The sequence below is a fragment of the Beta vulgaris genome, chromosome 7, assembly GCF_026745355.1.
Source record: "Beta vulgaris subsp. vulgaris cultivar EL10 chromosome 7, EL10.2, whole genome shotgun sequence".
NCBI classification, from domain to species: Eukaryota; Viridiplantae; Streptophyta; class Magnoliopsida; order Caryophyllales; family Amaranthaceae; genus Beta; species Beta vulgaris.
In genome coordinates, this window is record NC_079208.1 from 10,796,646 (window position 1) to 10,868,734 (window position 72,089).

Sequence of the window (72,089 nt, forward strand, 5' to 3'; positions counted from 1 at the left end):
GCAATTTGCTGATTCATTACCCCATATAATGGCACCGAGATATTGGAAAACCTTTCATGGTAACCAGCAAGAGGACTTCCTGTGTTATATACTGTGGAGCTGTTCGGCGGTGTGGTTGCATCAAAAGTTACGAGTTCAGATAACTGGTGAACGACCTGAACAGGTGGTGGCATGGGTTCAGCACTCACAGTGGAAGTACTTTGCACATGCAAGTTGAACTGAGGCAACTGGAGTATTGCACTCAATAGAGCTTCTGCACATGAAGTGTGAAGTTACTAAATTTATATTAGAACTTATTAGAACTCGTATCAAACACGGACATTGTAAATTCATTACTCGCTCTGTCCAAAATAAATTGTCATATAGTCCTAAATTGTAGGTTGATGATATTCTATGATATGATTTATAGAAAAGAACTTTATAACAGTGGTGCTATTTTTATTCTCTCTCCGTCACTAAATTCAAGTAAGAGCACGTCCGCAAATCGAATCATAAGCTATCATTTCTGATATCTTTTTCCAGACATCCCAAATAAGTGCATGTGAAAATTAATTTTGGGCTTAAGGAGTATTTCCTAAATCATTCGACATTGTATAATCATTGGTCAAACAGGAAAACACCCAAGCCATCTAAGACAAAGTAGGAAGATATCAAGATACATTACTGTCAAATGACCAACTCAACCAAAAGCTTAAGCTAATGGTTGAGGTCACAGGAATAGATTTATACTCTATCACGCCCCCTTACGCAAGAGCCCTTTGGGCTTGGAGTGTGGATGCAACACAGGCCTCCCTTGCTCATACCTGGCGCTAAATATTCTACTGAGAAAGAAGGGGTGGATGAGATTTGAACCCGTGACCTTTTTGTCACGCTGGCTCTTGATACCATGTCAAAGGACCAACTCAACCAAAAGCTTAAGCTAATGGTTGAGGCCCCAGGAATAGATTTATACTCTATTAATTACAGACATATTGTATATTTTACCACCATAATAAGAAAGTCTGGAGCAGAAGAAACATGACAAACACACTATTGCTAAACCTTATGGTTTAACCCTCCCTCGTGGAAAAAGTGAGATAAGAAAAATGCACCAAATGACTTTAAGAACAAACAGCAAGAATGTGTATAGCATTGCAACATTTAACTCCAATGGCTCCCTAAACTCAGAAATGGCTCTTACCATTCTACTTCATAGAGATCACGTAAAGCCAAAAAGTGGTCACGTTGCATACCTTGTGACATTGGACATGATGTTAACTTTTCATTGCTGGATTTTAGAGTATCAGCCAACAACTTGTTGGCATAAACTTTTCTGTAAAGTGATTCCATCTCCAATTTCTTGTGCAGCAATGCATTCCCAGCTTCCTTGAGCAACATATCATACTTATGTTGGATATCCTGAATCTCCTTTTCACAGGCAGATTTCAGTTGTGTAGTCTGTTCATAAAATGTCATGCATAAATAAGGATTCCAGGAGGAAATAGGACAGAAGGATAGAAATTTAAGCAATAAACCCATATATCAGATACCTTGTCCTCATGAATCTTAACAGCTTCTTGCCTCTCCTTTACCATTCTGTCCAACTCATTCTGGAGAAGACAAGAGGCAGCAGATGAAAGCAGATTACTTCTCAAAGACGAGGTTTCTTGGACATAACTATTGGCTGACTGCATGATGGCAGCGCCACCAGAATTTGAAATATGTGGCTGGTCCGAGCCAGAAGACCTCTGCAATTGTGATTGCACCACAAGCTGATGACTCAACCCCGTATTCCTTGAAGGAACTTGAGTCTGACCTGGCTGAGAAGGGACATGGAGTCTAGTAGTTTGATAGCTTGACATAGCTGAAGCTCCAGCAGTTTGCCTGATCTCATGAGATGGAAGATTCACAGAAACCATAGGCTGCACAAACACAGAAAATATAATGAGATAGCTTATTCAAAAGAAAAAGCAACAGAACCCCAACCACTTGCTCACTATTTATATGTGGTCACTTGCTCTCTTTGGTCTTCTAAACTGACTCCTCTTGCCTAAAATGTGTGCCACTTGGAAACTAATACTTTTAGAAAGGAGTGAGCTTCAAGGAAATATAATTACATGGATTATTAAGGAGAATAACACCACTACTGATAGCACTTGCAAAAATTTACTCTCTACACATCTCTGCCTATCCCAGATCCCACATTAGATTGAATCTGTGCACCTTTCTTTTAGTTACTATTTTTTGTACTGGAAAGGAAGGTTCCTCACAAACAAGCTGCACACGTATGTGCTAGAATACGGCTAACTGAATAGTAGTAATTCATTGTCCAACTTTGGAAAAAACAGAAAAGCAAAATTATAGAAAAAATACCCAACATTCTTAAAATTTAAATATGTTAGACACTCCATCAACACGAATATTTTTCACATTGCCGGTTTTAAAATTTTTTCTAATTTGGGGTACGGGTGGCGGTGGGGTGGGGGGGGGGGGGCTGTCTTGGGTGATGGGAAATAACCAGATCATGGACAAAATTAAATAAACCCAACCATCATCTGAAAGATGGGTACAAAAGCTAATGACAGAATAACATATAGAGAAAAGCTATGACATACCTGTTCTAGATGAGATAAATTTCCAGTCACTCTGCATGTTTGTGCTTGCACCAAGACTTGGCTACCAACAACTAATGTGGATGAAGGAAACTCTGATAACTTTTCGATCCTCTGCTCCCCAACCAGAGTGGTAGTAGTATCCAAGTCTGCAGCACCTCTCGTCTCAGCCTCTCCATTGAAAGCTATGGGGGCTTCCATGTTAGAGTTTCCATCTTGCACCTCTTCTATCCTCTGCTGTTCAGCAACTGCTAGACTGGCAGTACTACCTGAATCCAAAGCACCTCTCATTTCCACCTCTACATTAACTGCCCTGACGGGGGATCTGATGTTACAGTCACCATCCAGCCCATCTTCCATCCTCTGCTTTCCGGAAGCTGTAGTACCTGAGTCTGCAGCACCTCCCATCTCAGAGTTCTCATTAGATGTCCCAACGGGAGTTTCAATATCACGCTTCCCATCCTGCACCCGTTCTATCTTCTCCGGCACAGCCACAGCAGTAGTAGTAATAGAGTCTACATCACCTCGCATATCATCTTCTCCGTTAGATGTCCTCACTGCGTCTTCGATATTATGGTTCTTATCCTGCACCCATTCTATCTCCAGCTGCGCAGCCATGGTAGTAATAGTAGCCGATTCTGCAGCCCCACTCATCTCAGCTTCTCCATTAGATGCAACAGGCACTTCTGTGTTTGGCAAATTTGACAAGGATTCTGCACAACTCTGCCCAGATGATGCATGAAGTTGAGGTTCATTTGAAGTGTACAGATTAGAACCACAATTGAGCACCTCAATGCAAGTGTCAAGTGCTTTTTCAGAAGGCTCGACTGCGATATCATTCTCGCCATCTGATTCCAAAGATCCACTCACTAGGCACATAGGTGTCATACCATCCATTATTTCTTTAGACGATTCCATGTTTGTGGAGCCATCTCCCTCAATTTCTCTGTTCGATGCATGCAGTGTAGCATGAGATGGACTTTCACAAAGGGATGTGGAAGTGGAAGTGGAAGTGGAAGCTCTATTTGCAAAAGCAATAAGATCATTATGTACTGCAGTATCACATTTTTCTTCTCTGGGCATTGATACAGCATTATTTTCTTCATCAGACTCGAAAGATAAGATTTCTGTTTCTGTCAGCACATGATCAGGAGAATGCTCAATTTCTTGGGAATGCTTGTTTTCTGAGACAAGTGCAGTGTTTGGCAGCAAGATTGTGGAATCAATAGGATCTTCAACCACATTTTCCTGTCCCAATACAGTCTCCAACAAGGACAACTTGACTGCTGATATGGTTGACAACCCCATATTCTTTGTCTTCAACAAAGCAAACAACTTATCTTTCATTTTTTTTTCTTTTATCCTTGATGCTAAATGCTCGTCTTCCAGCTCCTTCCTCTTTTTGTCCATCTGACAATTGTGTTCTTGAAGTTTCTGTTCATATATGAGATCCAAATTCTTGAGCTGCTCTTTTTTATGTGCAGTCTCTCTATATCTTTGATTAACAAGATCCACTTCCAACTGATGCTCTTCTTCCAACTTTGCCCTATCCTCCCTCTTAGTCCTATAAAATTCACGAATTTCTTTTTTTTGTTTCAGTATAAGTTCTCTCATCCTTCGCAGGCAGGTTTCCTCTATATGACACTCTATGTTACTTAGGCCACTGTAGTCATCTCTGCAAGAGGATAATTTAACAGCATTACCAGGAAATTTCAGATGACCTGCAAAGAGCACCAAAAAAGCCAAAGAAAGTGTGATCCTAGGGTACAATTATTTCATTTCCTCTAATGCTAAGATAATATAGCAGAACTAACCAATCAATTATAAGTAGAGAGACACAATACATACCAGCAACTTCTTTATCGCTTCTGCCTAGAGCTGGTCTGGATACTTTTCGCATCCTCGGTTTCAGACAAGGAAATCCATCATCAGAGCGTGAAGTCTTTTTGCTTGTCATCTTTGTGTCTTCAACTTTACATTCCATGCATTGAGTTGGGCTAGCTAAGAGTTCACTTCTTCTTCTCACCTTCTCCAAGGATCCAGGTAAAAGTTTCCACGGAGGATTCCTTCCTTCAAATAGGCTATTCCATATAACAAATGGTGGTAAATCATCAGCTCTAGCTGGTTCATCTTGTTCACCATGTAAAGCTATATTCTGAGAATAATCGTTATTTGCCTCAGGAACTTTAGAAATGAATGAGCAGCTAATGTCATCCCTGTCTTGACAAGATAACAGTGTTGACAACTCATTGTGGACATCAAGTACCCATTTATTTTCTGACAAACAGTTTAAATTGGAAATTGATGAACAATGGCTATGGAATTCATCAAGTTTACTGAACAAATAGGAGCTACCCCAGAGAAGCAGCATATGACTGATACTGTGGGTAAAACAATTCAAGTTGCTCTCAAGAGCAATACCTTCCTTTGCCAAAGTTAGAGCCTTCTCTTCCACAGTATTTGGTGAATACAAACGAAATACTTTCAAATGCTCAAACTTGGATTGGATTGACATCTTTCTCAAGGACTTCATGTCATTAATTGGATTCCAATCACTATTAAACAGGATGACACAGTCCAATGAGGAGAGTTTGATGCTTGGTTGGCAAGAACTTTTCTCCATTAACATCACTAACTTCCCACTGTCTTTGTCATTAAAGAGATCAACTGCATCCCGCTTTTTTGTTGAATCGAATTCTCGATATATGTGTATGTAACACTCTGTACCAACTTTTTCACATATTAAGTCATCAAGAATGTGCTGAAGTTTTATCGCTGGTGGTTTTGAATCATTCCACTGCGATAAGGATATTGACAGAGAACAAAGGACAAATAAGATTTTTGGATTTTGAGATACAAGAAACTGAACGAACTCAGAACCAACGGCAGATAAACTTTAATTTAATAACTAAAGAAACTGTGAAACAATCCAGGAAAAATTAAGTTAAGATCTTTGATATAGGCTCATCGAGCAATATTTGGATTCTCTATGGAACGCAGCAAACTCAATCTCACAATAGAACAGGGTTAAAGCAATGGGCAAGTCATCCACGGCAAATGAATGAACTCACGTAACTTGGAGTCAACCTGTAATGAAACTCTTAATAATCTCCATAACAGATCAAAGACATTGCTTTGAACTAACCTAGGCACATAATCAAGCTTTATAATCTATAATTGAAGTATATTGAACCGCACTGTTTTTTTTATTAACTTGCAAAAAGTTCAGGATTTATGCTGTCAGCAGCCATGGGATATTCCAATTCCCAACAAGAATTATGCTCTGAATACAGATATACAGATCACAAAAGTGCTCCTATATGTTTTAACCAATCACTCAGAGACAAGACAGATAAAAAGATCAGATATGGAATAACAATGTTCATGCAAGTCTTTGTGCCTTAAGAAGCAGGAACGGGTCAAAATTGGTAGGTTTCAGCTTCAGACTTGACCCAAAAACAGAATTTAGGTTGTTTGTAGAAAGAAATAGAACCATTTTATGACTTTCCATAAGTGAAACCAATACAATTTATCACTATGTAAACACAATCCACATTTGGCCAAGAAACATGGAGGTAAAGCTTCTTGTTCTACACAAACAGAAACGAGATAAGATGGTGAATAATGAAAACTTCCTACTGATGAGATGAGATATTTCAGGATCTCAGATGCATAAAAATGTGATCGCCTGAATAGAAAAATGAATAATGCTAACTTTCTCATGATGAGAGGAGATATGTCAGGATCTCGGATGCATAAAAATGTCATCGCCTGAACAGAAAATTCGGCAATGAACAGAAGCACAAAAGAGCTCTGAACTCAGGTATACAGATCACAAAAGTGCTCCGATATGTTAGTTATAACCAATCACTCACAGACAAGAGAGATAAAAAGAAGATATATGAGGACAATAATGCTCGTGTAAGTCTTTGTGCCTTAAGAAGCAAGAAAGGTCAAAGTTGGTATCTTTCAGCTTCAGACTTAACTCAGAAAAACAGAATTTTGTTAGTTTGTAGAAAGAAATAAAGCAATTTTATGACTTTCCAAAAGTGAAACCAATATAACATCACTACGCAAACACAATCCACAATTGGCCAAGAAGCATGGAGGCAAAGCTTCTTCTGCTACACAAGCAGAAACGATCTTAGATGGTGAATGATGCTAATTTGCTCATAATGAGCTGAGATATTTCAGGATCTCAGATGCATAAAAATGTTGTCGTCTGAATTGATAGATTGGCAATGTACAGAAGCACTTGGTGATATCAAGGAACATCAACCAAGATTTTGCAGGAACTCTTCATGTTTATATACATAAAATGAATTTTACAAATCGCACTCCAGTGACATCTACTATGCACATTACCCAGAACGTTATAAAATACCAGCAAGCAGAACATGTCATAATCTGAGACACTTTGTCACCAGGCAGAGACGAAAGCTACAAACTACAATCTAGTCCAAGAACACAAGTTGTCGGCACAAGCTTAACCCATTCCACATAATTGATTAAAGAAGAAGTTATCACAGTAAATAGACTAAACGTCAAAAAGATAAAGTGCAACAATAGGACCTATAGGATACACAATGAAGTACAGAATGGAGATACCAGAAACAACCAGATGGGAGCTAGTTAAGGAAAAGACAACACCATAGCCCACAAAAGTAGATTACAAAAGGTATATAATCTTAGCAACCAACCGAAAACTGTTCAATGGGACAAGGACAACAAAAAAAATGTGAGAATATAAATAACACACCTGAAAGACAATTAGCACTCTTAGTTGTTTTTCCTTAACCTCTTGAAGCAATTTATCAAGTAAGAAAAACTTCCCACTGACTTCTATTCCATTACTCAGATAATCACCAATTTTGAGCCCACCATTGACAAAAGTTTGCAAAGACGGATCCAGTAGGTATGGGTGGTCACAACACTGAAACAGAGAATTATATGGGAAGTTTTCAGAATTAACCATATATATAAAAGTAACAGTCGATGAAACAAAACAGATAGAACTGCATGAAATTTGACCAAAACCCTAAACAAAATCGCATATAGAACCAACCTTCCTGATCCTAGTAAGGATATCATGGAGATTATCAAGTATTTCATTCTTTAAACTTGAGCAAAGCAACATTGAATTTTTAAACAATGTCTCGCAGTACTTCTCAAGCTGTACATATGAAAAACCAACAGGCACCCAATATTCGATGTATCTTGGCAATCTTGTGTTGCAGTCAGGTCGCTCTTCTGATTTCTGCATATAACAGATAAAAGATTCAATTTTGCTAAAAAAATTTAAAATTTATACTGCAGAACAGGAGATAGAAAGATGGACATCTTGGCTACAACCCAAAGTCACAAGTACAAACTCGGTCAATAATCTAAGAAAGCACAATGTTAACTGCAGGCTATCGGTGACAACTTACAAGTTGAAGCAGCTTAGGTGGTACAAAAAACGAAATTATAGGAACCTATCCTAAGTTTTTGTTCTACTTCATTTCAGAAGGTTCTAAATTTGGTCCGTAACTAAAAACAGATGTCCAACACTTCATTCCATAGTAGCTATCATATTTAGGTAATAAAAAATTAAGCAACCATCATTTTTTTGTGATGCTTCCCGCCGATTACATTTCTTATGACCAATAGCCAATTAGATATGTTGCATATCATATGCTTTACTTTATTGTAACTTGAAACTTCAACTATTTCCAAACGTTGGAGCAAAGGGAGTATATTTAAAGCTCCTAAGTTGCACTTGCATGGTATATAAAGAGATATTCAACCACACATTCCTAATGACACTAATGAGGGTAATTTGGGAAATGAATAAGCATTTATTACATTATGAGCTTATTCATAGATGTTTGACGCTCAAAATCGTAGGTTTCCAAATTCCACAGGATCTTATCCATTGGACATAAAAAAATATTAGGTTGATAATTTGCAGATTTTGATATTGATATTATATGTCAAGGATAACAATGTTTTAAAAAAATGTTAATTGTTAATTTCAACTGTTTTACAGAATACCTCATAAATGGTATAAGAAATAACCTAAGAATTATATGTAGCTTAAAAGATACTACATCAATAATAGGGTGAGTGAGAATGTGAGATGCAGTGGGCTTGGAGAATTTGTAAACTTATTTTCTGGAAGCCATTCAATAGTGTCAAGCCTTCTTTATAAGTAGCAAGGCCAACCATATGAGACCTTAGTTTTTAACATAACAGAGATACATATAATGAAAAATATATCTAGGTCTAGGCGTCTAGCTCCATCAGCAATCAAACTAAAGCACACTTGAAAGGGGTAAATAAGGAAGAAACCATTTTAATCAGATGCCACAGAAAAGCAAGAAAAAAGTATTTATACTTTACATGCAATTTAAAGCTAAGAAGAAAGCTAAAGAAACGTAAGCTTACTTCTTTGGCAGCAAGTACCTCATGCAACGGGATATTTTTTGACGAGTCAGTCTGTTCATAGCCCTGATATAAACGACATATGAACTTATCATAAGGTCAAAGTACACAGGTGGAATATTTCCATGTTGTAATTCCAGTAAGGGACCAAAAATATGACATTTAAATCTTCAGTAGTGGTTTACATTAATATTCCCACAGCCCACTGGTATCAAAATAGCTTAATTATCATAAAAGTCGCTTCTCATTAGTAATAGTAAATGCCCCCTATTAAACACTCTACGTTCTAGAGTAGGTACGAGAAACTATAACTTTTAGAGACCATGATTTAGTGAAAGATACACATGGATATATGAATTACATGTCTAGCACGAGTATCCAATCCAGTTTTCATACTTCCCAAACTTATGTACCCAGCTTTTACACATATCAGATTCAAACATAGTGGTCTCCAAATTCCCAATAATGCAATGATCGTTGGTACTTGGTACCAAACAACTCCAAGAAATGAAACTTCTAGCAAAATAGGGTCACATATTTGAGGTGAATTGGATGAGTCGTACTTTGAGAATTATTATCTTAAAGGACAATTGAGGACTATATTCCCGTAAAAGTTTGCATAAAAATGACCAGACACAACTACAGTTTACCACTCAACAACAAATTAGTTGCATTACCTCAACATAGGTGGTAATAATTAGTAGTAATAGTTTTAAATTTACACACAATTTACTGAGGAGAGTTGTGTCAATGTCCATAGCAATGAAACTCCATCCTTAAACATGTCTTTTTCTTCATAAATTTTCATCACCACCTTCCATACTGGCCATCAATCCCTTGGTATTGTCATAAACTAGTTTAATAATTCATCTGAAAGAACATAGAAGTCACCAAAAAAAAACCATTTCCCCGTGTAAAAGAGAAATAGTTAGAAGAGATAGACTGCAAAAGAGGGCTATGAAATATATATAACAAAAAGACACGAGATACCTAAAAAAACTATTCAGATATGTGATGAAGCTCACTGCTGTGTCTGGTATCAAAAGGAGAGATAAATTATGTAGTCAAAAATATTCTTCCCAAGATGGAAGGCGCTGTCCTTGCTTTGAGGAAGAAATTCCGTATGACCTACCTTCCTATACTTAATGTATGACGTATCCCCTCCTCTCCATCTAGCGTCTCCCTTTAGTTCTAGATATTTTGGCCAAAGTTTGAAAGCATATTACTATAAAAAAAAAATTCACAAAATGCAGACGCATTTCCAAAAGCTCTCTGCACCAGAAAAGCCGTCAAATTGCACCACAACACATCTCACTTCAATGCAATTCCTGGCATTTCACCCTTTCAGGATAGTGGCATTTACACCAACCAAAAGTCCCAAAAGCACCACATGAATGCAAGCAAATAAAATAGCAATGCCGACCCTCATAATTTTTCCAAGCTCCATACAATCTTTGTTGCCATCACCCAAAAGAAAAAGGAAAGGAAAAAAAACTATTCTCCCAACTAATCACACATAAATAAGCAACTCCATATGCATTGCAAACATGACCAGTAATATAGCATATGCGTTAGCAATCACGCAATAAAAGAATCCTTCATGCGACCAATTTCACCAAATATAAAGATAAGTTTAAGATAGTTATGTGCAACTAAAGCCTAAAGGATATAGCATTCCATAAAACAAAGAAAAAACTCTAACTAACATAAGAAGTCATATTTAAGTATGCATAAAGATATCAATACCAATTTCAAACAAGAATCGAAGTTCATACTTGAGGAACACGGGTATCACATTTTTCCAGTGTAGCTTCTTCATCACCCAATTGTACATTTACTTCAGAATCGATTCTGCAAGTAAGAAATCAAACTAATACATTACACATAGCGAGAAATGAGTTCTAGCAACTTTGACACAGTTTGCGAATTCCTAAGACAGTCAGTTGCAAACAAAGGATTAGATATGTCAGCAATATCAAACATAATTACAAATATGCTTACAATTAAATATGAAAAGAACCTAATACATGGTACGTTGAAGACAATAAAATAATGAGGATACGTTAAAATAATCAATAAAAATGCACCTTGGAATAAGTTCAACAATAAGGTATGATAAATTAGTCTAAAAGTAAAACCCTTCAAAAAAAAATGTACATGATGAAAACAATCGTTAACCTATTTGAGGTCCCGAACCACAACTTTCGAACATACGGGTAAAACACATAAAACAGGTCAAATTTCAAATTTGTACATCATGAAAACAATTGTGAATCTATGGACCCGAGGCGAGCATCATGGTCTTGAACCACAACTTTCAAACACACCGATAAAGCACTTAATAACAGGTAAAATATGTACATGACAAAAACAATGGTGAATCTATGGACCCGAGGCGAGCATCATGATCCCAAACCAGAACCTTTTTTAACATACAGGTAAAACACATACTAACAGATCAAATTTATACATGACAAAAACAATCGTGAATTAGTGGACCCAAGACATACGAGCATCATGGTTCCATTTCCCAACCACAACTTTCTAACATACAGGTAAAACACATAATAACAGGTCAAAATTTGTATAAGATAAAAACAATCAATATATGGACCAGAAACTTTCCAGCATACAAGGTAAAACACATAATAATAGGTCTATTTAAAGGGTATAATAACATATAAGAAACGAACTTTTGCTTCTTACAACTCGCTTCAAGATTATCATCACAGTCCTGCATCTTCACATCTCTGCTCTCAGGTGTAGATGCACTGACCACTAAAAAAAATACACAAATACTAGGATTATTATTAAAAAAAAAAAATGGCCCATCATTCTTCAGCTCCAGGTAACTTTAAATAATCAACCCAAAAGTGTACAAAAAGAGGAAGATCTTACAAATAGTGAAATGGGTAAAAAATGATACATTAGTGATTAATTTACCTATATTAGTTCTGACTTTAGCATGCAATTTTCGAAAAGCACGCGCATCGAGTCTCTTTCTCTTAATCATGCCATTTTTTTCTTGTTTCTGGAAAACCTCCACTGAAGTTCCATGGTTTTCCGCCATTGATGAACAAGCTAAGATAAAATCACTAAACAATTATTAGGGTTTTGCAGTCGAGATAAAAATATGACGTGGGTGTGAATTTTTATTACAGACAAAAAAAAAAATCAGTTAAAATGCATTATGCGTGTTTTATGTATTTGAGAGGTGGTTTGTTGAGGGTTTACAGTTTACACCATGGAAAACAACTTTCACTCCTTCATATGGTAAGAATTTCATGAACCATTGTTTTTTTTACTCCATTTAAAACATTAAAACAAGCTTCTATCATTATTAAATTTTTCACAGATTATGCAGCTTAAACACATTTTGCCATGAATTTAAAGCAAATGTAAGTTTGGATTCTGAGTAGTTTTACTTATTAAGCTTGCCTGAATGTAAAAAAATGGTAAATGGTGGTGGGTGTGTTTGTGGCGTAGTGTTGCTGGGAAGTGGTGAAGGTTGATGACAGCTACCGACAGAGAAAGGGGCTTGTTTGGAGAGAGAAAGAGGATTTTTGATTTTTCTTCCCTTATTGGTTGTTTGGTTGTTTGGTTGATGTGAAGAAAACATAGGTGAGAATTTGACAAAGTTGAAAAGTAAAAAGAATTGGGAAGGTGAATTGCATTAATGTTATTTAATAGAGTATTAATTAAAGCCTATCTCAAAGCTATTCAATGAGAATTCTTTGGTGGTCATTGATTATTTTATTACTTTCTCACTCTTCCACCTACCCTGTCATATTTTCTCTCTCCTCCAATTCTTTCTTTGCTCTTCCTTTTTTTGGTCCATCATGAAACGCTGGACATCAATTTTTTGACCAAATATTTTCTCTCTCCTAATAATACTTTTATACTCTCTCTCCTCATAACCCACAAGGAGGGCAACGGCTACGAGTATTCTTATAAGAAATGAAAATCGAATCCATAACTTGTGGATGGAAAATGAAATATTATTGACAATCTTTAAAAAAAAAAAAAACATTATCTTACTTTCTCTCTAACTTTTTCTTTCTAAAAAAAATAAAAATATCATTCGCACAATCTTTTTCCAACTATCTTTTTTAATAACAAAAAATTATTTCAACTATTTATTTTTTTTACCCACCCAACTACTTTTTCTTATACACCTCTCCCAATTTACGTCTTTAAACTTAAATATCTTTCTTTATATATTAGTAAATTATAAGATTGAATATTAATAAAGTAATAATTGAGACGAATGAAACAAAATCGCCACAAGATTATTTTTTTCTTATAAATTGAGAAGATTCTATAAATATGAATTGTGTCAAGATTCTAAGTGAGAAAAATGAAAAAACAGATGGAGTACTTTTTAGTAATATCAAATATTCACTAATAATTTATAAAAAGTATTAATTAAATAAATTAAGATTAATAAAATTATAATTATTATTTTAATAATTAAATTAAATTCATAATTAGCTTTTATTAATTAACATACATATGTAATTAGTGGTTTTTTAATAATTAAATTAAATACGGAATTTATTACCACTATGTTGCATGCATACATAATTAACGATCTAATAATTAATTTAAGAGACCAATTAGTATTTTTAATATATTATTAATTAAGAGACATATAGATGTTTTCAAGTCTACAATTGCATTGATTTACTTATAGGCTACAGTGGTGCGACAAACAATAAGTGAATTAAGAACGATAATTTGATAATTTTCACCTCGTTGATTCGTAATTATTTGAGAGGGTTGACGATAATTTAAGTAATTTTGAAAGGTATTTGAGCGATTTTATTGTCTAGGCATTTGAGTTTATGAACGATTTTGGTTTTGATTTCCTATATAATTAGGATTATTATAATCCATAATTATAAGAATTTACAAACCAAGAGCAATGGAAAAAGAGTAATAAAATAAAATAAAACAAATACAAGAAATTAGTGAAGATAGAGAAAATTAAGTGTGTCCAAGATATTGCAAAATAAGTCTCTATTTATATAGCTCGAAAAAATAATCATTGGTATTTTTTTTATTTGTACTTTTTAAAACATAACTGTTGCAAAAGTTTACAACAGTTATAGTTTATATAACTAATTATCGTGTGACAAGTAGCATGCATCGTGACAAATGGCACACTACAACTGGTGTTGACATGCATGTAAGCTACGAGTTGCAACACATCAGTTAGTATTCTTTTTGCTTTTCCTCGAGCCCAAAACGCTCACAACTCCGCCAAATCACAACATTCTGACTAGAGGAAAAGCAAAAAAAAAAAAAAAATCATCAGATCAGGTAGTGGGCCCCACTCCCATACCTAATCATGGCTCAACTCGTACCAACCCGTTTTTTTCTCCCAATTACCCACAATCTTTGTTCAAATCATGATTAAGGGTCCAGATTTAAAGATTGCCTTCACAATCTTATTTCTCACTCATGGTTCCCTTATTCTTGAGTGAAAATAAAAATTGCGAGGACAATCTTAATTTTGGGCCCTGATCATGAGTAGAAATAAGATTGTGGGATGATTGTGGGAAAAAAGGTTGGGACGAGTTAATGGACTATCAAACGTGGGTGATCCTTGCTACTAGAGGTGTCAAAAACCGGGCCAACCCACGGGTGAACCAACATCCGACCCAGACCCAACCTATTCCGAGTCGAGAGTGAAAGGTTTAAAAGCCGACCTATTCCGACCCAACGTCTACTAGTGCCCAATTAAACCCATGAAATTGGAAATCCAAACCGAATCTGGTCGTCCCAAGTTGGACCCACACCAAGTTGGACCCGTGAAGAACGACCCATACCTAACATTTTTCCGACCCAAAATAACCCTCTAATAGCCCTATTTTTAAGTGCGTTTATTACATGTTGATAATATTTATCAAATTAATTATGTTCTGAAAATATTATTTTATTTGAGTTGTGGAGTATGAATTTTATTTGTCGTTCTTGTAATATATTTGTTATATAAATTTTATGAAGTTATTCTTCTATTATTTTGGATTTTTTGTCAAAAACTACCTATTAATTACAACTTTTTGAAAACAACTACCTAATATGTCTAATTTTTAAAACAACTACCTTTTATCATGTTTTTTTTTGGTAGCACTACCAATAATACATAGTAAACGTTAGTAATTTTGTTTGGTGGGCCCCACTTGACATTTCCCCTCCATTTTACTGTTGTGTGTTTGTCTTCTTCCCCCTTTATTGAATTAGAACCACCAACCTCATACTCCAATATTCAATGTCAATAAAAAAATTCTCTCGCCTTCTTTTTACTTGGTGAATTGCAGATTCCCCCATCATCTTTGATTCTTCATTGAGCATCAACATCAGTAAAAGGCATGGTAAAAAGCAAGCAAAGTGGCCCCGAACGTAAAAGCGAAAGAATAATGGACAAAGGGAAGGGACTTTTAATTGTTAAACAAGAAAAAAGACGCAATAACAGATATAATACTTTAATCCTTCAGTGAATTGCTTTAAAAAGGAAATTTGTACTTGTTTATTGTGCAACAAGGTTAATATTACTTACATCGATAAACCCTAATTTGTATAATATCCAACTACGTGTGCCGAATGTTGTAGCTTTCTTAATTTTCAGTACATGTAGCTTTCCTTTGGTTTGTTGTTTTTTCACGTTTTTGACCTTCTGCTTCATTTGAATAAAAAAAAAGTATAGTCATAATTAATTGTGAAGGGATAAATGTTTCAACTGCATGTGCCGAATGCACTGAAGTTGGAATTCCAAATTCCAAATAAGTTTCTTTCACTAATAATAGTAGTTTGACAATTAATAGGATAAGTTAGTTGTAGGAAAATGGTTGTTAAGCTATACTCCTTTTGTGTTTCCTTTCTCCTTTGGATTAGTTAATAAATTTTGATTAAATGTTGTATTACTATACTTGTAGGGTGCTTCCAAGGTTTATGGACATGAACATGTGGGTTGGGGGCAAGTTTATTAACAATAAAGGAAAAACATATATATTATGTTGGGGGAGGGTCGAGGGATGTATATGAAGGTTAGTGTCCTTGTGGAAAATATATCTGTTGCTAATTTGAGGGAGTATGTGAAGACTGGAATGAAGATGGTTCTTGGTGAAATTGCTCAGGACTTTGGTATGTGGTATTGGGTAGATGGACTGGATCTATCTAGTGGGAGGACAAGGATTGAAGTAGAGATGATAATGATCTGGTCATATTATATGTCGTGAATGAACAAACCAATAGGCAAAAGTTTGGGCTGGGAACATTTGCTAGCAAAAAAAACACCTCATATTTCGTCCCTAAATTGGGTCTCAATGACCCAAAATGTTCCCAAACTAAGCCCATGATCTGCCCTCCATTTCCCCCTATAGTTGGTCTTGATTATTCATTACAAAGGAAGGTAAGTTCTGGACCTATGATTTGCCCCCCTCTTCCTCACAAAGTTAGGGTTTAACTCATCACAAAATAAGTTCACTTCTAGACTTATGATCTGCCCCCCATTTAGGCCCCCATTTATGCAGAATTTAGGCCACAAATTAGCATCCACATCTGCAGGACCTAGTGTTAATAGTGATGAAACTATTAAGGAGTTTCACTACCAAACCAGAAGAAGATGTCATCACTTCACAAGCATCTAACCCTAGCTCTTTAAAAAGCAAACCCGATTCTCCTCACTTTCCTTCTCACCCTCACAAAAAGAAAATAGTTGCTCATAAGCCAACGCTACATAAGGTTTCTAAAAAAAAGGGAAAAAAGGGAAACAAGAAAAAAAAAGAAAAAGAAAAGATGTATCTGACACTGAGGATTTGAGTGAGGAAGGGGAGTGGACATCATATTCTGAATCCGATTTAGATATTGATTTTGAGGATGGTGAGGAAGATAAGAGACCTATTGAGGGTGATGAACTATTTATCTCCAATGAGGTTGTACACATCTTAGGCCATGTAAACTCCAAATTAGCATGCATATTGGAGCAAGGTAAAAAGGTGGTGAGTGCATATGTAACTCAAGAGGACGATAACTTCCAACTTATTAGTGAGCAAGATTTCAATTCTGAATAGCCAAGAAGCTTGGAAAGATTAGATGAAGAGGTAGACTTTAACCCCGCCTTTAACCCAGAGACTGATTTTAGGAGGAAAATTAATTTAATCAAAGGCTTGAAGTTTCCAAATGTTTATGTTGTTAGGAAGACAATATATAAGATATCATTCAATTGAAAATGAATATGACTACTATTATTTGTACAGTGGAGGGTCTATGGTGACAGTGCATTGTAAGTTTAGATGCAAATGTCCATGGGATAAGAAGCATGGGAAGATTATGAAATGCGTTTGTGAGGATGATAATAAGTGTAATTTAAAAATTTATGCTGTGAAAATGAAGATGGAAGAAACCTTTCAAATTAAAAGTTTGAGATTGAAACATACTTGTAGTTTTCATCATTCAAGTTCAAAGGTAAGCTCAGAATGGTTAGCTGAAAAGTACTTAGATGACTGGAGGCTAGATCCAAATTGGAAACTAAAGAAGTTTGTTGACAGGGTGTACAAAGACATAGGTGTGCATATTGGTTATTATAGAGCATGGTTTTCCAGGGCAAGAGCAAAACTTATTCTTTATGGTGATGCCTCTGACCAATATGGTAAGGTTCATGATTATGCTTCTGCCATTCTAGAGCATAACCCTGGTTCCACTGTTGTAGTGAAAGTTGAATGAGTAGAGAATCCTCCACCCCATTTTCAGAGATTGTACATATGTTTGGCTGCCATGAAGGTTGGTTTTAGAATGGGTTGTAAGCCAGTGGTTGGGGTAGATGGGTGCCATCTCAAAGGTGCCTTCCGTGGAATGATTTTGGTGGCTGTGAGCAAAGATGAAAATAACAACATTTTCCAAATTACTTGGGCAATTGTTGAGGTAGAAAATACAGACAGTTGGACATAGTTTCTTGATGTACTCATAAGACATTGGATTTCATGATGGGCAAGGTCTAACTTTAATGTCAGATAGGCAAAAAGTAAGTTAACATTGTAATACTTCCATGATTTTCACTTACAATGATTCAATGCCTTACTTTTATCAATTTGTTAGGGCTTGATAGAGGCAATTGCACTTGTTGCACCAGAAGCAGAAGTGAGATTTTGTGCAAGACATATCTGGGCAAACTTAAAATTGAAGTTCAGTGGACAAGCATTTAAGGAGCTATTTTGAGGGGCTACTAAAGCAAGTACCAAGGTAAGAACCCCTTAACTTGAATTATGCATTTCTTTGTCATACTTTACTTTGTATCCTAATTCTATCCTTTTGTATAATAGTATGCATTTGATGCTGAAATGGGGGCAATAAAAGTCTTGTCTGATGATGCTTACAACTACTTACATGCAATACCTTTACAACACTGGTCTAGGCATGCTTTTAGTACAACATCAAAATCAAACATGTTGCTCAATAATATGTGTGAAACATTTAATGTTTGTACTAAAGGAAGCTAGAGATAAGCTTGTGATTACCTGCCTAGAGTGGATTAGGAGATATGTAATGAAGAGAAATATTGAGAAATGGGAAGGGATCCAAGAGTATGAAGGCAGATTTATGCCTTATGTAGGTAAGGTCCTACAGTGGATTGGTGAGGTTGCTAGGAAGTGTGAAGCATGCCTGTCCAGGGAAGATGAGTGGGAGGTTGAAACCACAAATGATAGATTTGTGGTGAATTTGAAGACCATACATGCAGCTGCTTTCACTGGCAACTTACTGGCATATCTTGCCTACATGCATATGCATGTATGATAAAAAGAAGATTAAGGTCAGAGGACTTTGTTAGTGACTTCTACTCCAAGAAGAGGTATTGGGAGGCCTGTACACCTCACATAAGGCCAATGACAGGGTTAAAACACTGGGAGAGAACTAACTTAGAGCAACCATTGCCTCCTACCATTAAAAAAATGTTTGGTAGACCCTCTAAGAAAAAGAGAAAGAAGGAAGCAGGTGAGGAGGAGGAAGCCAGGTTTCTGAAGAGGTCTAAGAAGCTTAACAAATGCCCAAATTGTCAACAACCTTGGCACAACAAAGTGAAATGCAAGAAACCACCAGTTGCAAAAGAGTGTAAGAAGGGTGGTAGACCATTCTCAACTGACCCATGGGTGACTGCTTAGATACAAAAGAAGGCTTCAAGGATTATGCATGGACAAGGTCAGATTTATTTTTGTATTCTTGTATAATGTTTTGTTTGATATTTCAAAATATTCACCTTGTTATGTTGTTTTGTAGACATATAGCCCATAAATGCAAGAGGTTGCTACTTCAAGCCATGACCCTCCATCAAGTGCTCCACAAGGTATTAGTCAAAGTCGTATTTAGCAACCACCATTCTTTCACCAAGCAAGTCAATCCAAAATCTCCAACAAAAAGAAGAAAACAGAGGTTTTCAGAGCAAAATTGGCTATCCAACCCAAGAAGAAGACTTTATCAAAAAAACGAAAAATGAGGCATTGTAGAAGTTATTTTTTGTAACTGACAATATTAGACAATGAATTGTTGTTGATCAACATTTTGGATGTTATTTTCAGCTCTATGCAATCTTTAACAATGGATTTTGTGCTCAATTTGTTTTGAATGTACTAATTGATTGAAATCATCCTTGTAATCCAAGGTTCATGATATATGCAAATTTCTTTAACAATACTCATCAATTGAGCAAAATTCTTCATTGACTAACAGTTGCTACAAAATTCTTCATTTGAATACATAAAGGAATCAACTTAAATTCCTACAAAGCAATGCTTTGAAAGGAGACTAAGTACCTTCCTACATAAGAACTAATTTCACAAAAGCCATGAAAACCAACCCCAATACAAAACCCAATCCAATAAGAAGGTGTCTCTGACCCCCCCCCCCTGCATTTTTCTTCACGTTGTGGGATAACTTGCATTTCTTCACCAGCTTCTCGTGGGTAAGAGTTAATTTGCAATTTTGTTCTTGTAACTTCGAAACTTCCAATTTTAGAAAGCCAATGTCAGTTTGTAGGAGCTTCTTCTCCAATAATAACTGATTTGTGACAATCCTTTGCCACTTTAAAATGTCATCATCCACCCAATGAAAAAAATTGCAACCTTTTACCTCTATCCGGATCAGAGAATTTGCACCCAAGGAACCTTCTACCTGGGTTCTTCGTAGTCCATGAAGTTAGCATCTTTAGTGGGATGCCACAGTCGCACTTGTTGGGCAATGTTTGAGTTGATTGGTAAGTGTTGCTAGACATCCTTCCAAAAATAAATTAAACAATGTTTAAATCATGAAGGTTTGTCAAGATATACTTAAATAAAACCACAATTTGGTGAATTTGATAAATTTCACAACCCCAATTTGAAAACCTAATTTCTTACAAATTGGGAAATTCATAACCATTAACAGTAAATCAAAAATTTGTAGAGAAAAGGAATCATTTACATGATTTTCAGATGTGAGATGAAAAATGTGAATCTTGTTGGTCTTCTTCAAATGATTTGAATGGTGGAAGAGGTGAGAGAGAATGACGTGATGTGAAGAGATGAGATGAGAGAGAATGGTGTTTGAATGAAATGGGGAAGAGGTGTGTCGAATGAATTTGGGAAAGTAGTTAAGGGAAATGTCAAGTGGGGCCCACCAAACGGAATTATTAACGTTTACTGTGTATTGGTAGTGCTACCAAAAAAAAAACATGATAAAAGGTAGTTGTTTTAAAAGTTAGACATATTAGGTAGTTGTTTTCAAAAAGTTGTAATTAATAGATAGTTTTTGACAAAAAATCCTATTATTTTATATATCTTGTTTATTGAGCAATTTGTTAATTTGTATTTACCCGATTAGAAAATTAAAGTCGGTCCTCGCACCCTCTTTGTCGGTTAATGAAATATCCCAAAACCCAACACTTTCTTTCATTCTCTCTCGTGGCTTCTAAACTAGAGGACACCAAAACCCAACCCCTCCATGTCATTTTGTCACACCCAAGAGGAAACCCCAACCCCAAAAACTGAAAACCTGAAACCCTTTATCTCTCTCATTTGTTGTTGCCTCGCCGGCATTCTTGAAGCTCGCCGGAGCCGCCTCTACTTCTCTGCTCGCGCGATGATGCGGTTGTGTTGGCTCCCCTGCTCGCGATTCCTCTCTCCTCCTCCCTGTTACTGCTGCACGTGGGTGCTACTGTGCACCGCTGCTTGTGCGCAGTTTGTCGTTGCGGTTGCGGCTGGTGGTTTTCTCTCTGCCGCCACCGTTCTCTGTTTCCCCTGTGTTCGTGTTTCTCTTTCTTTCTTACCTTGGTGGTGTCACCACCTGACTAGGTGGTGCTGCTGGTGTTGTTCATGGTTATTGTTGTTACTGGTTCTACTGCGGCTAGCTATTGTCCTATTCTTTCTTCTCCCCCGGACATTCAAACTCTCCTGCGACATGAACTATCATTTCTTAGTGCGTGATTACATTGGAAAACTAATAGCAATTCCATCCTTAATTCCATAGCTAGAATGAAAAAAGCTTGCGTGATACTCCCTCCGTCCCAATTTATTTGCTACATTTACTTTTTTACAAAGACCAAGGAAACGTCCCACTGTGCAGAGGGTGTTTTAATGGAAATGTTAGAAGATTAATTAGTTGTTGAGAAGGGTGATTAAAAGGCAAAAAAGGGGACTTGGCCCACATGTTGCAAGTGGCGCTACTTTTTTTTAAACAGTTGGAGTTCTTTTCCCTCCAAAATTTCAGAACAAATATTGAAACAAAATTTCAGTTACAAATATACAACCAAAGGAGAATATATTTTTTCCTCCAAAATTTCAGAGAACACTATACAGAACATGGGTTAAAAATTTCCCCCAAAATTAAAACAGCCAAAATTCAAAATTTAGGAGGAATTGAAATTTCCTCCAAAAACTCGAAAAAAAATTTCTGACTTAAAGGGGACTATATATACAGGATCATTTTTCATTTGAGAGAATTTGACCACCAAAATCTCATCTTTGAGCATTTCACCACCAAGACCATCAAAGACAGCAACCAACCAGCCAATTTCTTTTTTGGGGGGGGGGGGGGGGTTGGTTGGGGTAGATTCACTCTCGGAAAATTCATCATTGAGTGATTTATAGTACCATTTCTGATTTAAAAGCTTTACTTAAGGAAAGTGTTGAAACATTCTCAGCTTGAAAATGTCTGGCATCCATAGCTTAGTTATAGCCCCCTAGACAGTTCTACCGATAACACTTCAACACCATCCCCATCAGCTCAACCCATACCACAAAATCAGCCACCTTTTGATCTCAATCATCCACTGCCAGAACCAATTGCAGAACCAGAACCACATCCACAACCATCGCCAGAGGTCTTTGATCTTAACACAGTAGCTGCATCTCCAGAAGAACAAGAAGAGTTCTTCACTGAAATAAAACAAGTAAATGGTTATGAGGAGTTAGTTGCTGAGTGGTTAGATAATGACTCAGATGTCCAAGTCACAGAATATGATTGGACAGATAGTAAAACAGATGATGAGCAACAAGAACAACAACAGCCAGAAGAAGTGGTCAACAGGAGCAAGGTTTTGGACAATCATGGGAGAGGTCATGTTGCAAACATGCTACAACAAGTGGCACAAAGAAATAATTATGGGCAGTTCACTTTACCGCATGGAGCTATATTAAAAATTGCAATTGAGTTGAAGACTTCAAGGTGGACAGTTGGTAGAATATGGAAGAATGTATCACAATAACTCCAACAAAATGCATCAATAGAGGTGAATCACAAAAAACAGGGAGGGTAGGCAGAAAAAGCATTCAGTTGGATTCTCAAAAACTAACTTCAATTCCACTAAGGAAGAGGACAAGTATAAGATCAACAACAGCAACATTAGGTATGCACAAGTCAACCTTGCACAGGTTGGTGAAAAGGAGTGCTATAAAGAAACACAGTAATGCCAACAAACCTCATCTGACCCCAGCACATAAGGTTGCTAGGGTGTTGTGGTGTTTGGGTTCCATCATACCAAACACTATCCAAGCAATACCAAAATTCAGCAAAATGTACAATGTGGTTCATGTGGATGAGAAACGGTTTTGTATGAGCAAAATTTCTCAGAGGTACTAACTAGCCATAGGTGAAGTAGAGCCATATAGAAGATGCAAAAGCAAGAGATTCATAATTAAGATCATGTTCATAGCTGCACTTGCAAGGCCAATTACCACAGTCAATAGTGTGGTCATTTTTGATGGGAAGATAGACATCTTCCCATTCATAGAAGAGGTGGCAGTAAAGAGGTCTAGTTGTAATAGAGATGCAGGGGTGATTGAAACCAAACCTCTACTAAGCATCACAAAAGAAGTCATAAGAGAGAAGCTAATAAATCACATACTGCCAGCCATAAGAGAAAAGTGGTCAGAGGATGGGTGTAAGCAAATCTGGATTGTCCAAGACAATGCAAGGCCACACATAGCAAATGATAATGCTCAATTCAACTTAGAGGCAAAAAAAGATGGATTTGACATAATATTAATCAATCAGCCAGCACAATCTCCTGATATGAATGTGTTGGATCTTGGTTTCTTTGATGCAATTCAAACATTAAAAGATCAAATTGCACCTAGAACTATGAAGCACTTGGTGAAGGCAGTGAACAAGACCTATGACAAGTATGATCGTAAGCTATGCAATCACATATGGCTGACTCTACAATAAGTGATGAAGGAGACTCTTATAGTCAAGGGTAACAATAATTATCACATACCACATATGGGGAAGAAAGCACTAGAAAGGAGAGGTGAGTTACCAACATCCATTATCCTTAGTCCACAACTAGTAGAAGAGAGCAAAAAATGGGCAGAGGAAGGTCATATTGAAGATGAACAACAAGAACCAAACTATGCAACAAGTGGGGAATCAGATTCAGATGATGGTATTGACATAATATAAACACAAACTGCAAGCAATGGGCATTTGAAGGCCCTTTTTTGGGCATTAGACTGCGAGATGAAATTAACTTTTTGTAAGTAAAATACACCACATATAGGTTGGTTACACATTTTGTATATGTACATGAAAACATTTTGTATTTAAGCTTTACATTTATAATATGAAAACATTTTGGGTTGCATCACTCAAGTAAAAAAATAGTTCATGTAAGGTTAAGTAAAAACATTTCATATATAGTTAAGTAAAAACAGTTCATGTAAAGTTAAGTAAGAAAACAGGGAGGGTATCATTGAATCAAACAAATGAGTGACAAAAAAAGAAAATCAAATTAAACATGCACAAGATACATTGATGCAAGATAACTTCAATCAGATTTCATCTTTTTATCACTCATATTTAAGACAAAATGATAATCAATTTAAACAATTTTTAAATACAAGTTAGGCATGGTTGAAATTCCTCTCAGGAAGTCCCCACTCATCCATAAAACTCAACACATGAATTCAAACAGATGGAAAGTTGAAAAGAAGAGCACAAATATCTGGTGGCAATATGAGTTATATGGTGTCAAAAGGCATCATGCCCAAGGTATAAATCAGCAGACCTCATTCATCCTTGAGGAGTATAGTGCACCTCTCATGTAAACAAATTATAAATCATTAATACTCTTGTGGACAGCCTATATAACACCACAAATAACATATACATGCCTCATCAGTTATTTACACTACAATCCTATTCAATTTAACACTGATTAAATGCAAAATGGAGTAATAATTTGGATGTTTCATCCCATATCATCCTTGAGGATCACAACAATACACACACAACCAATTCATGCATCACTTAACTCCAAATAACAGAAACAAGCCTTATTCGTCTTTAAAAAACAAGAACAAGCAGAGAACACCCTAAACATGGATAACTTGTCTTTAAAAAACACAAACAAGTCATATCCATCTTCATAAATAACAACAAGGCAGAGAACACCATAAACAACCATAACTTATAGATCTAAAACCCAAACAAGCCATATTCATCTTTATAAAACAACAAGACAGAGAACACTATAAACATGCATAACTTATCTTTAAAAAACACAAAGAAGCCATATCCATCTTTATAAAACAACAACAAGGTAGAGAACAACCCAAAACATTCATAACTTAACTTTAAAAACTACAAACAAGCCCATCTTTATAAAACAACAACAAGGCAGAGAACAACCCAAAACATGCATAACTTAACTTTAAAAACCATAAACAAACCTTATTCATCTTTATAAAACAACAACAAGGCAGAGGATCACAACCCAAAACATGCATAACTTAACTTTAAAAACCACAAATAAACCTTATTCATCTTTATAAAACAACAACAACGCAGAGAACACCATAAACATGCTTAATTTGTCTTTAAAAAACACAAACAAGCCATATCCATCTTTATAAAACAACAAGGCAACCCTATCCATCTTTTTTAGAAGCGCAACCCTTCTAATGTGAGAAGGGCTGCGCTTTTTCATAAAGCGCAGCCCTACAGACTGAAGGGCTGCGCTTTTTTAAAAAAGCGCAACCCTTCATTGATAGGGCTGCCCTTTTACCAAAAGCGCAGCCCTTCTTGCGCAACCCTTCTGTTTTTTTCCCCTAGTGTACTAATGGAATTATAACATTATAGTAACTTATGAAGATCATCCGATAATAATATAAAGAACATATTGCAAGTTCAATTAAAAAAAGGCATTGACTTGTTAAAAAGTAGTTGTTTGATAAAAGGTACATGTGAAACATTGAAACCATTGTAAAAAAAAGAACGTATGACTCATGGAATTATAACATTGTAGTAACTTATAAAGAACATATAATAAGAATATAAAGAACATATTGTCAGTTCTATTAGAATATGGTATTGACTTGGAAAAAAGCATTATATAGTTGTTTGATAAAAGGTACATAGAAAACCAGTATGAAAAAAAGAACGCATGACTCATGGATTTATAACATTATAGTAACTTATAAAGAACATATAATAAAAATATAAAGAACATATTGTCAGTTCTATTAGAATATGGTATTGACTTGGAAAAAAAAATTGTATAATTGATAGATAAAAGGTACATATAAAACCAGTTATTTGTTTCAAAGGAAATTTTTGAAAGTTTAATCAAACTAATAGATAATAATGTTTATCAAAAGAAAAACTAATAGATAATACTATAGTAATTTAATTTTTAAAAAAACAAAATTCCAAGCGATGTTGAGGAGTTCCTCAGCCGCAATTTGTGGGAGAAATCCAATAATTTCTGCCATTTTGGTTTTTTTTTTTAAAATTTATTTAAATTCATGGCGTTTTGTTTGATGTTGCGTGCGTTTCATTCCAAGACCACAGAGAACATGGTGGTCTCTAGTCCACCTACAAAATTGCATGTTTTAAGGGATAGAATCTTTAGGTGATTAGTTATTACTTAAATTTTATCCTCTTGCTTTAATTAAGAATATTTGATTTTTAATTGATTGGCAAGTATAATATGTGATATTATTATATATTGGCTTTTATATTATGATATATTTGCTATGTATGACTAGTATGGCCCAAATTAAGATAGAAAATACGATCTGCGTATCGTGATGTATTCTTGTAATTTTAAATACGATCTGCGTATCGTTAAGTATTTTTGTAATTTATTTAATTTAGTTATTATTTAAATTATTTTGATACTTATGTAATCCAAAGAAGTGCCCATCAAGAGAAGGCCCATGGAAAAGGTGGATGGAGATCCATGAAGAGTCCAAGCGGCCATTGATGATTAGTTCTTAGGATTAGGGCCATACTAGATCATTTTATTTTCGCATTTTATTATTCTTTAAAATGCTTATAAGTTTATTGTATGTTGGTTGTTGATGCGCTAGAGTTCACTAATTCATAACAACATAATAAACTTAGGCCCCGTAAATATTAAGATTTGCTTTTCCAAACATAAAGTACTTATAAAACCCTTAATTAATAGTAATAGGTCATGCCTCCGCAGGGTGTTTCATTAATTTTGGGATATAAGGTAAAATTGCGAATTTTACAACTTAGTTTGGTTGTCCTTAACAAAATTATCAAAAGCGTTTTGAATTTTGAAGCAAGAGATAGTTAAACATGCGATGTTTATCCATCTAAACAAGAGTTATAAAGTGTTATAATTAGTAAAAGAGTTTACTTACCTTGATAATGTAACGTTAAGATAAGGCCTCCGTCTGCTTAGTGTTACATGTTGATAGGATCTTGTAAAACACTTATTCATAGGGGACTTTAATTTTGAATAGGTGGTCAACCTAGAAACCTTTTACATGTTTTAGGTTGCTTTATAAACATAAAATTGAACTTTGCCTTATTTTATGTATGTAGATATCATGTCTAGTAATAACAACAACAACTCGGTTTCAACATTCGTCCTTTTCTGGAAAAGGACAGACTGAATGGTGAAAATTTCCTTAATTGGGAAAGGACCTTAAGACTCGTTCTAAGGTTTGAGGGTCGAGAGGACGTCTTAGATACCCCGCTTCCTGTAATAACTGATGAATCAACTGACGCTGAAAAACGTCGTGCAAAACAGGCTAGTGATAAGTCTATACCAATCACTTGTTTGATGGTAGCAGCCATGGAGCCGAACCTCCAAAAGAGGTTCGAAACCAAGGATGCCTACACGATCATGCAAGAGCTGCGGGCCATGTTTAAAACTCAGGCCCGAGTTGAGCGGTATGAGACTAACAGGGAGATCCTTGAATGTCACTTGAAGCCGGGTCAAGCTGTTGGCCCCCATGTGTTCGAAATGATGGGTCTTTTCGAAAACATGGAAAGACTTGGGTTCCCTTATAGGCTCGAGTTGGCTACTGACATCATTCTCCACTCACTACCTGAAAGTTTTAATCAGTTCAGAATGACCTACAATATGAATGAGTCTGAAAAGACTTTGCAAGAGCTGCATGGATTGTTGGTCAATGCTGAAAGGAACATCCCTAAGGTTGAACCAAAGAAAGAGGTTCTGTTGGTTCAAAAGGGAAAGGGTTTCAAAAAGAAATGGGCAGGAAAGAAGGACAAAGGCAAGCAAGTTGCCACTGTCGCTGAAAAACCTAAGCCAACCGCCAAGCCCAAGGTTGCTGCGGAAAGCAAGTGCTTCCACTGTCACAAGATTGGACACTGGAAGAGGAACTGCCCGATATACTTGGAGGAAATAAAGAAGTCTGGGGCTTCTACTTCAGGTATATATGTTATAGAAATCAATTTGACTTCTACTTCTTTATGGGTATTTGATACCGGTTGTGGTTCTCACATAGTTAATGATGTGCAGGGACTAAAAAGAAGTAGGAAGTTGGCAAAAGGCGAGGTAGAGCTACGCGTTGGAAATGGAGCACGAGTTGCTGCACTTGCCTCGGGAGCTATAGTCTACACTTGCCATCTGGGCTTATTTTAGAATTAAATAATTGTTATTTCGTTCCTACAATAACTAAGAACATAATTTCGGTTTCAGTTTTGGATTCTGAAGGTTTTTGCTTTGAAATAAAGAACAAATGTTGTTCCATTTCTTACAATAATATGTTCTATGCCAGAGCTAATTTGATAAATGGTTTATATGTGCTTGATAAATCATTACAAGTCTATAACATAGATAGCAAGAAAAAGAAATCAAATGATTCTAACCTAACCTATATTTGGCATTGCCGAATGGGTCATATAAACCAAAAGCGCATTCACAAGTTACAAAAGGACGGTATAATTCCATCATTTGATTTCGAATCATTTGATGTATGTGAATCATGCTTAATGGGAAGATGACAAAATCACCATTTACTGGAAAAGGTGAAAGGGCCAGCGATCTTTTAGGACTCATACATACAGATGTATGTGGTCCTATGAGCACAAAGGCAAGGGGAGGGTTTAATTACTTCATCACCTTCACTGATGATTTGAGTAGATATGGCTATATTTACTTGTGAAACATAAGTCGGAATCTTTTGATAGATTCAAAAAGTTCCAAAATGAAGTACAGAATCAACTTGGTAAGACAATAAAAGCACTACGATCCGATCGTGGTGGTGAATATTTGAGCCAAGAGTTTGATGATCATCTAAAGGATTGTGGAATTCTTTCACAATTAACTCCACCAGGAACACCACAGTTAAATGGTGTATCTGAAAGGAGGAATCGAACATTACTAGATATGGTTCGATCTATGATGAGTCTTGCTGATCTACCGATTTCTTTTTGGGGATACGCTCTCGAAACTGCTGCACACACACTAAATAGGAGCCCGTCAAAGGCTGTAGAAAAGACTCCATATGAGTTATGGAATGGAAAACCTCCAAACTTGTCTTTTCTTAAAATCTGGGGATGCGAGGTCTATGTAAAGCGGTTACTATCAGACAAACTCGCACCCAAGTCAGATAAATGTCTCTTTGTGGGGTATCCAAAAGAGACAAGGGGTTATTACTTCTATAACCGTCAAGAGAACAAAGTGTTTGTTGCTCGTGATGGTGTCTTTCTTGAAAAGGAATTTGTTTCTAGAAAGACAAGTGGGAGTAAAATAACACTCGAAGAAATTCGAGATGAGCAACAACTGGACGTGGCTCACACCATGTCAGAGACGGCCCAACAAGACGAAAGTCATGTTGAGGAGATAACGTATTCAACGCTGAACCTCCTAACGTCCCATTCGAAGTTGAATCAAGCGAAAATCTTCAAACTGTTGAAGAGAACGTTTCTCTTGATGCTCAGACCCCGCGTAGGTCTAATAGACCAAGGATTCCAAACAAAAGGTTGGTTGATTTCCAAATGACCGAGAATTCTGAAATTATGATTTTGGAAAATTCAGAACCTACTACCTACAAAAAGCTTTGACGAGCCCAGACTCTGAGAAATGGCTTGAGGCCATGAAATCCGAGTTAGACTCCATGTCTGAGAATAAAGTTTGGACACTGGTTGACTTGCCTGCTGGGGTTAACCCTATTGGATGCAAGTGGGTGTTCAAATTGAAAACAGACAAAGATGGAAATGTCTATGTCTACAAAGCAAGACTGGTTGCAAAAGGATTCAGACAAGTTCATGGTATAGACTATGATGAGACCTTTTCTCCAGTAGCAATGCTTAAATCAATTCGGATACTTTTAGCGATTGCTGCATTTTTCGATTACGAAATTTGGCAGATGGATGTCAAAACCGCATTCTTGAATGGGTTCTTGAATGAGGATGTGTACATGACACAACCTGAAGGTTTTGAAGATCCAGAAAATCCTAAAAGGGTTTGCAAGCTTCAGAGATCCATTTATGGATTGAAGCAGGCATCTCGGAGCTGGAATCTTCGGTTTGATGAGGCAATCAAACAATTTGGTTTCATCAAAAGCGAAGAAGAGTCTTGTGTTTACAAGAAGTTTAGTGGGAGCGTTAGCTTCTCTTGGTTCTGTATGTAGATGACATACTAATCATGGGAAACGACATACCAATGCTTGAGTCAGTCAAGGAATGGTTAAGAAGTTGTTTCTCTATGAAGGACCTTGGAGAAGCTGAGTACATACTGGGAATCAAAATCCATAGAGATAGGTCTCGAAGGATGATTGGGCTAAGTCAAGAAACTTATATTGATAAGGTTCTTACAAGGTTCAACATGGAAAACTCGAAGAGAGGTTTCGTTCCCATGTCACATGGCATATCGCTTAGCAAGAGTCAGTGCCCGACTGAGCCTGATGAGTTAAAGCGAATGAGTAGCATTCCTTATGCTTCGGCTATAGGGTCTATTATGTATGCCATGATAAGTACTCGACCTGATGTTGCATATGCCTTGAGCATGTGTAGCAGGTTCCAAGCAAATCCAGGAGAAGCACACTGGACTGCAGCTAAGAGCATCCTTAAGTACTTAAGGAGGACTAAAGGCATGTTCTTAGTATATGGGGGACAAAGTGAGTTGGTTGTTGAAGGTTACACGGATGCAAGCTTCCAAACCGACAGAGATGACTACCGCTCTCAGTCAGGGTATGTCTTTCGTCTGAATGGAGGAGCAGTGAGCTGGAAGAGCTCAAAGCAAAGCACTGTAGCAGACTCTACGACAGAATCAGAATATTTAGAGCAGTTGAAGCAGCTAAGGAAGCAGTTTGGATAAAGAAATTCTTGACAGAGCTGGATATCGTACCTAGTGTTCTGGAAGGAATTGAGTTGTTTTGTGACAACAATGGTGCTATTGCGCAAGCAAAAAGCCAAGGTCACATAACAAGTCCAAGCATGTGATGAGGAAGTATCACCTCATTCGAGAGATAGTTGACAGGAAGGATGTCAGAATCTGCAAAGTTCATACGGATGAGAACGTGGCTGATCCGCTAACTAAACCGCTACCTCAACCCAAGCATGAGTGTCACGCTAGGGCTATAGGCTTGAAGCAAATGTTAGAGTGGCTTTAGATTGTACTAGGTTTAGAGAAACTTATTACAATGTAAAGACATGGTTTTGCTATTTATGTTTATAATAATAAATTTTGTCTTATTTAATTTTGGTTTGGTATTAAATAAAATGTCCAAAATATATCTTGAATTCTATGGTTTTGTCAAATATGTGATTTGATGAATGAAACACCATAAGTGAACAGAATTCATAGAATATTAAAGTTCCTAATCTAAGTCATTAAACTGGACATAAATGACTTATTAAAGGGATTAGCATATAAGATTGATTGATAGCGCCGTTTCATGGGCTATGGAAACATAGAGATGTTTAATCAATCATATGGAATGTATGTGGTACATAGTCGAACTTGACCTACTTAGAAGTTTTATAACTTCGAAATTATATTAGTAGATTCCTGAGACATGAGTAGAACATTACTTAGCCCAATGATTAGTATAGCTTTGATACTGTCAAACGTCATGCCGTAAAAGGGGACTATAAAGGCAGCATTCAGGTTGTGCTAAAAGTTGAGTGGGATATTGGTTACTACAAGATTGGAAAAGTCCTCCTATATGAGATAGGATAGGTGTCTTGGCCCCTTGAAGAGTGAAAAATTGAAAATGCATGGCCGTGCTCAAATGGATCATTCGATGATCATTTGTTTGACAATTTGAACTCGGATTTCAAGGAATAATTTGAAAGCTAGTATGGATGATATAGAAATATGATCATACTATCAAATTAAGACATTAAGAGACTTGAGGAATAAAAACATTGCACACTCGTCTCGGACAAGTGGGAGATTGAAGGATTTATGTCCTCGACTTAAATGCAATTACTAATTATAATGGATCATATTATAGAGATAATAAGTTCGTTAATTGGGTCGTCTATACGTCTTGCTAGAGAAAGCTATAGAACTTCGGATTAGTAAATAAATAAACCCGAAGCCCAATGTAACGGATCCTACAAGGTCACACATTAAACTTGGATCAACAAAAGAAACCTAGAGCCCAAGAGGGCCCTAGGGTGGCCGGCCAAGAGAGGGAAAAGGAGAGAAATCTGACCTAAATACTTTATATATTTGGGTTAGGCAGAAAAGAAAATAATCAGTTTATTCTCTTATTATTTTATCTCTCCTATTCTCTCTCTTCAAAAAGTCACGTTATACTCCAAGAAAAAAAGAAGAAGTTTTCTTCCTTTCCAACTAGCATTGGTGGAGTGTTGCTCTGGGTTGGTGGACTAAGTAGAGGAATCACATCTGAGATTCTCAATCCGGGTTATTCAAGCTTTGTGGAAAACATGTTACAAAGGTTATTTCTAAACTTGTATGTGATCCTTAATTGTATATGCATGTGATCCTGATTTAAGTGCTTATGAATTTGATTCATGAAATTCCGCTTTATATATATATATTTTTTTTAATAAGGAAAGAAAACTTAAGCAGACCCCCTTCAATCAGGGGGCCAACCTAAAACATCCTTTCGGATGATAAGGGAAAAATCAACATCATAAGGAGGAAAGGAATATAAAAGGGAAGAGCAAGAGTGACCCCTATGAGCCATAAAATCCGCAGCTCGGTTAGCTTCCCTGAAAATATGGGCACACGAAAAGGAAGCAAACTGAGAAGCTTCTTCTCAACATCACACAAGATATTGCGAATCTCCCAGGCGTAGGCCAAGCTTTCAAACAGCATTAAAACCGAAGAGTTGTCCCCCTCAACTTGAAGATGAGAAATACCTTGCGCTAGAGCACCACGAATACCGATCCAGAGACCCCAAGCTTCAGCCTGAAGAATGGAAACCGAAGACCCCAACGCTTGGGCACCAGCTAACACAACATCCCCCTGCACATTCCGAATCACAAACCCACAAGCAGAATGACCGCTGCTAATACGGGAACCATCAAAATTTAGCTTAAAAAAATTTTCAGTCGGAGGGGACCAGAAGGACTTGGGACCATACCTCACTTTTGAACAACCCCGAGAAGAGGAAGAAGGATTAACCAGAGGGAAGGACCACTATCCACTGAACCAAACCAACTAGCCACAAACTTAGAAATAGCAAGAGCTGCCTATGAGAGATAGCTTCAGCACGAAATATTAAGTTATTACGAAAATACCAAACAAACCACCACCTGATGGCAAGTCTCTCTACAACCAGGGAAGACAAGGAATTATGACAAAGCGAGAGAGCGTCTAAGAAAGAGGAAACACTAGACGAAAACAGGTGAGAAGGGAAAATCGGCCAACCATGAAGGTGATGAAGGATGGAAAATGTGTCAATAGTGAACGGACAAAGAAAGAAAAGATGGGAGATCGACTCAGAATGGAAATTACAGAACACACACTCCTGGGGAGTAAAAACATAGATTTTTTCCAGACGAGACTTAGTAGGAATACCATCATTACACGCCTTCCAAAGGAAGTTACGGACCTTGAGAGGGACATTGAGCTTCCAAATCCAGGAAAAAGAAACTTTAGGAACATCACTCCCAACCAACCCTTGAACTAGAAGAGCACCTGATTTAACCGAGTATTCACCATCTGACGAGAGACCCCAGACTAATTCATCTTCCTGAGCTTCAGAAGGGAGAAATAACTCAGCTACTTGGGAGACCAAATGAGAAGGAAGAAAACAGGCTAGTTTAGCTATATTCCATATACTCCTTTGGGAAATGAAGTCGCTCACCGTCATGTGAAAAGAACCACTAACAGGGCTAACCAGGTCTGCAATTGGGTGTTGAAAAACCCAATTATCATACCAGAAATTAATTTTAATGCCATTGCCAACTTGCCAACGCAGACCTTTCCGAAACAAAGGGCGAAGACTCATGAGGCGCTTCCACTGCCAAGAAGCCAAAACCGATGGCTTGTGAGACAGCAGAAAGCTATTTTTCACATATTTTTTATGAACCAGCTTCACCCAAAAACTATTATTATCCTTAAGCAGCTTCCAGAGAAGTTTGAGCTGAAGAGCGATGTTATTAACTTCCGCCTTTCGAAGGCCAATGCCACCAAAGCACTTTGGCTTACAAATCCTATCCCATCCAATGAGATTTGGCGAGGCACTCAAACTATCCTTATTCCAGAAAAAATTTCGATAAGATTTATCCAACGAGGTAAGGATAGGTTTTGGGAGGAGGAAGCTCTGCATTAAATAATTGGCCTTGGTGGCAAGATTGGCTTGAATTAAACCGACCGACCAGCTTGAGAAGAGAGTTAGCTTTCCATTTAGGAAGTTGATTTGTCACTTTTACGATACGCTTCCGAAAGTCTCTTTGGTCACCCTAGAAGAAAAAATAGGGCATCCTAAATATTCTCCCAGATCATTAACTTCTTCCATACCCAAAATTTGAGAGAATAAAATTTTGGATGCCGAATCAACATTATTAGAAACTTGAAAAGACGATTTATGATAATTAACTAGCTGGCCAGACATAGCACAATATTTGTCCAATATAGAACGAATAAGAGATCAGCTTTCATTAGAAGCCTTAGCAAAAATCATGGTGTCATCAGCAAAGGTTAGGAAAGGGATCCGCATTCCAGATTTCCCAACATGGACACCCACTAATTTACTTGATCGGAGGAGGCTTGCGCAACTGACGAGCTAGAAGTTCCGCCAAGGAATAAACAAGTACGGGGAAGAGGATCCCCTTGTCTGATCCCTCTTGACGACTGGAAAGAGTCACCCGGGATTCCTTAACAAGAACTGAGAAAGAAGCTGTAGAGATACACTCGAAACCAAGCCACCCACTTCTCCGAAAATCCTAATTTGCGAAGCATAGTAAGAACAAAAGGCCATTCAAGTCTATCATAGGCTTTCTCTATATCTAGCTTAATAGCTAACCAGCCCGATTTCCCCCCCTTCCGCCGGAAAGAGTGAAAAACCTCATGAGCTAACAAAATATTATCTTGAATAAACCGTTCAGGCACAAAAGCACCTTGAAGAGGATGAATCAACTTCCCCATGACTACCTTAAGCCTACGAGTAAGGACTTTGGAGATAACTTTGTAAATAGTTGAGCACAAGCTAATGGGTTTGAAATGATTGGCCGAGGTAGGATTGTCAATTTTAGGAATTAATGCCAAAAAAGTATGATTAACTTCCTTAAGAAGTTTACCTGAATGGAAAAAAGCTTGAACGGCACGAATGACTGAATTACCAACAAGCGTCCAATACTTTTGGAAAAAACCCGGAGGGAACCCATCAGGCCCGAGGGATTTATCCGGAGCTAAATCAAAGGTAGTGCACTTAATCTCCTCCCCTGATGGAGGAGCACAAAGGAAGAGATTATCCTCCTCCGAAATGAGTGGCGAAATAAGACTAAAATCCGACTGGACATCGAAGGAACAAGCTGGATTAGAGAGAAAGCGTTGAGCAAATTCGTGGGTGACAGGTCGAGAGATCGCAATGGGAGTCGTCAAAGAAATGTTGTCTTGGGAGACAAATTCCGAGATCTGGTTACGATTACGCCTTATAGATGCATGAGCATGGTAATAACTAGTGTTTAGCATCCCCTTGAGTAAGTAAGTACTTACTTTTTTGTTTCCAAAATTCATGGTTAAAGGCCAAAAGTTTACTGCGTTTAAGTAATAGCAAATCTTGTTTTTTAAGTAATTGAATATTAAGCTGGTCATTAAGAAGAGCTGATTGAATATCCGCTAACTTTCGGTCTAAGGTACGAATTTGCCGAGATGAATTACCGAATTGAGTAAGGTTCCACTTTTTAGAATTTGTCTTTAATAGTTTGCACTTATTACTAATCTAAACATGTGAGATCCTTCAAAATGAGAACACCACGATTTCTTACAATATTATCATAGTCCTTTCGGGAACACCATAATTTATCAAATCTAAATGGAAAAGCCTTAGCGCATTTTAAGCAATCAAATTCAAGTGAGACATAGCAATGATCTGAAGAGGTGAAATTATGGTGACGAACTCTAGCTTGTGGGAATTGTGCCAACCAAGGAATGCTCGCAGTTGCTCTATCTAATCGTTCATAAATATCATTCTCCCCCCCTTCCTTTTTTCGCCAAGTAAATCGGGCTCCAAGGAAAGGAATTCCAGCACATTGGGCTTGAGAAAAGAAGGAAGATAAAATCAAGGTTCTTGAAGACGAAAATCTAGCCCCCCCTAATTTATCTTGAGCACACCCTATTTCATTAAAGTCGCCCAAAACGACAAAAGGATGGTAAGGATTTATGTACAAATAAAGTTCTTGCCAAAATTCACCTTTTTGGTCCTGTCTAGCAGGAGCATAAATAAATATGATAGCAAAGTTAAAAGCATGCGAGAGAGATAGATAGTTACAAACCATAAACCGAGTAGACTTTAAAATAACTGATAAACGAAATGGATTAAGATTACAATCTTTCCAAAAGAGCCAAATTCCCCCCGCAAAACCTTGCGTTGGAATAAAATCAAAATGGTGAAACCCAACTTGGGCAGTGCTACTAGAGGGAGGGGATTGAGTCTTGACTTCACATAGCATCATCACACTTATACGAGAACTTCTACAAAAGTCCTTCACCTCTGGTAGCGCATTTTTTCGACTACCACCACGAATGTTCCAAAAAGCAATTGACATAATTAATTATTACAAACTAACATAGACAGGGGGGAGGGGCTGCAGATTAGTTTCTTTTCCTCTTCAGGGCGGAGGAAGCATCATCACACTCCATGTCTTCATCCCTTCGCCTCATGAACCAGACTGAGAAGAGAGAATAACAGGGCGAGAGGGGTCCACCCCCATCTGCTCAATATGACGCACAATAGAGCTATCAAAGTGAAGAGAGTGGAATGAGCTTTCAGCAAAGCCATCCAACTCCCCTAAATTATTAGCAGTAGCATTATCTAGCAGGTAGGTGTTATCACCATGATCATCAGAGAGAGGAGAACTATCAGGCAAATGCCCCTCCACCTGGGGAATCAACCTAGACAAAAGGTGTCTCCACATTAGGAGGAGGAAGCACTGGCTGGATAGCAGGAGAGCACAGAGGAGAGAGCCCCTCGCCCGCTACTACAATCTTTTACAACCTGTCATATGACGAAGAGGGACAAGAGGAGCCAGAATAGTTGCCTCATCATCAGAGGAGTCATCAGAAATAACTGGGTGGGCCAAAACAAGCTTACCTTTACCTTTTCCATACACAGGGAGAGGGGGAATAGCAGCAGCTGCTTTAGGCAAACAGGAAGATTCTTCAAACACAATTCCTCTCCCAGCGGGAGTAGGAAGCAAACCAGCAGAACCAAACTTAGAACCAGACTTAGCACCAACAGAAGGAGTAGTAGCGGCTTTAAAAACATGTTTGGAGTTTGCATGGACCACTCTTGCTTGCTCAGCAGTGGAGCCATGCAGTTCTTGCCCATTAGCCTTAGCCAAAGACATAACAAGCTCTTTTTGTTTAGGGTTCTTCAAAAGTTGCACAGTGATCTCTTTTTTAGGGGTATGTAACAGAGGACATACATCAATAACATGAGCTATCTCACCACAAAATGAACAACCCACAGAAAAATCTTCATAGTAAATGACATAGCCATGAACCAAATCACCAACACGACACACTTCAGCAAATTCTAACAGCGGGGCTTGGATATTAACACGCACACAAGCACGGGCAAAACGGATTTTGTTCCTTAATAAAGAGCTTTGATCAAGTTTTATAAGGGCCCCAAAATCATTAGCAGCAAGTAAATTGGCCATAGAATCAAAATTTAACAACTCAGTAGGGAGACGAGGGATCCTTACCCATAAGTCAACCCATTGAATTTCTTCAATGTATGGGTCAAAAGAGGGCTTCCAAGGTTGAAGGACCAAGAGGTCACCTTGGATATGCCAGGGGCGAAGAGACCAGACCAATGCCAGATCCTGAGGATTAGCAAATCTGAGGAGAATCCAGCCATTACCCATCTCAAGGTGATCAACATCACCTTTCACAAATTTCCAGTCAGATATTGTACGAGCCTTTATAGTTCGAATATCAAGGGGTGCAGATAGCATTTTGCCAAATAAACAGGAGCGAGAGAGCTCAGCAATATCTTGTTTGACCTGGGGTAGGTCATCCAAAATAAGAGACTCTGGGAAAACAGGAGGGGGAGGGGGGTCCAAACTAGACACAGGGCCAGTAGTGTCTTGAGAAGGGAATGAAGAAGAGGGGATAGTAGAAGGAGGAGTAGCCTCAGAACTAAGACCAAGAACCTCAGAATCAGCAGAAATAACAATAGGGTTAGGGTTATTTAATAGCACCTCTTTGAAGGAAGGAGGTGAAGCCATATTAATTGCTAACAACCAAAAACAGATGAAAATTCTTAACACAGAGAGATACGAGGAGAATAAAGAACTGTAAGAATGAGATAATTGAAAAGATCTTACCAACCAATGCCTTTTATAGCCAAAAATCCAAACCTGGGAGGATAAGAGGGCACCACAAAGGAAGCCAGCTATCTCAATGAGCCTGACCATCGCATTTAATGCAATGGTAGAAGTATCCGAAGAAGAGCTAGTCCAGATCAGAGGGAAAACCTTTGGCCTTCCAATTTCAGACACAACTTTCGAACCAAAGAAAGAAGAATTAACTCCACTGCAGCACACAACCACTGACAAACCATAAGAACACTCATGCGCAATTAATGCAAAAACCCAAAAAACCCTAATTAAACGCTTTCTTTTAAACTTAAATTGAAGAAAATTGAATCCCTCAAACCAAATCGAAGCGTTTTGGGAGGCTCGAGAAAGGAGAGAGAAGGAAAAAGCACTCCAAATGAGCACTTTAACTAACTGGAAGTTAAATTGCAATGATTTCAAAGAGAAATATTTCTGAAATCGATTTGGGGAAAATTTTGGGGAAAGTGAAAGGACGCAATTAATAGCCGCCCAACAGTGAGAAGCTATCAGAAAACACCTATAGCTTAGCCAACTACTTCCATAAGAGACAATGATTAGGAGGAATTCGAAAAGACAAGACGAAACGGAGGGGAAGAGAGGGTTGCGAAAAGGGGGGTTTTTTCTAGGGTTTTCTGGGGAGAATTCTCTTTCTCTCTCTAACATCTTTTTTTTCTTTTGCTTGTATTATGAAATTCCGCTTTATAGTATTTATAGACTCCTACATATAAATATTTGAAGAAAGAGAAAATGAAACAATTATGAAAGAGAAATTGGAAAGGTAAGGATATTTAAATAAAGAGAAAGACAAAATAGTAGAAGTTGTAAATTTGTAAACACTACAACTTACACAACATTTATTAGATAAATGCTAATTAGTATGCACCGGGTTCATACGATTTTTTTTACGTTATATAATTATGTTAGATCCCTTTTTGTTTCATTTATTTGCTCCAATTGTTAATTAGTATGTACTCTGGTTAATTAGTTGAGTTTTGCTGATTGTTAGATTATTTCCATACTTGTCCTGCCGCCTGCGATAGACTATGCGATTCATGTTCGTTCGACACTCGACATGGGCTTTTTACCACTTTCAAAGTATAGCTTTCTTCCATCAAAGACGGGCAAAATGGCAACCCGTATTTCATATAGTACCATTGTTGACCTTAACAACAAAGATATATATTCAACTCCTTTTATACAAGATTATTATGATGATAGAGAACACAATCTGCCTAAGTATGAAGATACAATCTTACTTACTAAAAGGATATTGAATCTTTCCTTACGAAGAAAAATTGATGGTGCAAAGAAGATTTTTGATGGGATGTTATGTAAAGATATAGTTGCTTGGAATGCCATGATACGAGGTTTCATGGAAAATCACATGATTAACCATGCATGACAACTGTTCGACGAAATGCCTGAAAGAAACAATGTTTCTTGGAATACTATGATAATAGGATATAGTAGAGAAAACATGATCCACATTGCGTTGAAGCTTTTCATTTGTATGGCGGGCAAAGATGCTTTCAGTTGGACAGCAATTATTACTGGACTTTGTATGGGTTCCCTTATTAGTGATGCTTGGCGTTTGTTTAAGGAGATGCCTCAGCGGAATGCGGTTTCATGGGCTGCAGTCATGTCTGGTTTTCAGCACAACGGGCTTGCAGCTGAAAGTTTGAGTTTGTTTAAGGAAATGTTGACAGCTGGTGTTGTACCAAACTCGCACTCGTTCACTACTGCTTTGGCTGCTTCAGCTGATTTAGCAATGCTGTCAATGAGCAAACAACTTTACTTGCAACTTTTCAAAAGAGGGTATGAGGGGAACTCTCATATTGGAAATGCAGTTCTGTCGACGTTCATGAAATGTGGGAGTAGTGATGATGCGATGTGTGTTTTCGAGGGTTTGCCTCATCGTAATCTTGTTAGTTGGAACTGTATGATTGCTGGTTATGCTCAACATTGTAATGGTTTGAGGGCAATCACAACATTCCATCAGATGCAGTACAATCATGTTTTTCCTGACCGTATAACCTTCTTGGGGGTTCTTCAGAGTTGCTGCTTCTGTGGTTTTGTTAGAGAAGGAAAGGAATATTTTCAAATTATGGAGAAAGATTATGGAATAATTCCCAGGCCTGAGCATTATGCCTGTTTGACTGATCTTTTCGCGCGTGCTGGGCTATTAGAAGACGCGTATCAGGTTGTCATGGAAATGCCCTTTGAACCTACACTTGTCTTTTGGCGATCAATTCTGAATGGATGTAGGATATGGAGACGTTATGAGCTGGGTGTTTATGCAGCTCATCAGCTTTCGAGACTTGAGTCTACTGAATCAAGGCCTTCTTCCGAGGTTGTGAATGGTCATGACTCTTGCAGATTGGATGCTGTCTCATTCTCTAGGAGAGAAACAAAGGGGCCAGGAACAAGAAAAGAGATGGGTTGTAGTTGGGTCGACATTAAGGGGAGGACATATCTGTTTACCTCTCGAGATGAAACTCATTTGGATACATGTGACATTTATCAGATGATAAACTTGTTGTTCCATGACATTTTGAAGCATAACAGAGTTTGTATTTATGGGCCGATTTATAACGAATACTGAAGTCTATTTGCACAATCCGAGCCTTATCTAATTCCTAACAAGATGCTCTTTAAGCTTCACTGTACAGATTTGAGGGATTCCTAAAACCTAGACATATTAATAGCTACTCAAAATATTAACAACTATCAGTCTACTCTGAGTCAGCTACCACAACAATTACTTTTGCTAACTATAAACTAAATTCTATTCTATCAAATTTAGGCTATGTTCAGTTCACCTTATTTTTGCTTATTTCAGATCTTATCAGATCAGATCAGATCAGACCAAAAAAAATAAGTTCAGATCAGATCAGTTCAGATCATGCTTATATTTAAAAATCATTATATCTTTCATTACATATTAGTAAAAATTATAATAATTGAATATTAATAAAGTACTCATTGAGACGAATCAAACAAGACCCCACATGACTATATTTTTTTTCTTATATATTGAGCAAAATCTAAAAGATAAGATCTTGTAATCAGAAAAAATAAGTTCAGATCAGATCAGATCAGAAAAAATAAGTTCAGATCAGATCAGATCAGATAAGTTCAGATCAGAAAATTTCAGGTGAACTAAACATAGCCTTACATACTTAGTTTCATTTTAACTAGTATTTTGGTTTGGTCAGATTGCTAGCACAACTTCACTTAAAAGGGTAGTGTCATACACCCTTAATTATTAGTCTACTTTGCAAACAATTGTAATACTATTCTTAACTATTAACAACATTCGTAATACTTGACTTAGGCTAAAAGAATCTGTAGTACATATTGGTGCAATATTAATTAAGCTAACATATAAAATGGAGGAATTTATATCAATATCTATATCTATGTATATTATTATAATTGCTTGGGTAAGTGTTATAGTCCACCATGTGTCAACCCCCCTCTCAAGTGCTAACATGGCTAGCATTTCCACCACATAACACTTCTCTCATGCAAATGTTCTTACCTTATACATCCTCAGTTTATAAATAGTTGCACCATTTCATATTTTCGCGTTTGCCAATGCATTATTTCAAACATTCATATCTCTTATTATCAATAAGTAAAAATTATAAAAAGTTGATATTAGAATAATATACATTGAGATGTATCTAACAAGATCTCATATGACTACGTTTTTTCCTAAACTATAAATCACCAAAGACGATCAAAGTGCAAGATGTGAACAGTAAACACTGTAGGTGCAATTATTTCTAAACAGAGGAAGTATTTAAGAACAAAATTCATAACTTTGTGTAGAAAATAAGGATCTCCTACTAGTGAGCTACATATCAACATTACAAGTATTCTAAAACAGCTATATTTATTGAGAGACTGATACCGTTTTGTATGCATGACAATCCCAAAACGTGACTAACTCCTATATTCTAACTTTGATCAGATGATGGCTTTGTGAGTTAAGCATAGGGCCCATCTCCCGAGTCCATCAACAATGCCAAGGGGAAGGGCAATATTTCTTTTTGTTGTTCGTCGATTCGGTGAAGCAATGTTTGCATCTTCTACAACTACAAGAACAAGTCCTGGATAATTTATATGCTAACTTATATTATTATAAAAAATCATTCGTGACAAATACATTTTTCATAGTAGAAAACTAGTTTTGAAACCCGTGTGTTACACGAGTTATTGTTTATTTTATTTTTGCAATTTTTTTGTTAACATTGTTGATTTTTTTGTTGCTGTAAATTGAGATTGTCCAGCACAATTGTTATTGTTTCGGCTAAGAAACTAGTCAAAAGAGTAATGTGTTTAAGGTGAGAGTCAAATCTCGAGTAAGGTTACAATCCCGAGTTTGGTCACTGCCGATCCTACAAAACAAGGAAAAACTAGCCCGGGGGTGTTCCGGGAAAAGCCCCTCCGACGTTCAAGTCAGTGATGGGTTAGAGAGAGAAAGTAAGCAAGTCTAGAGAGAGATTCTCTGGTTTAGTTAGGTGAGAATATAATACATGTTCATTGATGAGACTGTTGGTATTTAAAGTGTTGGGAACCCCCCAGACAAGAAACCCTTTTGGGGAGCATCCCAATCCCGAGGAAAGTTGTCACCTTTTTATGGTAAAGCAGTTTTACTTGTGAAAAGCTGATGAGCCTTTTTGGGGCCTAGGGCCTAGTCCTTGGGAGAGGTGCCTTCTAATACTTATTGGGCCCAGCACCTGGTCCAATTAATTAGCCCCATGCCAAGTAATCGGAGCCGGTCCCTTGATCCAGGACACGGTTGGTTGGCGGAAGTTGAAGGTATCTCAAGCTTCACCCTTGGGCCATAATCCTGACTTGGCCTGGGCTTTGTAATAAATCTGTCATGTAGTCAGCGTGGGCCTCGATTCGAATCCTGACCCGAGAGTATCGTACCCTGACTTGGTTTGGGTAATGGGAAGGGCTCTCAAGCCAGACCTCTAGAGAGTATGGGGTTCACAATGACGACCTCGACAACCCTTGCGGTAGGCCTCTGTAGCCCCGACCCGAGAGGGTTTGGAACTTAGGTAGCGATCCCGATAGCATCAAGGGTGCACTTTCATTGTCCCTACCCCGAGAGGGTTTTATCGATTTCATGTGGCGATCCCGACCACACATGTAACAGCCCTCCCTAGTTAGCAGCTTATTTATGACTAACTCTAACTCATTAAATGAATAAGCTACTAATTAGAGATGCTGTTAGTACAGATTCCTAACCTCCCCCTGCCCTTGGAAGGTTAAGGACGTGCATATATCTGAGCATAGTTTATGAAAATCCACTTAAAATACTTAATTATTACATCGTAGTCTAAGTAATTAAAAGTGGAGTCCAAAAATATAAGTTACATCCCATAATTAATTTATACAGTAACATCACGCAGCAGCAAAACATATATCACGAACTTTCCAAATAAAGTTTATCTTTGACCTTCAGCTTATTCCTGCAAAACAACTGAATCTGCCCCACCAGGACAGGTTCAAAGGAACAAAACAGTCAGCTACGCTGGTACACAAGTCCCACTATTTTCAAATATTAAGGTGGCGGAAATTAGACTTTAATGTTTGAATAGCATCATAATCCATGAATCTCGATATTTCTTTGCTATAAAATATTATAATACTCCTCCTTCGTAATTAGGTAGCATAATAGTAATCATACATCATAACAAATAACTTTAAAAAAAAAACAATACTTATACTTTTCCAAAACTCACTTAAATGTGTCGATACAAAACTCAAAATACTTTCAATTAGGGAAGGAACACTAAATGGAACTTTTGAGGGACGTCTCCCTACTTTTATTTACTTCTGCTTGCAAGACTTTCTAGGTCATGACCCTATATAACAGAGCAATCCCCGCTCCGGAGCAATACCCGCTCTAATAACTTAAAGAGCAAACCCGTCTACAATTATTGTTCATCACTGCCAATGCAGTTACTTCCCTTAAAAATAGCTTTTAACTTATAACTTAATTATATTCAAAACTTATTTGCCAATACTTGATCAACCAACTTAATAATCAACTTAGCTTAGTTATCAAAACAAGTTTCGAAAACGCAATTGCTATGTCAAGTTCCGCTATATTTGGAATGATGACTTAACAATCATGAATCGAAAGGATGTGATAGTTAAATAAGGTGATTAAAGGATGGTTTAGCAAGATAGGACAGTAGGTGAAAGGTTTATAAGTACTCTTATCATAAGAAAGATTACTTCACACAAATAGAACATAGGTCCATTAGATGGTTCTCGGTTTGGTGTATTAACAATGGTCTAGGCGATGAATTAAAGGACTAGTTGGTTTAGCCAAGGTTTAGGATTCTCACTTCATATATAGGTACATACAGTAGGGATTCATCAAAAGAAACACATCGAAAGTTGAAAACGCAAAGGTTTACAAGTCCAAAGTTGTTACGCGAATAGTTGAGTTTTTAGGTGTAGTTTTCTTCTCAAAAGAGGTTAGATTTAATCTACGAAAAAGATAGTGTTACAAGGTCATTAAGCAGCAATATAAGTGTATTTACAGTAGGTTATCATGTAAAGGTAACAACAACGGAAGCACTGAATACCATAACACAATCGAAACAGAAACACGGTTTAATCAGTTTTTTAAGAGGAACTTGACATGCAATGGTTTTTGATTCGAAATCATCAATCCTAAAATATAATTAACATATTGAAATCACTTACTTATAACTCATTACCAATACAGTAAGTTCTCCATATAAAAACACACATTCGTAGCTCAAAAATTTCCATAAACAAGCTTTAAGACAAAAATTGAGAAAATCAGCTTTAACGGTGGTTCTTGTGTACCTTAATTTGGTGTTTAGGAAATTAACCCTTGCTTAGCAACTCGTACTACTCCTCCAGCAACTCCTTAAGATCTTAATAAACACATTCATCACCTTAAAGTTAATAATAAACCCAAAGAAATCAAATTTAAAACCGATATACCTCATGCATGCTGAAAATCAGCCATATCTCACCTTCCTTAGTTTTTCTTTGGCTTACAATGTTGAAACCTCAAAACTAACGTCTACCCAGTATGAACAACACCTTGAAGAATCTAGGGAAGTGCTTGCATGTGAAAAATCAGAGCAAAGAAGAGAGGCCAAAAGCTTGCTGTTGGACGCCAGAAATGGCGTGAAGAAAGAGAGAGAAAAGAAGAGATGTTCTTGTGGTTGTTTGTGAATTGATTTTGATGATACTGAATGAGAGTCTTCCCATCTCATATATGCAGAATGGGTAAGGGCAAACTTGTCATTTCCGATTTAGTAATAGGGGTAAAATCGTCCTTTCACTTACTTATGCACTAATCAGATTTTTCTAAAGCTTCAACTTGGATTTTCTTCCTTAATTCCTACCTAATCCTTAATTATTCTTAGCTAAATTTCTCCAAAGTATACCACATATCTTAATGAAGGTATCTTAACCTAATCAACTCCTTAATCTTACTTCCTCGGCTAATACCTCGATATCTACTAACACAAATCCTATAATTCAGAGGCAATATTCAATGTACCTATCATAATTAACTTAATTATCACATAGCTCATGTTATTAGTTAGCTAATAAATACACGTTAGAAACAAATTCATATAACATTTATTTACACTTTTAAAATTCGGAGCGTATCAATTATAATTACTTAATCGTCATTAACTTAGTTAATTACGGATTATTGATTCTAATATTAGCTTAATAATTCAGGCTATTACAACACAACTCATGGGAGATAGCACCAAAGGTGCACATTCATTATCCCGGTCCCGAGAGGGTATTCCCGATTTCATGTGGCAATCCCAACCACGCCACTCATGGGCGACAGCACCAAAGGTGCACATTCATTATCCCGGTCCCGAGAGGGTTTTTTCAATTTCATCTGGCGATCCCGACCACACCAATGATGGGTAACCGACGCCCCGACCCCGAGCGCTCTGTGGGTGCACAATTCAGGTCACGAGGATTTTGGAAATCCAAGAGGCATAGACCCGTTCCTGATGATGTTGGGTAGACTCGAGGCCTAATGAGCCCCTTGGCTTGACCAAGTGGTGAGGATCCAACTCGGGGGCTAATGAGCCTTTTCCTTGGGATCCCGAGTTTGTATGGGATAGACTTAGCCATTTTTTAGCTGAGTATGAGCCTTTTGGATTGACCAAGGAGGGGTGCCTATCTCGGGGGCTAATGAGCCCTTCCCCTTGGGATCCCGAGTTGGTCATGAGTATCCTTAGCACTTTTTAAGCTAAGCATAGAGCCCCTTGGATTGATGAAGTATGCGGGTCCAACTCGTAGGCTAGTGAGCCCTTCTCTTGTGATCCCGAGTCGTAGACTCGAGGGCTAATGAGTCACTTGGCTTGACGAAGTGGTGAGGATCCAACTCAGGGGCTAATGAGCCTTTTCCTTGGGATCCCAAGTTAGTCCGAGATATACTTAGCTGTTTTTTTAGCTAAGTATGAGCCTTTTGGATTGACTAAGGAGTGGTGCCTATCTCGGGCGCTAATGAGCCCTTCCCATGGGGATCCCGAGTTGGTCATGAGTATCCTTAGCACTTTTTAAGCTAAGCGTAGAGCCCCTTGGATTGACCAAGTGATGAGGGTCCAACTTGGGGGCTAATGTGCCCTTCCCTTGTGATCCCGAGTTGGCTATCGATGGACTAAACTATGTTCTAGCTAAGTACGGAGCCTCTTGGATTAACCAAGTGATGAGGGCCCAACTCGGAGGCTAATGATGTTGGGGCCAGCCGATCTTCATGGTCCGGGGTGGTATTGTTTTCAGTGCCGGGCCAGTTATTAAGGTTGTGCGCGACGCCCCTTCGAACCAAAAAGGGTTCAGACGAACGTTTTATCATATCTACACGAGTGGTGACCGGGGGATCCCCATTTTCCCCCCGAGGATGAGCCTAGATTCCGGTTAAATCAGACAGTCCCGAGAATAGCGACGGGGGACTTAACTTATGTACCTTAGAATTGGCTGCCTTGCCGTCATGAGATTCGTAACGAGATGTTTTTGGCAGCTGTAGGCTTGAGCCGTACCTGTGATAAGGGTAATTTCCTTAGTCGAATGTGTAAGTTATTTCTTTAATGCTAAGTTTTTGACATCCCCTTTGTTTCAGCTCTTACCCGACACCGACTCGATCCTACCATGGCTGAGCGTTTCATTGATTGTGCTGACTTGGCTGCCAAGTTAATGGCCGAATTGGACGCAGAGACCATGTCCGTGCCCCCGCCTCCTAAGGTCGGCTCTTTTCTCTTGGAGCTAGCTCCATTGCACCCTGTCTAGTCCCGAGTGGATCGATTTGGGACCAACGTGCCCTTTACCTCTATCACGAGGCCTCAGAAATTGGCCAGGGTGAAGAGTGATGTCCAGACAATGTATACTGATGCCGACGATGAGGCCCTTCTGAGCTTGGGCCATGGGGAGGTCAATGATTTCTATGAGTCCTGGCTTGAGGCAGGCCTTTACCCGAGTCTATATTTTAATTCTTTCACACCTCAACACTATTGACACGTTTTAGCTCCCTTCTAGACCTCCATTCGCATGACTTCCGTTATCAACCGCCACTCTCAATATGAGGAGGGGATTTCGACACTTGCTAAGGAGGTTGAGAGCCTGAAAAAGCAAGTTGCGGATCACGAGGCTGAGAATCCTAAGCTCAATGGTGAGCTCGAGTCTCAGAAAGATACTTTTGAGAAGGCCTCTAAGGCTGTGAATGAGTATGACATGTTGAAGGCGAACAACAAGAAGATCCTCGAGGACCTCAACGCTGCTATTATCGAGAAAAATGCTAAGCATAAGGAGTTAGACAATCTATAAGTCAAGCTCTCGGATGCTGAAAAGAAAGTCAATAGCTTGACTTGTAAGCTCTAGAAGGCTTCTTCTCGAGAGTCGGCTCTTCAAGCGGGGCATAACCAATTCTTGGAGGGATGGAAGAGGTATCCCGAGGGGTTGACTTTTCTTGGCAAGATGGCCTCCCACTCTTACCGCATGACAGTGAGGGAGACCAAGGAACGTCTAAAAGGAATAGTCATTGGTCCCGTCTCTTCTCTGAATTGGAATGAGATCGAGGCTGAGTTTGACCTTCGCGTTGCCGAGGAGCAGAGGCAGGAGGTCGAGAAGAAGGTGGTTGCAAAGGCGGCAAAAAAGAAGGATGCGCCCTAAACCTCTACTTCCAAAGCCCATGAGGCCCCTATTCAGCCTGCTTTCAAGGAGCAACGAAACCCTCAAAGTCCAACCGCCCTTACTGCTACCCCGGGCCCTGCTGTTCGACTTGAAGAGGTTGAGCCCAAGGATCACTTGTCGGAGAAAAGTTCTGAAGATGAGGATGGTACGGGCAGTACCGACAGGTCCACCGACAAGGCTCTTGTTGCTTAGACTCTCTTCTCTTTATCTTTCTTGTATTTAGAGGGAGTTCTATTCCTCGAGGTCTTTTAAGCTGTATTTGAAACTTTTCTTTTAATGACATGTGTTCATTTTGCAAGAAATTGTCTCGTTTGACAATATTCGTTGCAACTAACAAGATTGATGATATTAGAAACCAACTCTTTCATTACTGATTGTAATAACGACAGTCTAATAAGGTACTGCTGATTGCCCCAAGTTGTGATGAATGATATAGGCCAATGGCTCAAGTGTGGCCAAGCTTACAAAACATCTCGCCAACTCTAATAGGGAGTCGTAGGCACCCCGAGTGGATTTACATGTTGAGCATAAACAATGGCTCAAGTGTGGCCAGGTTACAATATATCTGCTTAGTTGAAGTATTTCTTCAAATTGTCTGCGTTCCAAGGTCTGGCTAATGGGGTCCCCTTCGAGGATTCCAGTCGGTAGGTCCCTGGCTTGATCATCTCGGTGACGTTATATGGTCCATCCCATTTGGGCCCGAGCGTACCCTTCATACGTGTAAGTCCTATGGCCTTGACCTTTTTGACAACCCAGTCGCCCACATGGATGGGTCTTGCCTTTACCTTGAGGTTGAATTGCATGGTTACCCTTTGTATGTCACGGATGGATCTTAACAGGGCATTGCCTCTGGACTCGGGTAGGAGGTCAAGATTCACCCTCTTTTCCTCCTCGTTCCTGTCGTTTGCGTAAAATATCATCCTCGGAAAAGGTACGCCCACTTCCACTGTTAGGACAGCCTCGCTACTGTAGATTAGGTTGAAAGGCGAGTGCTTCATAGCTTCTTTCACAGTGGTTCTTGTTGACCAGAGGACTCCCAGGAGATCGTCAATCCAGGAACCCTTGGCCCCCTCTAGTGATTTTTTGATCCCGTTGAGCACTACTTTATTTGCAGCTTCTGCCTGACCATTCGTCTGCGGCCGAGAGACGGTAGAGAACCCAGTTTGGATCCCGAATCTAGAGCAATATTCCCGTGTTGGTCCACTGTTGAATTGCCTACCATTGTCCGAGATGAGTGTTCTCAGGATGCCAAAATGAGTAATGATGTTCTTCCATATGAAATTATGAACTTGCTTGTCGGTGAGGGAAGCGAGTGGTTCCGCCTCTACCCATTTGATGAAGCAATCGATGGCCACGAGCAGGAATCTCCTTTGCCCCGAGGCTGCAGGAAAGGGCCCTATCAGATCCATCCCCCATCTATCGAAAGGCAAGACGGCTTGTATTATCGTTAAGGGGCTCGTCGGGGCCCGAGGGATGTCACTGTGCGGCTGGCAGCTCGGGCATTTCTTTACCAATTCAGCAGCATCTGCTTTGAGGGTAGGCCAGTAGTACCCAACCCTCAGTGCTTTCCCGGCTATGGTCCTGGCCCCTTGATGACTGCTGCAGGCGCCCTCATGGATCTCCGGAAGGATGTAGTTTCCTTCGAAAGATGTAACACACTTCAGCAAGGGATGGGTGTATGACTTTTTGTATAAGTTTCCTTCATGCCAGATGAACTACCCCGACTTATTTCTCAGAGCCTCTGCCTCTTTTTCCCCCGAGGGTAGTACATTATTCCGCAAGAAGTTTATGATATCTTCCATCCAGGTATCTGTTATGTTCAAGGTGTGAACTTGGAGGGAGTTGATGCTTTGTTGTTCTAAGACTTCCCAGATAATGGTTCGGGGTGTGAGCCCATCTGTCGAGCTGGCCATATGAGCCAATGCATCTGCCTATTGATTCTCCGACCTTGGGAGATGGTGAATGTTTAACGAGGAAAGCTGTTTGATGAGGTCTCAGGTCTTATTGAGGTACATCCTCATATTGTCTTCCTTGGCCTCGTATTCTCCCAAGACCTGCCCAACTATTAGCTGCGAATCAGACTTATCCGTTATTATCTGAGATCCTGAGTTGATGCAGATCTTAAGACCTAGAATCAGGGATTCGTATTCCGCCTCATTGTTTGATGCCAGGAAGTTGAATTTTATTGCATATTCTATTTTGTCCCCGAGTGGGGGAATGACAACTAGCCCTACACCACTTCCCGTCTTAGCGGCGGAACGATCCACTTGCAAGCCCCATGATCTCGCTTCTTCCCCGTCTATGGGTCGAGAGCTGCATTCACTGATGAAGTCTGCTAGGGCCTGGGCCTTGATGGCCTTTCAAAATCCGCTAGTTGGTCTACCCATTCGGTCATCCGTGTTGAATGATTCCTGCTTTCAATTATTTTCCTAATAGGTCGTCCGGTGAGGACCTTGATGGAGTGTGCCTGGAAGTAGGGTTTCAACTTCCGACTTGCCATCACAAGAGCAAATACTACTTTTTCCATCTGACTATACCGAGCCTTAGCTCCTCGGTATGCATGACCTATGAAATAGACTGGATGTTGCTTTTCTTCTCTTTCTACCACGAGCACAGCGATGAGTGCGTATTCCGACACTGACAAATAAATGTAAAGAGTCTCCCCCGGTAGGGGGGCAATAAGTTTTGGCAGGGTCACCAAATGCTCTTTCAGTTGTTTGAAAGCTTGCTCTGCCTCTTTGTCCCAGTCAAATTCTTTCCTCTTGAGCGCTCTAAAGAAGAGCAAGCTCTTGTCAGCTGCTCGAGATAAGAAGCGGCCAAGCGACGCTTGGCATCCGGTGAGTCTCTGTACTTCTCTCACATTTCTGGGTGATGACATGTTCAAGATGGCCTTGATTTTATCGGGGTTCGCCTCAATTCCCCTCTCATCAACCAGGAACCCGGGGCACTTCCCTCCTTTCACCCCCAATACGCATTTTTTCGGGTTTAACTTCATGTCGTATCGCCGAAGGGTGTTTAATGTTTATGGGAGGTCCTCAACATGATCGACACTCCTTTTGCTTTTGACAATCATGTCGTCCACATATACCTCAATGTTCCTCCCGAGTAGTTCTGCAAATACCTTATTGATTGTCCGTTGGTAGGTAGCCCCTGCATTCTTTAGCCCGAAGCGCATCATTTTGTAGCAATACATGCCTTGGGCCGTAAGGATTGCCGTGTGCACTCGGTCCTTTTCTGCCATCGGGATTTGGTTATATCCCGCATTGGCATCCATAAAGCTGAGTAGCTCATGACCAACAATTGAGTCGACCAATCTATCGATCTTCGGGAGGGGGTGATTGTCCTTGGGACATACTTTGTTTAAATTGGTAAAGTCAACACACATACGCCAGGCCCCGCTTGCCTTTTTTACTAATAAGACGTTGGCAAACCATTCGGTGTATTGGCATTCTTCAATAATCCCGACTTCTAATAATTTCTTCACTTCTGCGGCGGCCGCCGCGTTTCTTTCAGGCCCTTGATGCCTAAGCTTCTGTTTGATGGGGCGAAACCCCTCTCTGATGTTGAGTTCATGACAAGCAAAGTCGGGATTGAGCCCCTGCATGTCAGATGGGGAGTAGGCAAACACATCCTTATAATCCCGTAGTATGTTGATGAGCTTCTCCTTGATCTCGGGGCGAAGGTTGGTGCCTATCCTTAAATTCTTCTCGGGGTCTTCCCCTATCATTACTTCCTCATTCTCTTCGACCAGCTGGGGTCGTTTGTATAACTTCGGATTTTCAAAAATATAGACCCCGAGGCCAGTAGGGGTATCTGCGGAATCTTCCCTCTTCCTTTTCTTCTCATTCCTTTCCTCGGGTGCCCCTGTTTGGAAGCTGTTGGTATAGCATTCCCGGGCTGTTTGTTGGTCACCATATATTTTCCCGACTTGTCCATCGTTAGTTTCATACTGCAGCAGCAATTGATACACCAAGATTGCCGCCTTGATCTTGTTCATGGTGGGTCTGCCCATGATGGCATTGTAGGAATGTGGGGTATCAACCACTAGGAAGTCGATTGACAAGTTTCTTCCCTTACCCCTCTCCCCGAGTCTCACTGCCATCTTTAGAAATCCAAGCGGGTAAAAAGATCCTCCCCCAAAACCTATCAGTGGTTGGGGTAACATCTTTCTCGGTATACTTGAGCTTGCGCAGGCATTCCAGAGTGATGATATTCGCTGAGGACCCGGTATCGACTAGGATCCTCTTGACCCGAGAGTTAGCAATTTTCATTTCTATCATCAGGGGGTCGTTATGGGGGGTGTGAATGTGCCGGTCAGGCTCCGCAAACGTCATAACGGGACATTTCGCCTTCGTTACTAGTCCAATTTCTAGGATGTGCTTTTTCATGTTATGGAGGTGTGCTTTTCGAGCTCGACTAGTTGAGCCGCCCGAGGCGTGTCCTCCAGCTATTACTCCGACGTATCCGTCGGTGTTGTCACTATCATTACTCCGATGTATCCGTCGGTGTTCTCCTCTTGACCCGAGAGTTAGTAATTTTCATCTCTACCACCAGGGGGTCGTCGTCATGGGGGGTGTGAATGTGCCGGTCAGGCTCCCCAAACGTCAAGATGAGACATCTCGCCTTCCTTACTGGTCCAACTTCCAGGACGTGCTTATTCATGTTATGGAGGTGGGCATTTTGAGCTCGACCGCCCGAGGCGTGTCCTCCAGCTATTACTCCGACGTATCCGTCGGTGTTGTCACTATTTGTGGAAGCATTTGTCGTCATTATAATACTATTCAAAAAAACATGCAGCAAAAAATAATGGATACGAATTTTTTTTCATTTCCTCGGTGGAGGAAACGAAAAAGAAGCTCGTTTCCATGCAAACAATTTTTTTTTTTTGTTTCCTCGACCGAGGAAATGAAAAAAAATCTGGTGCAGGTGGTGGGTTTTTTCCGACGTGTTAAGTAGTAACAACGGGGTGGTGGATTTTTTCCAGCGAAACCATAACAAAACTGACATGGATGATGATTCTCCAACATATTTCACCTTCTTCCTTGGGCCCATGCCTTATCTTGCATGTTGTGGTGGCAGCGATGGTGGTTGTCACGCTCATGGGTCTCGCGGTGGTGATGGTGTTGGCTCTGTCGTGGTCGTTGATGCGGTGGTGATGGTGGTTTCCTCTTGGTGGTGGTGGTTGGGGTGAGGTGAGAGTAGGAGAGAGAGTGAGAGTGAGAGTAGGAGAGAGGGAGAGAGTGACTGGGAGAGAGTCAGTATATGTAGGGGTAGTTTAGGGATAATTTTAAAAAATACGGACGATTTTTAGTAAATACGGGCGGCAAATAGAAATGATCACTTTTCTCTCCCCTCTAGAGGAGGTTTCGTAAGTGAGTACCTCGTTTAATCTTATTAGTATCCTAGTTAATTCATACTAATAACCTCGTTTATTTATATGAATAATTCCATTTAATCATACTAGTAACCCAAATATTTACAAAAGTAACCTTATTTTTTCATACGAGTAACCCCAAATGTTCACAAAAGTAAACCCATTTTTCATACGAGTAATCTTATTTATTCATGCAAGTAACTTCATTCGTTCATAAGTGTAACCTCATTTAATCATATAATGACGTTATTTAATCGTATGACTAACCAAAACTATTTACAAAAGCAACCTCATTTTTATTCATACGAGTAACCTCACTTAATTATACGACGATCCTATTTAATCATACGAGTAACCCCTATTTTTCACAAAAGTATTATTTATTCATATAAGTCACTTCAATTAATCATACGACTGCTCTAAATATCATAAAATATTATATGAGTACCCCTATTTTTTTTTGTAGTAATCTCGTTTGGTTTTTGGAGTAACATGGTTTAGTCTAGGGGTGTTCATAAAAAACCGAAACCGAAAAACAATATCGAAATACCAAAAATCGGTCTAAATGGGTGGTTACCGTAACGATAAAAAAAAGTTTCAAGGGTACGATCACCGAACCGATAAAATTAACGGTTAAACGGTACGATTACGGTTATGATTTTTGAGTGAACGGTTAACCGAAATATCAATTTTTTTCTCTATTTAATGGTTGTGAAACATTTTCAAACAATTATATTAATTCTAATATTTGTTGCTAAGTTACAACAATTAGAGAAAGCATGTAATTACTCGGAAACGCTAGTACTAATATATAAACAATATAATTAGGAAATGAAGTGAAAGGTTAGTGTTAGTTATATTTTACAATGGATTTATTATCCAGTTTATAATAGAGTATATATAATATTAAAATATATGCAAAAAAAGTTGAAAACATATACTCCCTCCGTTTCATATTAATCTACACACTTTGACATTTTATACTATTCACAAATTACACTTTGACTCTCGTTTGTGATTTATACGTGAATAAAAACATAGCCATGTGGGATCTTGTTAGATTCATCTTAGTATGTATTTTATTAATATGCATTTTTTATAATTTTTACCAGTAGAAAACTAAAGATATATGTCTTCAAAGTTTTACATTGGCATACGTGAAAAGTGTAGTGTGTAGATTAAAATGAAACGGAGGGAGTAGTACATTAAGTAAAACATTAATAGTATAACATAAATAAAGATTAATGGTTAACCGAAAAATGGTACCGAAAAAACGGTTAACCTCTTAAGCGGTAACATGTCTAAAAGGTTACGGTTATGGTTCGTAAATGAGTGAACCGAAACTTCTGGTTACAGAACTGAAATGTTGTTTCGGGACGGTTAACCACCCATGAACAACCGTACAACCCTAGTTTAAACATATGATAACCTATTTCAATCATATGAGTAACCTAGTTTAATCTTACCTTAGCGAATTGTCAAATTATCCATACATCTTTAGTCAAAATAACAATTCATTTTAAATGAACCACCTCGTTTGTTTACTGCAGGATATGTCTCGTTTCAAGAGTAATTGCCTGAAATCTTATTTCCATTTTGTTTTCCATTCTACTTGTGATTATATACAAATATATATTTATATTGTTCTTATCTTATAGGGAGTATTGCATCAGTAAGGTTCATTGGTCACTTATGGGATTTGCAAAAGACGAGTAACCTCATTTCTTTTCATACCCGTGACCTCATTTATATATACTACTAACCCCAGTTATCAATACAAGTAACCCCCATTTATCAATACAAGTAACCTTATCTATTCATGATATGCGTAACTCGAATTGTTCACAAAAAGAACCCTCATTTATCAATATGAGTAACGTTATTAATCCATACGAGTAACCTCATTCGTTTATAAGGGTAACCTCATTTAATCATCTAATAATGTTATTTAATCATACGAGTAATTTCAATTATTCACAAAAAGAACCTCATTTCTTCACATGAGTAACCTTATTTAGTCATATGACCACCCTATTAAATCATAAGACTAACCCCAATTGTTCACAAACGTAACCTTATTTCTTTATACGAGTAACCTCCCTTAATCATATGACAACCCTATTCAATCATATAAGCAACCCCAATCATTCATAAAAGTAATATCATCTATTCATATGAGTAACCTCATTCGTTCACATGAGCAACCTTATATAATCATATGACAACCCCATTATTTAATCATACGAGTAACCCCAATTGTTCACAAAAGTAATCCTTTTTTTTGCATATGAGTAACCTCATTCGTTTAAAACAGTAAAGTGGTGTTGGTATTCCATTTTGTTATAAAATTAACCACATTTTTTAATAGAGTGGCTCCCTTCTTATTTTTAAGAGCAACCACATATTCATACAAGTAACTCCATTTGCTCATAAACGTTTGTGGACAGTGATCAACTTCAAAAGGCCATATATCACATCACACCCAATATCTTTGGAAAATTCAAGTTGGAGATCAAAATTTGACTCGATATTTTTCAAAAGCATGGTCAAACGCCTGATTTCGATAAGAAACAAGTGAGATATGACCTTTTAAAAATGAGATGGTTGGCACAATGGCGCACACGCGGCCACACGCAAGACGAGTTGTATATATATATATTTAACTAGTATTTTGGCCCAAGCGATGCCCTGAGTCAGTTATAGATTTGCAATTATCAAACATAATATTATACATAAATTTCATAGTTGATTTTATTAGCTTTTCAATCTTCCAATTGGTTGCTGCTTGTCGAACTTCTTAGCACATTAGTCAAGGTGTTGTCATTTTATTCTCTAACTTTCTTGTAATAATATGATTTGAGTGTTTGATTGATAATTTTTAATGTGCAAATTGCAATGTTGCCATAAAAAAATTTGCTTTTTTGGTAAATTTATTAGTAAAATTGTACCGTTTAAAAAAGGATTATTTTAATAGAATTACTATCATATGTTTTTATTTTACTCTATTATAAATTGCATATATATATTTTTTAAAAGGGCCCAATCTACTATTTTACCTAGGGTTCCAAAAATTTCACAGTATGCAAAAATGATAAGCAAGTTTTTCTTCCAATTCTCAAACAACTCAAATTACACTTTGATTCACCAAGAACCATATCAAATATTTCTCCCAGAAATTATTGGTGAAAAACAAAAAAAAACAAAAATTGAACAGAAGAGAATTGTGCTTCCTCTGAACCCCATGTGGTTCCCTCTCGACCCATTTGACAAGAGTTACATGCACTTCTTCAAACCGAAGCCCCAAGCACACAAACATATAAAAATTACAAATGTAGAATAAATAAACAAACAAAAATATAAATCAATAAGGAGTAGTTTAAGTTCAGAAATTATATTTTGGGTGGTCTTACTAAACATAGACAAAAGGTCCGACAGATAAAAGCGAAGTGTCCTCATTAAGCTTCCTTGGTGGTTTGTCAAGAGAGGCACCATCAATGCCGTCGTTGTCGTTAGTTGGGATGGTGCAATCGCCGGGGGTGGAGGCGGGTTCATTAAGGTAAACCTTGCAGTCCTTTTTGATGTTGTAGCGAAATGGTACAAGCTTTTCGAGGTCCATGTAAAAGTAACCACCTTTTGTAGGTGGTGAAATCACTGTGAAGGGTTTAACCTTAACATCCACAAAACATGAAACCCTTGCAGTTGCCCCTGTAAACATTCCGCCGATTGTTATGCATCACTAATTCATTCATTTTACATATATACTCCATCCGTCTCAAAACATAGTTCCCATTTCTATATTTGGTGTCGAAAAATATAGTTCCTATTTCCATATTTAATTCCACATTTTTCCGTAATTTGTCTAAAAAAACCGTGTCCCATTATTTATTTGCTTCTTGAATTTTGTTTTTTTCTTTATTTATTCAACCAAAATATTACAATTAATGCTCTTTCACCAATTATACTCCATTCTCTCTCTTAAAATCATCTTTTCCCACCCAACATTTATTTAAATAAACAAAAAATCTTTACTATCCCTACTTGCATAAATTACCGTGAATAAGGGAAATGGGAACTATATTTTGAGACGGAGAGAGTAGAATACTACGTTTGCATGTGTGTAGTAATAATAAATCAAAAGCTATTAGCGATGAAGAAAAGTTAAAGTAAGTATTCTTTATTATCAGAATTTTAGAAAATCTCTCTTTAATAATTGAAACATATGTTAATGCTTGATAATTTGATATGGTTGCATATATAGTGATAGTGCTACTACAAAAATATTAAGATGGTATGGATGAGATCTATTACCTTCCGTCTTAATCAGTTCACCATTCCTTCTGCAATAGATCATGGCTTGAATCCTTTTGACAGTATTATCTTCGGGTTTGTGGTCCTCGAGGTCTGCAGAAGCAGTACCCAGAAATGCAAGAACAACCATGGAAGCTAAGAAGAAACGAGTAATAGCCATTGCTATGATTTTTGGAAGTATCAAATTTTAGTGGAAAACGTGTTTTGGGTGCTAGCTCACATATGTCTTCTTGATTATTTATAGTATCCTTTGTCTTACTATTTCAGTATATATTTTTTGAGATATATTTAGCTCATTAGCTGTGTTTACTACGTGCAGGCGCGCAAAGTAGTTAACCCCACGTTTGCTATCAGTGCAATACAAAGAGCAGCGAAGCACTAACTTTTTGATCCCAACAATTTCAATAATATAAACGCTAATGAATGAAAATTAAAAATATTAAATAATTTTAACTTAATTAGAACTAGCAAGTTTTGGAGATATACTTACACTTTTCTTTTTAATTGTTACACTTACACTTTTCACGCATGCCGATGCACTACTTTGAGTCTTTATATCTCTAATTTTGTATTTGTAAAAAAATATAAAAACTACATATTAATAAAATACATACTAATACGGATCTAACAAGATCCCACATGACTATGTTTTCATTCACGTATAAATCACAAACGAGGGTCAAAGTGCAATTTGTGAATAGTGTAAAATGTCAAAGTGTAACAATTAAAAAGAAACGGATGTAGTATATTTGAAGAGTTCATTCATCATACATTTGGTTCAAGATTAATTTCTGCTTGTTTACTAATTTGAAACTCTTCTCTTTAATACAATTTGCTCAATTGGATTATCTAAAAAAAACAATGAGCAAAAAATAGCCTAATTGGGTGTACCATGCTTACAGTAAACCCGGGTATATGATACAATTTGTAATATTTGAATATATTTTGTTAATTTAAACCTCCTAACTAATGCTTTTTTCTCTCTCTCTATATCTCTCTCTATATCTCTATTATATAAGGGGAGGGGGGAGAAAGATGGTCTCCTCAATTGGAAGTACTAAATTGCCCTTAATGATCTAATGGAATGAAAAAAATTACAAAAGAAAACAATTTAAGAATCATTTCTCATTTGAACTTGCCATCAAAACAAGTTAAAATGATAATGTCAAATATTTCAATCAGAAAATTAAATGGACAAAATATCTTGACCTTCTTTTACAAGAGAATACGGTATACATGGCGCCCATCTGAAAAGTCTGAAACACGCACTACCTTTGATACTCTTTAATCCAATCACCAAAAATTAATATTGAAAATCACTCACAACCTTTATTAGTTTTTTATATTGACAAATTAATATATCTAAATTAAATTAATCAATTTTTTTTTGACTGGTAAATTAATCTAATTATTAATCTTTGACATCTTGTGTAATCATAGTTATAGTACGAATGAAATATATATAATAATTTTGTCAAATGCATCCATGGTCACTTTGTTAATTGCAGTATTTTCATTTCAATATCTTTAATTGCAGTCTCAAATAAAGCAAACACTTTTAAGTTGAAAGGTGTGAAGATATGTTGGGTTTAGGTTGCAACTTATAAGTTATGCATTTGGCAAAAAAATCTATAATAAAATAACAAGTTTGGAAATTAACGCACGCATCGCGTGCATATAAGACTAGTACATATATATATCTATTATATAAGTCAAGGGGGAGCTATGGTGTCCCCCAATAAAATGTCTTTTTTATTCTTAGCTAATATATATACTTAATAGAATATTAAGATTTTGTATAATTATATCGTTTCCTAATTTAAAGATGGGTCAAAATTTTCAATAATAAACTATTATAATTATTAAAAAAGTAACTTGACATGATGAGAAAAACGGTTACTCAATAAAAAAATTACAAAAATTTTACATCTAAACGTTTATCTCAATTTACAAAAACTTTATAGATTACAATAATTTATATAACAATAATTATAAATCACACTTCTATAATTATATTTTGATGAAATTTATTACGAATAGACCTAAACAATCGACGCATGCATCGCGTGCATAGAAGACTAGTCTATTATATAAGCCAAGGGGGGAGCAATGGTGTCCCTCTTGAAATTTACTTAAATACTCCTCTGGCCACCTAATTAATCATCCCAAATTCCATGCATAAACTTGCCAAAAATAAAATATCAATCAAATCAAATCAAATTTAAACCCAATCAACTCATATAAGATTCAATCATATAAACTTGTCAATAAAAAAAGATTCATAATTAAGAACTTACCAAACGTTAATACTTCATAAAATGACAAAAGAATTTACACGGCATAACATCCTCTCAAATCAATTTTTCTATAACACAAACTCAAATACAAACACAAACTCAAAACAATAAAAAAAATCAGTTCTATTCATAGATTGTAGCTTCACAACATTCTCAAATACGGAACTCTGAAATTTATCGCTTCTTTACCGTTATTCAGGTACGCAGTTCGTTATTGAAAATAAAACTATGTGTGTTATTGTTCTATATTCAGTAAATCTTAAAAATATGTATTACGTTCGAGTAAAATTAAACTCGAATTACAGTAGCTCTTACGAATATGAGGTGTATTATATTTTTTTCCAAAAAAAAAATTAACTTAAATTACAGTTTATTTAAAATTTAATTCGAATATAGCTGAAATTCAAATTAAAATTACATCATAAATGATCGAAAAAAAATAAATTTCATCAAAAATGACTTCAAGATTCGTGCCCTGGATATAAAGAAAATTTGAGACAAAATATGAGAACTCGAATTGTTTTTGTGCCCATATATTAAAAAGAAGTTGAGAAAAAATATTTAAACCCATATATTAAAATCAAAAAATCAAATTTCGTTAATATAACTTTAATATTCGTGCCCAAATATTAAAAAAATTGAGACATAATATGAAAACCCGAATTCGGGGGAAATAAAAAAAATACATAAACCCATATAATAAAATTAAAAAATTGTGCTCATAATCGAATTTCAACATAAACTGCAGAGCTTGGGCCATGCTTGCAAGCAACCTCGGCGATCCATGACGGGCTGAGCGAAAGCCAATTCCATGACCGCCAAATTTGTATACACACATATACCCACACATACACACATACACACATTCTAGAGCTGTCAATTCAGTTACTCGAGTCGGGTTCAGGTTCTGTCATCTCAGGTTTCAGGTCATGTTCGGTCAGGTCGTGTCGGGTCATCAAATCGAACAGGTTGATGCAGGTCTGGAACAGTCGTAATTCGGTCAGGTTTGCCTCGGTTCATTTATTCTTTCAGGTTCGGTCGGGTTCGGCGCGGTCAATTTCGGGACATGTCATCTTTCATGATCATCTGGTGTCGGATCGGGTTTATTGCAGGTTTATAGCGGGTGCTTTCAGGTTCGAGTCATGCGTGATTCAGATACTTATCAGGTTCGAGTTGGTTCAGGTTGGTAGTTTTTGGGTGTACCATACTTGGTTTTAGGTCACTTTCTGGTCGCTTCGAGCACGGAACAAGTCATGAATTTTGTGTGGCGCTGATTCAAATTTGTATCATTATTTAAGATAATAATAATAATAATAATAATAATAATAATAATAATAATAATAATAATAATAATAATAATAATAATAATATCATATAGATAGTGAAGGAGGGAGTAACAAAATATCATAGAGAGAGAGGGGGGGAGATGAAGGGGATTGAGAAATGAGAGAAGTTGGAGGAAAGAGGAAATTAAAGACGTAACTGCCTAACTGGTCGATTAGTATTAGGACAGCAGAGGTTACCCTTGTTTGTTTTAAAAAAGAGGATAATAAGATTATGATTTTTTTTAATTAAAAAAAAGGGGATCATGGTGCTCTACGATTTTAGTAAAGATAATGTTGGTATTTTTCTTTGTAAATGATTTTAGTATTTATTTTAGTTTGGAGGAGGAAAGATAACAGGTATTTCAATGGCCTGTTTTTTGTCTTTTCTTTAGATAACATTCATTTGATCAACATGCTTTCTTGCTCTTTAATATAACACTTGACTAATTAGACGTTATCTTTTGGGTGTTATCTTTTCCCATATTTGTAGTAGTGTCAAAAACGAAAAAAGTTGCATGAAGTCCCAAGTTTACAATGCAAACTAACATCCGTATCAGGTTGTGCGGATGTGAGATATGAGATTGTACGAGATATAAAAGGAGAAGATGAGAGATATGAGATAAAAGAGAGTTTTTTGAGAGACAGTGCGAAGAGTTTGTTGTGAACAGTTACCAGTGAATTGGGTTGTGAGTTTTTTTGATGATGGTGCACGTGCCCCCAGATGCTACATCCACCACTGATCCTAATGATGGAAAATCATTTTCCTTTCAAAATGAAGGGAAAACTATTTTCCTTATCTCTCTTGTATACTTCTCTCACTACCTCCTTACTTTCTTTTTCATTTCATCAATTTCTCACACGAAACCAAACAACGAAAAACTAATTTTTAAATTGTGTTTTTCGTTGTAAATTGTTTTCCATGAAAATCATTTTACACTGAAAATGTTTTACGTCTTACCAAACGGAGCCTAAATCGAATTCAATGATGATTTGGTTCACACTCTTCACAGCACATCAAGCACCCTTTAATTTGCCCAATGTTAATTAGTTAGCAAGTGATCCTACCATTTTGTATTTTGAGTATTCAAGAATAATTTATCAAGCAAAGAAGGATCAAGTTCTTCAATCTATTTTAGCAGTTCCACACTTCATCAAAAGAAACTTTTAGTCATAGTTACCCAACAATTTATAAAATATTCAAAATCACTAAGCTTTTTTTTTTTTTGGGTGGGGGGGGGGGGGGGGTGCGTTTGTAGATCTGCAGTTTATCAAACAATTTGGTGAAGCAATTTGAAGAGGGGAAAATAAACCAGAGGCGGCAAAGCAAAAATACAGTATGTTCACTAAGCATTTGAGAAGAGATACAATCTCCATAGTCAACCATAAATACAAAGACTTAACGCTTAATTGATGCCAAACGAGATGGTAAACCAAATTGTAATTGGCTACTTATAAAAGGTTCGACTCAAGACAACCTCATCATCCAACACGAAGGCGACGAGATAAGAGGAACGCCCAGGGGAGGAGATAAACTTCGGCCATGACAACTGGTAAGTGAAGACGACGACGGTGCCTTCACTCGGCAGATAAACTGTGCAATAGTAAGGAATTGCGTTATTCGCTTTGAATTTGAGGATATAGGAAATTGTATTATGTTTGATTTGACGAGTGTTGTGTTTTTATTGTCTATACCGGATAGCGCGTAGGAAAACATAAATAGATAGAGCAATTAACAAGAAAAACAATAAAAGGACCCATAATATTTAGGGTGCGTTCTATTCAACTTATTGACCCTGGACTTATTGGACCTTATCTAAACTGAACTTATTGAACCTGAACTGGACTTATTGGAACTTATTAAACCTGATTGGACCTGATTCAACTCATTGGACCTGATTGAACCTGATTGGAACTTATTGGACCTTATTGGAACTTATTGACCTTATTGAAACTTATTAGACCTTATTGGCCCTGATTGAAACTTATTAGACCTTATTGAACCTGATTGAAACTTATTAGACCTTATTGGACCTGATTGAAACTTATTTGACCTTATTAGACAAAAAAATTGATCATTAATAACATAAATATTACCAATAACGTAAATGTTACCCCTCAAAATTTTTTATGGATTAATAATTATTATAATTCGTCCTTTAAAAAATAATGATTATTAATTATCTCTCATGATAATTAATTTAACAAAAAAAATTACTATTTATATATTTGCATATATATAACTTTCACCACTAATATATGTAATAGTCTTGTTTTGATTTTATAAAACACTAGTAGAAAAGCAAAAAATTTTATATGAATACTAAAATAATAGACATAATACAAATAAATAATAAAATAATAGACATAATACAAATAAATAATAAAATAATATAATTATAATTATTATTGTAAAATATTGTAATTATAATTATTATTATTGTTAACCTTAATTATTTGACCATGATTATATTATTATATAATAGCAATATGAATAATCAAATAATAAACAATAATACAAGTATAATAATATACATTGTGGTACTTTAATAAAAAATTCTAATAATAACATAATCAGCTAATAGTAATATGAATAATAATATAATAGACATAATAAATAAATAATAAAATAATAGGCATAATACAAATAAATAATAAAATAATAGACACTAATACAAGTATAATACTATATAATCATTGTGGTACTTTAATTAAAATTCTAATAATAACATAATCAGCTAATAGTGATATGAAATTCTGAATAACAAAATAATGGACAATAATATAAATGTTTATTAAACATTGACTATTTGGACCTTATTGGACCTTATTAGACCTGATTGGAACTTATTGGACCTTATTAGACCTGATTGGAACTTATTGCACCTGATTGGAACTTATTGCACCTAATTGGAACTTATTGGACCTTATTAGACCTTATTGCCCTTATTAGACCTTATTGCAACTTATCTGAACTTATCTGAACTTATATGAACTTATCTGAACTTATTGGACCTGAAACTTAATTTTTTAAGTTGAACAGAACGCACCCTTACTGTGGAAAAAACTCTCTAAAATGAGGTAAAAATACCCATGACAACCAGTGTTCACTATGTGAATATTTATGATACAAAAATACACAAATTACTAGGATAAAGATAACATTACAATTCTCAAAATATTTAGTTATAAGCCCAAGATGGTGAACATTAAAGATGATAGTGGAGTAAGAAATTGTATATATGTATATTGAAGGGAGGATTTCGAAATTAGAAACTTGATATATGTTTTTTATAAATGCCCCAAATAACTCAACCCATCTAGATAAAGTGGTGATTAAGTCCCTTTTTTTTTACAATGGGAAAAATGTGCATTAATTAAAAACGGAAGTACATCCTAACGCTAATAGGACCAAACAAACACTAAGAAACTAAACTGAGCGATACTCGCTCTTACATAACAATTACAAAACCAAGAATAACTTAAACTAGGATAAAACTGCTCGATCTAGAGGTATGAGTTGATAGATAACTTCAGTGAAACTCTTCTGCTGGTGGATGACGATGGACAGAAACTTGACGAAAGGAGAGGGAGGAGAGGGTTGGCTTCACAAGTGGGGCAACAAAGTAACAACGAGATTAGGAACTCTCAACAGGTAGGACCCATCCCATTGACCTTCTATCACATAGGATTCTATGATCGGGTTTCCTGGAAGAGTCACATTCCTTTGTGACTCAATACCCTTTTGAAAGGGTATTTCAGGCTTCTCCTTTGATGAGAAGCTAAAACGAGTTGATGCGCTATAAACCCAATTGACAAATTGGGGAGCCGCCTTCAGATATCGTTCTGTCAAGACAATAATTGAAGAAATCATTACCAAGCGAGATTGAGATCTAACCAATGTTAGATATCGAAGAACCATCCGATTTTCAAAATCGGATAAAGCAAAGCACATCCATGAAATCTCTTGCCACGCAAACCCTAACCAACCACATAAACCAGATCCAACATCTTGAAGACAATGACTGTTTATGCCAAATTCTGATCAGGCTTAGCTAAGGATCTACAGCTAATGGAGATGCAGCTACAAACAACAAAAGATGCTAGCTACGAAATTAAAAGAGGATGCAAAGAAAAGACAAAGACACCAAGAAATGGTGACGCGAAAAACCCCAGGAAGAGGGTAAAAACCGCGGGTGGAATTGAGTCCACCAATCCACTATATGAGAAGATTACAACTTATAGCTAGCAGCTAGCAGCTTATAGCTTGTACTAAATACACTTAAGAATATTGTAAATGTAGAAGAGAGAAAGAATATAAGTAAGAGCAATGTAAAGACTTGTGTTTTACAGAGTGTTTTTCCCCTCTATTTATACTAATACATTTGTATAACGTTATTCCTTATTTGAACGTTGCATAACTAACTTTCCTATGAAGGTGCCACAACTCCTAGAATCAAGGGAGATCTCCTCTTCTGCTGACTAACCACTTCTCCCTATTTCTTTGGCTTAACGTCACTTATTTTGACTTGGTCTTGATCAGTATCCAATGTTCTTTCAACCGAATTTATTCAGCTCCCTTCGTCTCTGCTTGCTGTAGCTGCTACCTGATAATCTCTAGCTGGGACAGATGCGTAACCTGCAGGTTCAGCTTAGGAAATTTTTAGGACATAACAATTGCCCCTAACTTGTGATGCCAACCTAGGCGTAGCTGAGTTAAAATCGCAAGTTACCAATCAGAACAAACTGTTAGCAAAAGGACTTAAGATTTAAACAAACTTACATTTCTCAAAATTTTATCTCTTTTTCTGAGGAATTAAAACGTGTGAAGATAAAAACTTTTACTTTAGAAGATAAGCTCCTTTAACCGCTGAAAAGATAATTTTCTTGGGAAGAGATAAAATTCATCAGATAATTGATTACTTATCAACAGCTAAAAGATAATTTTTTTTTTACGCATCATTAAATATTTATCCGTTGGCCCAAACTACCGTTGAGCTACCAGTATTTAAAGAACTCTTCTCCTTTTCTGGAGCTTCACTTTACTCTCTAGCGAATTCATCTCCTTCTCAGGTAAAGCTTCTTTCTCTTTCTTTCTTCCCCAAGAACTCTGTAGATCTTTTCTTCTTTTCTAATGGGTAGAGCTATAGATGACGTCGCTTCGTCTGTTACTGAGAGAGACATTGAGGTGCTCAAAGTTCTGGGGGGTTTCCCTGAAAGCGCTCAGATTATCCTTCCTACTCCCACATGCAGGCCCGAAACCTGCCCTGAAGATTACATTTGCTACTACGAGCACCCTTTTTACCTAGGATACAATTATGCATTCTCCCCCCTCACTAGATCTTTCATGGAAGTTTTACACCTATCTCCTGGCCAGCTGATGCCAGCTTTTTGGAAAACCTGCCTAACTTTAGAAACCCTAACTAAGACATGGCACAACCCCTTCTCTCTAAATGAACTTTTGACTGCCTATAGCGTTAGAAAATCGGGCAAGGGTTTTATCACTTTTAGGGCTAAGGCTCCCTTCCCCCCATTAATAGAAGGTACAATTGCATCAGATTCCATTTGGAAGACTAGGTATTTCTTTGTAGTGAAAGATTCGCTGGGCGAAGCTGGGGGCCCTCTAGTTGGGGGTTGGTCTACTAAAGGTACCTAACTGTCCAATTTGTGCTTTGTTCCTAAAAATGAATTAACTAGGTTCTTACCTTGTTTCCCTTGCAGGTCTTGGCCCCATTTGTAATATTCCGAAAATTCGAACTTGATTAACATTGATAATTAGCTTAAATAAATTATTTTTATTTATTTAATTGCTTCTTTAATATATTCGACAAAATAAAATCAAGTATTTAATAAAATAAGCTAAGTTAGATTGGTAATACATTAAAAAGGAAGTAGGAAAAATCACTATTTTAGTATTAGTAAAAGAATTAGAAAATTTCCAAAAAGGGAAATTCACCATCCACACAATCCATCTTCTTCCTCAAGCTCCATGACCTTGCTCCCCAGGCTTCTAGAACTCCTTGCTCCCCAAGTATACTTCACCATTAATCATCATTATTTTAATTGAGCTTTGTTCCTAAAATTAATATAAATAGTATGCTGATTTCACTATTCATCCCCACCAAAAATCTGAAATTTACACAACCTTTAAACACACATCTTCCACCATTTTCCGGCCACTCTCCGACCACCACCACTGTCGGCCGCCCTCACTGCGCGCCAGACTCGCACCACCAGCCAGCCACCCCGCCAGCACCGCCACCTCCTTCTCCCTCCCCACGCTGCACCCTCCTCTTTGCCCTCATCTCTTTCTCGCTGTTCCCCTCCCTGATTTCTCTCTCCTCCTCGGCCCACCTGGGCTGCTGCCACCTGACGCGCCGCCACCTGCTGGCCATCACGCTGCATCCTTCCCGCCGTAGCTCAGACCGACGACACCCTCCTTGCTGTCCCTCTTGGTGTCTTTTCTTTTTTACCCAGTGAGTTTTACTCCTTTCCCTCCTATTTTGGTTTGAAAAGATATTATCACTAATAAGTCATTAGTTGGGCTAAAGTAAACATTACCTACTTGTTTAAATTACTTCTTGGGCTGAATTTAGAATGTAGTAATTATTTTGGACTAAATCAAAAGATTAAGTATGATGTTGCTCTAATAGGGTTGATGTTATGATCTAACCATTTACTTATTTATACTATAGTGTATCATATAATAACCCAATTCAAGTATATATATTTATGACTTAAATTTAAGTATTATAAAGTAATATTAATTAAGTATACTTGGATTATATAAGTATAGTTTACCTAGTAAGCTTATTCTTAAAAATGAGTACATGTAGCTCCACTTTTTAGCTTAATGAATGAATCCCACCATTTAAGTTGTAAATTAAATAAGTCACTTATACATGGGTATCAATTAGTATGAAATATCTCTAGTACAAGTTAGAGTGGAATAACTAGTTACTATTAAAAGTCTAAGTAAAGTATGAAAGTTCTATAATTATACCTTCAAGTCATTAAACATGAATTTTCATGAATCTTAGAAGTAATGATTATTACTAATTAAATAGTTTTGCATAAGTTAGTAATCAAGTTACTAAATTCAAGAAGTATAGTTTTAGTAATAAATGTTGTAATAAGGTTCCATAACTATTAATTTTATAAACTTCTAGTAATTCATAGACACATGATGGAAATGGATCGTAGAGTTTAAATCTAGAATAAAATATTAATAAGTCGTCTTTATTAATCCTTGAATAGATTAGAAAGGAAAAGGGATATTACAACCTCACCCGGCTATCAAGTATAATAATCGCGACTCGAGGTAACGTCTACTGCTAACACCCGCACTCCCCTTCCAACTACGTTTTATGACGCTTTTACATAATGTTTTGATGATATGTGTTTATGGATTGCGGGATATGAAATGTTTTGCTATATGATATTTATGATGATGAATTGGTTTTCATGATGCTTAAGACATGTTTTACCACATAAATATAAAAATAACGAAACATGATAAATGAAAGTGAAAGACGGTTCTTGGCAGTGCTTTATGGGCACCGCTAGTGTCACCTTTGTTGTGACCACCTTTCGGATATGGGCACCGCAAGTGTCACCTTTGTTGTGACCGCCTTTCGGATATGGGCACCGCAAGTGTCACCTTTGTTGTGACCGCCTTTCGGATATGTATATGTTATGGCACCGCAAGTGTCACCTTTGTTGTGACCGCCTTTCGGATTAATGTTATGGGCACCACAAGTGTCACCTTTGTTGTGACTGCCTTTCGGATTAATGATTATGATGTTATGATGTTGTACTTGCCAAGTTACCATTAAAAATGATGTAAGATTATAAAGGATAATATCTCAAAATGGTTGGATTTCTATTATCAAGATATATGTTTATGAAATGATGTTTGCGATATTCTCTTCTCCCTGTTTTCAAATAAAATGAGTTGAAATGAATTTACGTTGTTAGAGTAGTATGTTACTGAGCCTCGGCTCATGACGTTTTGTTTTCTGTTTTAGGTACCGATGGGGATGACGCCATGGCTTAGCAGTGAGGAAATGTTATTAGAATAACTCAAACAATTAAAGCTTTTGTAACTTAAGTATTACTTCGTTTAATTAACATCAACTCTGTTTTACTTTAAATAACTAGTACATTTAAGTTCCATGTTATTATACGTTTATGCAAGTATGTTGCCTTGTATTTTCCTAATGGAAAGTACGGCAGTAACGCACCGACCAAAAGCTAGGACTTCTGCTGCTAATAATCAAGATTTATTAACCTAATAAAGATGCTTAGAGGTCGGGGCGTTACAGAGTGGTATCAGAGCAACGGTTCTGAAGCCCTAAGTAAAACCTTCACGGTTTTACGTCACTTTAAATAGGAAGTATAAGAAAAGCTATAAATTGTAAATAAAAAGGTGATAGTAACATTAAGTAATAAAAATAAGATAATGAGTAATGTAAATGATAATACGAGTGTGAGTGCTAGGAACGGGATGGGATCATTTTACATTATTTTATAACGGTTAGTTACTATGGTTGTTATGAAAGCATAACAACGTTAAACGTTTCATATTTTAGAGGATGGAATCAAATGAAGGTGAACGCGCTAACGAAGGAAACGCGAACAACGCAGATTTGGAGGAAATGAGAGCAAGACTCGACGCACTTCGAAACGACCCTATTTTCAAGGATTCCTCCGGAGAAACAAACGGAATCAATTGAACTTGATGGGACTCATGATGATGGAGATTCTGCAAGGGAACAGGCAACGACCGAAAACTGAGCAAGAGGAATGCTCTAACATGTTCAAGAAGTTCTCCACTCACAAGCCGCCAACCTATGACGGCAAGCCAGACCCCACGGAGTTTGAGGAATGGCTCAACAACATGGAGAAGTTTTTGATGCTACTCAGTGCCCTGACAAGTGGAAGGTCAACTTTGCAGTCTTTTATCTGAAAGGACAAGCTGATCTATGGTGGAAAACTGCAAAGGAGATGCATGATCAACCGGGATTTGGTTGGGAAAAGTTGAAAGAAGCTATGAGAAGACAGTTTTATCCCCCGTCCCTGCAACTGCAAATGGAGTCTGAATTTATCCATCTGAAACAAAGGAGCATGTCTGTATTGGAGTATGCCGTAAAGTTTAATGAGTTGGCTCGATTCGCTCCTGACTTGGTAACTACTGATCGACAGAGGATGAACCGCTTCGAAGGAGGTCTAAACCTTGATATCCAAGTAAAGTTGGCAGCACACATGAGTAGCTCATACCAAGAGCTATATGATAGAGCTATAAATGTTGAGAGAAAAACGAAGCTGCAAAAGGAGGTATATGAGAATGGGAAGAGAAAGGGGAACTCTCAGGGAGGCCAACCAAGCAATGCTTTCAAATGGCAGAACACGGGGTACATGGGGAACAACAATGGTCAGAAACAAGTTCCTCGTTGCAACAAGTGTAATAAGTTGGGCCATATAGCAAGAGAATGTCGATGGGGAAGCGATCAATGTTACCGTTGTGGTAAGCCAGGCCATGTAATTAAGAATTGCCCTCTTGGTGATCGTGGAATTGGAAATGTCACCAACCGTGTCCCAGTGGGAGATCAAAGAGTTATGCAGAATTCTGGTTATGGTGGCAACACCAGCAACAACAGCAACAGATACCCTCCCAGAGGACCTCCTCAAGCTGGAAGAGTGTTCATGATGCAAAGAGAGGAAGCTGAGGCTGATGACACCGTCATTACCGGTACCTTTCCTGTTAACTCTATACCGGCTTATGTTTTATTTGACTCTGGAGCTTCTC

The 72,089-nt window shown here is 37.4% G+C and overlaps 6 protein-coding genes across 9 annotated transcripts in view; 3 read left to right on the forward strand and 3 right to left on the reverse strand.

Annotated features, from left to right (window-relative positions):
- Window positions 1–12,625, reverse strand: part of LOC104898675 (hypothetical protein) — a 13,006-nt gene extending 381 nt beyond the window's left edge. The window contains exons 1-12 of one of the 4 annotated variants that reach the window (XM_010685779.3): window positions 12,453–12,625; window positions 11,958–12,095; window positions 11,708–11,792; window positions 10,790–10,865; window positions 9,018–9,080; window positions 7,657–7,848; window positions 7,351–7,524; window positions 4,440–5,388; window positions 2,595–4,312; window positions 1,530–1,901; window positions 1,233–1,437; window positions 1–253 (exon numbers count right to left, since the gene is read on the reverse strand). The exon at window positions 1–253 is cut by the window's left edge and continues 381 nt beyond it. In XM_010685779.3, coding sequence (XP_010684081.2) covers window positions 1–253; window positions 1,233–1,437; window positions 1,530–1,901; window positions 2,595–4,312; window positions 4,440–5,388; window positions 7,351–7,524; window positions 7,657–7,848; window positions 9,018–9,080; window positions 10,790–10,865; window positions 11,708–11,792; window positions 11,958–12,084 — 4,214 coding nt within the window. In that variant the 5' untranslated portion in view covers window positions 12,085–12,095; window positions 12,453–12,625. Of the gene's footprint in view, window positions 254–1,232; window positions 1,438–1,529; window positions 1,902–2,594; window positions 4,313–4,439; window positions 5,389–7,350; window positions 7,525–7,656; window positions 7,849–9,017; window positions 9,081–10,789; window positions 10,866–11,707; window positions 11,793–11,957; window positions 12,110–12,439 lie in introns of those variants that run through there. The other 3 variants (XM_010685781.3, XM_048647766.2, XM_048647765.1) reach the window with 3 other exon arrangements.
- A 10,561-nt stretch (window positions 12,626–23,186) lies between these two features.
- On the forward strand, window positions 23,187–23,711 carry LOC104898738 (uncharacterized). Its single transcript, XM_010685840.1, has one exon. It carries the CDS (start codon window positions 23,187–23,189, stop codon window positions 23,709–23,711), a length of 525 nt encoding a protein of 174 aa, XP_010684142.1.
- A 9,231-nt stretch (window positions 23,712–32,942) lies between these two features.
- On the reverse strand, window positions 32,943–35,925 carry LOC130589452 (uncharacterized). The gene is made up of 6 exons (XM_057390712.1): window positions 35,254–35,925; window positions 34,942–35,132; window positions 33,797–34,436; window positions 33,367–33,434; window positions 33,064–33,247; window positions 32,943–32,951 (listed from the first exon to the last, which is right to left on the reverse strand). Exons 1-6 carry the CDS (start codon window positions 35,923–35,925, stop codon window positions 32,943–32,945), a joined length of 1,764 nt encoding a protein of 587 aa, XP_057246695.1.
- A 4,245-nt stretch (window positions 35,926–40,170) lies between these two features.
- Window positions 40,171–41,355, forward strand: LOC104898739 (pentatricopeptide repeat-containing protein At4g02750). Its single transcript, XM_010685841.1, has one exon. It carries the CDS (start codon window positions 40,171–40,173, stop codon window positions 41,353–41,355), a length of 1,185 nt encoding a protein of 394 aa, XP_010684143.1.
- Window positions 41,356–57,196: 15,841 nt separating this feature from the next.
- Window positions 57,197–58,871, reverse strand: LOC104898676 (hypothetical protein). The gene is made up of 2 exons (XM_010685782.4): window positions 58,663–58,871; window positions 57,197–58,059 (listed from the first exon to the last, which is right to left on the reverse strand). The coding sequence occupies exons 1-2, from the start codon at window positions 58,820–58,822 to the stop codon at window positions 57,764–57,766; spliced, it is 456 nt and encodes a 151-aa protein (XP_010684084.1). The 5' UTR covers window positions 58,823–58,871; the 3' UTR covers window positions 57,197–57,763.
- A 12,296-nt stretch (window positions 58,872–71,167) lies between these two features.
- LOC104883294 (uncharacterized) overlaps window positions 71,168–72,089 on the forward strand; it is a 1,272-nt gene continuing 350 nt past the window's right edge. The window contains exon 1 of the mRNA XM_048633788.2: window positions 71,168–72,089. This exon is cut by the window's right edge and continues 350 nt beyond it. Within this exon, the coding sequence (XP_048489745.2) occupies window positions 71,168–72,089 (922 nt within the window).

Coding starts and splice junctions, on each gene's coding strand:
- LOC104898739 (XM_010685841.1), top strand. CDS start 40,171: ATGCCTGAAAGAAACAATGTTTCTTGGAATACTATGATAATAGGATAT.
- LOC104898738 (XM_010685840.1), top strand. CDS start 23,187: ATGTTCATAGCTGCACTTGCAAGGCCAATTACCACAGTCAATAGTGTG.
- LOC130589452 (XM_057390712.1), bottom strand. CDS start 35,925: ATGAATTTTGGAAACAAAAAAGTAAGTACTTACTTACTCAAGGGGATG. Junction 33,435..33,796: donor AGCTCAATGTCCCTCTCAAG/GTCCGTAACTTC, acceptor TATCTCTCATAG/GCAGCTCTTGCTATTTCTAA. Junction 33,248..33,366: donor GATAGTGGTCCTTCCCTCTG/GTTAATCCTTCT, acceptor CCGTATTAGCAG/CGGTCATTCTGCTTGTGGGT.
- LOC104898676 (XM_010685782.4), bottom strand. CDS start 58,822: ATGGCTATTACTCGTTTCTTCTTAGCTTCCATGGTTGTTCTTGCATTT. Junction 58,060..58,662: donor TGAACTGATTAAGACGGAAG/GTAATAGATCTC, acceptor GAATGTTTACAG/GGGCAACTGCAAGGGTTTCA.